The sequence below is a fragment of the Cynocephalus volans genome, chromosome 7 (assembly GCF_027409185.1).
Source record: "Cynocephalus volans isolate mCynVol1 chromosome 7, mCynVol1.pri, whole genome shotgun sequence".
Classification (NCBI taxonomy): domain Eukaryota; kingdom Metazoa; phylum Chordata; class Mammalia; order Dermoptera; family Cynocephalidae; genus Cynocephalus; species Cynocephalus volans.
In genome coordinates this window covers 34278823-34350911 of record NC_084466.1, presented here as the reverse complement: position 1 = coordinate 34350911, position 72089 = coordinate 34278823, and the positions used below count along the sequence as shown (strand labels likewise).

General features: G+C 37.6%; 1 protein-coding gene across 1 annotated transcript; it reads right to left on the bottom strand.

Moving 5' to 3' along the window:
* Positions 1 to 38468: 38468 nt before the first annotated feature.
* EDNRB (endothelin receptor type B) lies at positions 38469 to 62113 on the bottom strand. The gene is made up of 8 exons (XM_063102107.1): positions 62047 to 62113; positions 60723 to 61259; positions 45628 to 45740; positions 45294 to 45498; positions 43806 to 43955; positions 43271 to 43404; positions 42599 to 42707; positions 38469 to 41014 (listed from the first exon to the last, which is right to left on the bottom strand). The coding sequence occupies exons 2-8, from the start codon at positions 61206 to 61208 to the stop codon at positions 40880 to 40882; spliced, it is 1332 nt and encodes a 443-aa protein (XP_062958177.1). The 5' UTR covers positions 61209 to 61259; positions 62047 to 62113; the 3' UTR covers positions 38469 to 40879.
* Positions 62114 to 72089: the final 9976 nt, after the last annotated feature.

Genomic DNA, 72089 nt, shown 5'->3' with positions numbered 1-72089 from the left:
TATGAGCTTACTTTTTTAGCTCCCACATATGAGTGAGAAAATGCAGTATTCATCTTTCTGTGCCTGACTTATTTCACTTATTAGTCTATAAATTGTGTTATGGGGTGTAAACAAAGGAAACAAAGGGAATTTGCTCACTATTGTAAATTCATAAGTAAATTAAATTAAATTAAATTAAATAAGTAAATTAACAAGTTGTTTGTAAATTCTCTTCTTGAGAAAGAAGAGGTGCGCAAGCATTTGGCTGAACTCATGTGCTGACATCTAAATGTTGAATAACATAGATTAAAAAAAATATTTAAATGTTGAATAATACAGATTTAAAAAATTTAAAGGCAGTCAAACAACTCTTTGGCTCATCTTTAAGTTTCTTGAGGTGTTCTGAAAGCTTATTCGTTTTCTTAAGTTTATTTCAAAAGAGCTCAAAATTGGCCTAACCTAGGGAAGGGAGTCATCCTAGACTTCTCAACAGTTTGTAAACAAAGGGGATTTTCTCACGATTGTAAATTAATAAAGTTAGAGAAGTTGCATATTTTAAAATACGGCTATAGTAGAAGAATACAAGATAAAACCACTCAAGACTGAAACCATGAAGAAACTCCAGTGATTTTATAGCATACTTTATATCCTGTAAAAAGAAATTAAATAATTTTTATGTAGTATTTTTTTAAGCTTTCATATTAGATTCACCTACTTCGTCCAATAAAACACTTACTAGAGCTTCTTTCCTTGAGAGTTTCTGAGGCTTTTCAAAATAAGGTAGGATATTTATGAGATCTGAGTTTCTGGTCTAAAGCACATATCTCAGGGTGGGGTAGAGGGCTGATTAGGATTGAGGACAGTTTGTAACAAAATAGAATTGGTGGACAAAGTGAGGTGGGGGTTTCAAAATAGTCTTTAAAAGCAAACAGTAGATTGATAAAGCTAGTCAAGCAATACAACGTTCTGAAATGGGGTATTTACTTTGAGGAGGAGTAGTTGAGTAGTCTATTATCAGAACTAATGGATTTTGGAAAGTTCCTTCAAAAAACAATTAAGTTATATGCACTTTGTCTTCTTGGGGAAGAGTTTATTGGAATAGTGAAGTCTTTTAGAGCAGGCAGTCAAATTGTAAAGTCATTTTGATGAAAACAACATGCCATGTGGAGGCAGATAATTTAAGTTCTCCACAGTGTTTTTGTAATCCAATTTCCAGTAATTTTTATTTATTGTCATTTGTTGCTTGTTTCAGAATATAAAATAACTGACATTTATTGGGAGGGTCAATCTAGAAAATACTGTTTGGATAGTAGAGCTGAAAGAAATGGAAGCAATAAAAAACTTGAACTTATTAAATATGCCAGAATAATCCTAAAAAGCTGGAATGGAGACACTTTTTAGATAGACGGAATGATTTTGCTAGATATTTTACTTGGAAGTAACTTGTAGTCTGTCTGTGATTTGTGATGCTTCCAAAATAGATAAGTCACTTTTATTGTATTTTTCTCACAGCAAAAATCTTTATAGATAGTAAGCTTATTTATGTATTTTTAAATTCATTTTTTTTTTCTTGTTAGGAGTTTACATTAGTTGATGACGTTATTAGTGCTTCTGTAAATTTAGAATTGATGTTTTGGCAAGTCATTTGTTTCTGAACATACCTCAGCTGGTTCTATAATACTCATTGATGAATTTGACTAAAATTATTATAACTGACTGCTTCAGTATCACATATATAGCTTTGGTATAAGACTAAAAATCAAAACATTAAATATCTCAGATAAGTAAAACAGGATTTATGATCCTTTGGGAACGATTTACCATTAGAATAACTTTAGCATTATTTTGAGCATCACACCAGGAATTCCCTACCAAGTGTGTCTGGTTTGTGTTCTCTGTCTGTCATTTCTCTTTTTACCATTTAACTTGAAAATTTTCATCCCTTTCCTCCTGCTTTATTAAGTGGGTAGAATAAGAACCTAGATCTCCACTTCCTTTTTTCCTTTTTTTAAGTGGGAAGAATTGACATTTTTAGAGGAGACCAAATTTAATAATAAAAATATATACTACATGTTATGTTCTTGTTTAATACTGCCTGTTTAATATCTTAATATTCATTACTTTCTTTTATGATTTCCAGTTCCTATCTTTCAGATGCTAAGAAATATAATCACACAGAAATAACCCTGGGGATGATATATATGCTTCTGATATGTATCAGGAGCTTTCTGGAGTCTTGGGCTGAGACTCAGTGTTAAGAAAGTAGTGAAATAATTCCGAAGCAAAAGTCTGTATAAAATTTTCAGAAGACAAAGTACAGTGATCATGAAACAGGCTCAGCCCCACCATCAGAACTGGGCTGTTTGTTCCCAAAGCAACCAAGAGGAATAAAAATGGAAACAAGTGGCTCTTGGGATGAACTGTATGCAGAGTTCAGATGTGCCAAGTCTGTAATAATCTTGGTTCTGCAACTTTGGGTCAATCCAAAGTCTGGAGTCCTGCAATATGGATCAGGAAGGGAGCTCATGATAGAATGAAATTGATTCAGCCATCAGGTGGTAAAAAATAGTTGAATTTGTCAAATGCATGATCAGTCCATAAGGCTACTATCACCAAGGCAAATGGATGAGTTTTCCTTTTTCTTTCCAGGCTTCTGTTATGGGACATTGCTTTCCTTTTCAAGACTAACCTTGATATTAATTTGGTATCAAGGTAGTTCAATTTCAGTTGGAAGGGAGAGGAGAGATGGGGGTGAGGGGGATGGAGAAAGGATGGAGGGGAAAAAACAAGAGACATAACAGTTCGGACTCCTGACAGATACTTTATTATATTTTATTTTATTTTTTTTCCACTCACCCTGACAGATATTTTAGCTTGCACTCATTCCTAGGGATGGCCTAGTCTTTAAGCTAATTTCAAAGTAGATGTTCACTAAGAAGATTGTCAATTTTCCCCAAAGTATTCAAGTGTATCAGTGTCCTTGGTACCATTTGGCTCATTGATACTTTTTCTTAGTATCAATTGGCCCATTGATACCAATTCTTACTATCAATGTCTGTTCATTCAACTAGTATTTATTGGATGCATACCATGCATGATGTTCTTCGATAGAGGCTAGGGACAAAATGCTCCCTACCTCCATGGTGCTTGCATCCTAGATGAGAAGATGGATATTAAACCAACATGGTAGGGCTGATGCAGTTGTGTGATTGACAATGTGGGGCACAAAAAAATGAAGAAAGACTGCAGTTGAATCATTGCCTGCCAGTTTTATGTCAAGCAATAGCAATCTCAAGTTACTTCTTAAGTTTGTCATCAAGAGAATGTACATTTTTGGTTCTGTATACTTAATGAGAGTACATACTTATTGTTCTGTGGGAAGGGTAGAAAAACATATTTGTTCTTATTTTTGGTTTGACAAAACCACTTCTTGTATTTTTGGTATAGAGTATCAAAGTTACTAGAGATTTGCATACAGGTAAAGAAACTTCAGGGAAGGAAAAGGATCAAAAACCTCAGCCTTTCTCTTCTGTGAATTACAGTTCTAGAACCTCTCTAATTAACTAAGATTGGTTGAACTTGAATGTCTTCCATAATAGCAGTGTTAGAACCACAGTCCTGCTTCCCTTGGATTCAACCATAACTGGTGAAAATTATTACCACAAATAAATAAATAATAAATAAAAGTTCTGGAAATGGTTTTAAGAGCATACAGAAAATGAAGATATATTTATCCAAGAAAACCTACCATCTCAGAAAGAACGGTGAGAGTCCGTGGCACCTGAGCTATGCCTGTTCTCCCTCCTTCCTCTCTGCTGACTCATTATGACAGGGTGGGTGTAGACAAAAAGATAGGGCTCTTTCCCTGACCCCTTCTCCCAGCTCCCAGTCAAGGGCTATAGTGTCTTCCCCAGGAGGGGCAGGCCATCAGCACTTTTTATTTCCCCTGGCTCTGTGGTACACAGGTGAAAATTCCAGGGAGTTATGGCCAAGGGGTCGGAGGCTCACCTTCCTCTAGCCAGCTCACGGGGTGGAGGCTCTAAACCAGACGTGGCAAGCAGGGAATATGTGGGCTGCTATCGCCCTTGCCTCAGCTGCTCATGGGGTGGAGGATCCACACCAGGAGAGGCAAGCTGAGAAGACCAGAGACTACGGTCCATACCTAGTGCCCTGATCACAAAGCGGGGGTGCCATTTTGAGAGCAGCAGACATGCTACCAGCATCCCCTTTCTCATATTCATATACATATCTATTTTGTCTCTCTGGAGAACCCTGACTAAAACTGTTAGCAATTAGTTGAGCCTAACAGATGGGTGTGATACCAACAGAGGCAAACAGCTTAACAAAGTGATCAGAGGAAAAGACAGTCACAAAAGGCCCAGCCAAAACCAAGGCTATCCCAGGGTGACTGTGCCTTGCCCAGGGCACTGCCCTCTAAGGAGCAATATCTGAGGCTTCATATTGTGGGGGAAATAGACTTCACTAAAACAGTGTAGCCATATCAATAAACAAATAAATAATCAAGCAGCAACAATAACAAGCTGGGGGGATCGGTACCAGATTTGCTATAGTATATTACCTAAAATGCCCATACATGGGGAGAAAGCACACAGCAGAACTGCCGGTGGCAAGGCCCAGCATTGGATTTAACAGACAATAACTTCAAAGCAGCTATTATAAAAATGGTCAAAAAACTAAAGGAAAACATGCTTAAAATCTTAAAGGAAGGTATAATGGCAATGTTTTATCAAACAGAGAATATCAATAAAGAGATAGTATTTTTTTTTTTTAAAGAACCAAATGGAAATTCTGAAGTTGAAAAGTACAATAACTGACACGACAATTTCATTAGAGTGGCTTAGCAGTAAATTTGAGCTGGCAGGAAAAAGAATCAGCTAACTTGAAGATAGATCAATAGAAATGATATATTCTGAAGAAAATAATAAAGAAAAATAAACAGAGTCTCAGAGAAATGTGAGACATTCCTGGGAACACCAACATACATGTAGTAGGAATATCAGAAGGAGAGGAGACAAAGAAAGAAACAGAAAAAAATATTTTTTAAAAAATGGCTAAAATGTGAGGATTGGACACATGGTCTCCTGTGGGAAACTCACCACAAGGGAGTCATTGGCCTGGACTTGCTGCACTCAAAACCAACCCCTCTGTCTGGAGAAGACTAGCTGGAGGCCCAGTGTCACCAGTGTTGGCCATCCTTCTGACTTAGCTGCCAACGGTATGGGGCAATAGCTCACTTCTTGGAGACTGAATGGTTGATGAGAATGGGAGAGGGGGGAGCCTTTGTGCCCCGCTTTGGGACAGATGGAGTATGTGTGATTTCTTTGAGGCAGAAGAGAGCATTGTGTGAATATAGAGAATGAAGGGAAAGAGAGGCAGGGATTTGTAAGTTATGGGAGTAATTTTTTAAAAACTTTTCATTTAGAGATAAGTGCAGATTCATGTACCTTGTTTTCCATGATGGCAACACCTTGCAAAACTGCAGTATACTGCAGATACTGACATTGACACAGTCAAGACACAGACCATTTCCACCAGCAAAAAGATCCTGCATGTTGCCCTTTTATAGCCACACCAACATTCCTCTTGCTCCACCTCTTTCCTACTCCAGGCAAATGCTAATCTGTGCTTCATTTCTATAACAGCAACAGCAAGTTATTGCATTTTGAGATGGTAGAGTTTGAAGGGCAATTAATTGTTCAAGGTAGAGATTTTGTAGTAGTTAGAAATTTCAAAGAAACCTTAGCAATTGTGTCAATACCAGTTTTAGAATGTCAAACAATAATGGTAACTCTTAATATGAGTTTGATATTCATCTACAAGGTAATAAGAAAATTCGAGTAGACAACTAATAAATAAGTCAACAAATAAATTAAATAGCAAAATTGATCAGCCAATTAAAGCTTAGTCAGCTAGAACAGATGTTCAAGAATCTCCCCCAGAAGGTATCAGGAGGGATTACAATGTGGAAAAAAATTGAAAAGAGAAGAAGGATGGAGTCATTTTTAATTTATTAGAATAATAGGTAATAAGGTTTTTCTATATGTGAGTGTCCTTGCACTTAGCTAGTCAGATCTCGAGGGACTGGAAGAGTGAGCAGTTTCTGTGGGTTTGGAACACACTCTATGAGAAGAGAGGAGATCCAGGGTGAGGTGGGTGACTGCCCCTGGGACAGGCTTGAAGTATCAAGAAACATGATAAAGGGATGGCCAGGTGGCATGTTGTTTAGAACATGGTGCTGATAACACCAAGTTCCAGGGTTCGATCCCTGTACTGGCCAGTTGCAAACAAACAAACAAAAAACATAATAAAGATGCTAAGCATCTGTGGGAGAAGAGGGTCACAGAAAGCTTAGGTTGGAAGAAAATTATAAATTTGACTTGTTTAATAATTTTATTCATGAACAATGCTTATTTTAAGACATTGATAAGGGGTGGGGAAAAAGGGTTAGAGAGTATGGATCAGTAGTTTTCAACCTTGACTGTATAGTAAAATCACCTGAGGAGTTTTAAAAATTATCAGTTCCTCAGTCTCATTCTCAGAGATTATGGTTTAATTGGCTTGGGCTATGGTCTGGACATCAGGATTTTTTTTTCAGCAGTTCTATAGGTGATGCTGATGGACAGCAAAAGTTGAGAAAGGTTGGATATAGATCTGTTCAATACTGTAAGATTGATTTATGTGTTATGATTCTTTCCTTTCAAAAGAACTTGAGTTATGGTAAATAAATTGGTGTACAAATAAGACAATTGAGATTAAAGCAAAACAAAACAAAACAAAATGTACAGCATCCATAGAAATGGTTCTCAGGTCTTTTTCCACATTTGAATCACCTTGGAGAGCATTGGAACTATTCCAGTACCTGGGTCCCACTCTTAGATCTGGGCTGGGCTCCATCACACACATCAGATATTTTTGAAACAGAAGATTCTAAAGAGCATCTAGGGTTGATAACAGCTGAAGCAACCTGCACTATTCACATAGATGCTAGCACGTACCTGAAATAAACTTATGACCTCATTTGGACATTAAATCAGGTTTAAAGTTCCTGGCAACTAATGCAAAGGGGAATCATGTTACATAGCTTCCATTTTCTGAATGAAGCAGTATGCAAAACTCTTCTTTAGAGATGACATATTTCTGGAACAAAATTTAAGATGGAAATTTCCTGGGTGGACCCTCATGTAAGGTCTAGAGTAGTGACTTATGGCTTCAACCAAAGCCTTACAAAAGATACTGGCACACTGCTCAGATGAATACTTCTTGTAGGGACCTGTTATAAACACAGAAGCTGTGTCCTTAAAATAGGTCAGTGAGGAAATTTTTGGCCAGGTAAAGAAACAAAGAGATCTGAGAGGTCTTTTAAGATTGACCAATTTTAGACATAACTCAGTTATACCATTAGAATTTGTTCTTATTTATATCTAGCTTGGGAATCATAGAGTGGCCAAGAATAGTCTTGAGACCTGATTTGCACAGGTACACGTCAGTGTTCCATGACGAGGTAATTATAAAGATCTATCTCAACTTTGGCCTGTTCCTTAGTTGCTTGAAGTTCATCGACTGCGTGGGAAAAGCTGATGAAAGTATAATGAGCAACTTTAAGGGAAAAGACTACCTCTAAGACATGAGAGAGGTAAGTTCTGCCTTAGGACATAAAGAAAAGGGAGCTGAGTGGCCACGCGGGCGTGGGACACTTTACCTCACTGGGGCATGTGTGCCTCAGAGTAAATAGCTGTTGTTCTAAGCAATATAGAATATCTGCTTTATAAGTACCAGAAAGAGTATTCATGCAATAACTTTCATGCAGCATGTGATAAAGGTACAAAATATCTAAGAGTTGGGAAAGAATTTAACAGACAAGTTTATTTTGGCATTATTTAAATTTCTTGCGTTCTGTCCCTGAGTAGCCCTCTTGGTAACACTCTGGTTGCCTAGTCTCTGCTGGGGCTCTGTTAATTGGTTCAAGAGCCCCTTCCTAAATTTCTGGGTACCTAGCCCCACTTGGATTCATGGTAGGAAACTGTTAGACCCTTTTCTTAATGTGGAGCAAGAAAAATAAATTAATAATTTTCACCATTGTGGGGGTTCATATTATGAATCCTCAACTTTCTAGCTGAACATTTATAAATGGCAAGTTACTTAATTCCTTTTTGCCTCATTTAGCTCATCTACAAAATGAGAATAACACTTGTACTAATTGATAAGGTTGTTGTAAGAATTATGAGAGATAATGCTTGCCAAGGGCTTTGTGTAGTTCCTGACACATGGTAATCGATCAATAAAAACTAGATATTTTTGTGATCATCATAGTTGTCTTCGTCATCATTATCATCACCCCTGGAGTGAAATATAAACGTTCCTCAGGTAGGCAAGACAAAAGATAAACAGGACACTTATTTCTGAATGTTAATTTTCCTAAAAGATCGAAGGGTTGGGATTGAGAGAGAAATATTTTTCATAAAGACAAACAAATGTATTATGAAATAAATTTCAAAAATCACATGGATTTTTAAGGTGATATATGAGACATCAAAAAAAATTTGTGCTTGCAAAATTTCCCAAATCTGTGAAAACTTCATGTTAAGCCTAGAAACCTGGGAGGTCACACATCCTCTCTCCTCTGCCAACAGTGGAATTTTTCTGGAAATTTTGGGAAGTGCTATGGCATTGCAAAACTTTAGGATCAATTGTATTTTAAATAGTTCCTTTCTCTAGAAGAGATGTGCATGACTGTAATTTCCACTGGAACAGATACTGCACTGTGAGTTTTCGGTAATGGTGGTGTTGATACAGTACTTCACGAGTCAGCTCAAGAGACAGCTGAAGAACTTGGGCACACGTGCACAACCCTACATGTTGACAAGAACTGCTGCAGGGAGACAGCCACTGATGCTCTGTTCCCCTAAGAACAGCTGGGAGAAACCACCAAGCCCTGGTGCTAACCTTAGTGGCTGCAGCTGCTGACTTGCTGTGGGAAGTAGCAGATGTGCTTAATCCTGAGATATGTTCCAGGATTCTCCACACCTCTCTATTACCTCAGTATGAGTCACCTGAAGGAGAAAGTGAGTGCGTGTGTGTGTACGTGTGTGTGTGCATGTGTAACAGGGGGCTGGGGAAAAGTTAAAATTAGATTGGGACTTGTAGGAAGTGATGTTTTTCCTTCATCATCACTGTGGAGAGGGACTAATGATATATGCAGTGATTCCCATGGGACTGGATGCGTGGGAATTTAGGACGGACCCTTGAGCCAGAGGAAAAAAACCTAATAGTAAGTCGGCAACCAGAGTATTGATGTCCAAGGCATGAAGGATCCTAAGGAAGAACATGGAGGAGCCAAGGGATGACAGAATTGGCTGTCTCTTAGATTCTCTCAACTTTCAAATATGAGTATTTGGAAACGTTATCGGATGTTCGAGGGAATTGAATTCTCTCTTTGATTCTCTGTGATTTAAAGGACAGCCATACTGAGTGGATGTCAAATATAATCCTTTAGTTGTCATCCACAGAAGGATCTCTCATCTCTGTAGTGCTTGGGTAGAAGTGGAGCCTGCAGGTAAAGCCAGGATTTTCATCAGAGCTTTGCACTTCTCAAGCACTTGTACTCATGTATTATATCGTCTTTTAAAACACCGAAGTAGCAGGAGCTGCCCTCAAGACTTGTGTCCTTTCTTTGAACCCTGTGATTCTAACCAGTTTACATTTTATTCGCTTAAGGCCATCATTATATGAATTGTATGAATATCTGTTATATAAACATACATGAGTATTCAAGTTGCATTTTTCCACTTATATTTACAATCAAGGGTCTGAAAACATTTTTTTAAAAAAATGAACATGGTTATATGAACTGGATAAAAGTTTTATAATTTTTCTAAAACTGAATTGAAAGGAAATTAAAGTCCACAAAATACCATGGAGACAAATTCTGATTTTCACTGAGCTTTTCTGTTTTAGCTCAGAAGAATCTGAATAATTTCCTGTTATAACAGAGGATTGCAATGAATATCTAAAAGAAAACAGGTAAATTATTTTGGCTCAAGTATACTTAAGATGACTAGACACAATATAAACTTCTATAGCCTAAAGCTCAAAGTGTGGATCTCCTTATATGAAACACATAACTTTAATACTTTCACCCAAAATCAGAATACAATGAAATTTTCTAGGAAAAGGGCAAAAATCACTTTACAGTGAAATGCATTTGCAAGAAAACTTCTGTTTACCTCATTTTCAGCAGCGTTGCTTACTGAGTCACTGCCATGGGCAGTCTGCCAGCTACTTCCTCTATCATTCTTCTTTTATATTTTATGTTTAATGCACAGTAGTCAAACAAATTACAGTTTTCTTTCTTTGAATGAAGGCTGCTCTGACAGCTTAATTATGCTAAGTAATGGAATATAGATTCTTAAACCAATGACATTGATATTTGTCATTGCATATGACAAGTTGACATATTTTCATTAATTACTGGGTGGAGGGTGGACTTAAAGTCATGATGTTGTAAATGCTGGCTCATATAAAATTTGCAGTTAATCAAAATATACTTTAAAATGTTTTTCTTTTTCACAGTGTAGTTTTTAAACATTTCCATGTGAGTTTAAACACTTATCTTTTTGTGGGGAGGGGGGTACAAGTGGATAGTTATCCTATTTATCTCATCATCCAGATGTTGGTAGTTCTTTGAGGGAGTTGTTTTTTTACAAATATTGGAGAAACATAACTTCAAGGATGTGTACATGACACCACTGTATGAGCTCCCAATCTGCAGTTAGTTGCTCTTAGGTTGTTTAGGATTTGCCCCCTATGTTAGTCAATGTTTCTTAAATATGTTCCATATGAGAAATTTTCCATACTATAGGACCCATGAAAAATTTTTCTTGCCTAATGAAATTTTAAGATTGTTTGTTTTCTGATACTGAAAAATGACGTACCAGCACTTTAGCCAGCTCATAACTGATTATGACCATTCATAGAAAAGATGTAGATCTGAATTTATTTTTTTAAGCTTTTTGATACATTCCTATTTCTAAATTATCCTTCATTAGTTTACATTATTTGTTGTGGACTGTCTCAAATCTCACATGAAAATAAAGTTGGTGTAAGTAGGGTATCCATGACTTTTTCAGGGTTTATGCTAGGTATGCCTGGGTTATACCAAATTTTTGGTTATAGCTGATCCTGTCATAGTAAATCTGTAGTGTTTGTGCAAATAAATGAAAATAAACAGGAATAAGGCCTTTTAATGTTTGCTGTCCCCAAAGAAGTTTTTAGAGTAACCAGGCTGTATTGGGCCACATTCTTTCTGTCACAAGAAAATCTTATAAACCCATCTATGTTAATATATTCTTATCTGACAGTGGTGCCCTTTAGCAAGGAAATTCTGGAGATAACAGCTATACCCCAAAGCATAACCCCAGCATAAAAACCTCTAGTACCTTGTGGACTAGCAAAGTAGATTTTTCAGGCAGGCGGTTTTTAAGTCCTAAGTTATCTTCATGGACAGTTTTCTCTCAGATACTTTATTTGATGACTTAATTAAATGGTTCTTCAGAGGTCCATAGCAACACAAATGATTCCTGTTTGTGGCAATGCAAATGAATTTTGTCTTCTGGAGAAAATAAATCTCTGTAAGTCTAATTCTCATTTGATTGGGTTTCAACATCTTTAACTTCTACTGAGTCCTCCTTGTTATTTGAGAAGCCTTATATTCAGTCTCAATCCATATCTCCTGGAGTCACTGTGAAGGTTCAGAAAGCGAGTCTGAAAATAGTTAAGAACAATTCCAAATCGACTAGTAGAGACTGGAAGGACTGATGAGTGGAGGATAGGCTAAACCTCTTCTGATAGACATCTTACTGCCTATATGCTTTGTCTGTTTAATCTCCTGCAAGAGTGAGCAGTCTGCAGAGCCAGCAGCCTTCTGAGACAGGAGAGTGATGTTATCTTCCAGGCAAACTTAAAAAGAGAATAAACAACACATTCCTCTTCATTAAAGTACGTCACACTGCTGATTTTTTGCACGTAAGAGTTTACCAAAGAAAATCTGGAACCACTAAATGTTACTTGCTCGACCAGTACCCTGTAACCATAACATTCAGCTCTTTGGAAGACAGAAGGAAGCAGGATGAGAAATATTTTAAATTATCCAAAGTCTGTCTAATTAGCAGGCATACCAGTCAGTCATAAAGAAAATCAATGTGTTTGTTTGTAAATGAATAACTCAGTTTTAAATTTTATAAACATAAAAATGCTATGTTTCCAGTTGCATTAGAGAAGAGGTTAGCTGGACTGTCACAATATCAGTGATTTCTCATTTTGTCAAAAGTCTCCTAGGATATAAAATCCTGGGAAAGTAGTGACTGTGTTAAAAAAAAGAAAGAAAAGCCTTACACATCTTTAGGCTCTTTGTCAAAATCAGTTCTATTATTACTTATCCTTTTGTTTGAGAATCAACAATCAAATAATACTTGGAGAACCGTTAGAAACCTCAGCCTTGGAGGGAAAAATCAAGAGCAGATACTTCCAAACTGGTTAAAGTGACTTTATGAAGAAGTTTGGGGAAAAGTGTATTCCAAAGTCCTGGTGATACCAGGAGCCATGTGAATTTCTCCTTCTTTAGTTAGCCATAGAGCATCTGCTCAGTTGTTTTACATGATTTAAAGATCCCTTTGACAGTGGGACATGACACATTGACACTGACATAGGTGAAATGCAGTACTCTTTGTTACTCACAGCTCAGAAGGAGAGAGAGCCACTAGGCAGGGCTCTGCAGTGAATTGCTCTACAGGACAGGGTAACAGAGGGTTGGAACTGTAGGGGGCAGTTTATGTATGGTAAAGGGATGGGGTTATCTAGGTTTCTGACTTCCTGTGGATTGGCTAATTTGAACAATTTTAGGCTCTAGGGCATAAGGACTGTTTCTAATTGTCTGGTACCTGGCCCAGGGGTGATTATACTGTAGGATAAGGGAAGTGGTTGGGGTGTGAACTTAATTGGCTTCTAGACAGGGCCTAAAAACTAGGCAAAGACAGCATAAACAAACAAACTATTTTACATCTGTGCCCAGCATTGTGCTTAGGTTTAGGAGGGTTTAAGGTGCACAGATGTATGAGAAGACATGCTACTATTAAAGAAGCTTTACAATAGGTCTGATCTGGCAGGACTAAATTACCTTTGTAGGGGTCAAGGGAAAATATCCTCTTCGATCTCCTGAAGGTTCTCTGAAAAAAGAAATCACCTGATAAACACAGATTAACATGAAGAAGAGTCATAACAAATTTTATTATATCATAGTTTTATGTGACACAGAACCCTTCAGAATGAAGACCCAAAGGTATATGGAAAACTGTCTACTTTTATGTTTAGTTTCTATGAGGTAGGCACAGCCATGTAGAAATGTGATTGAAGATGAAAGGTGTGATATAATGCTAATAGACCAAGTTGGAAACCCAGCAAGGATTGTTTGTTTAGATTCTTCTTGGTCTCTGAGTAGCATCATTCCTCCAGGGTACAAGGTGGACCCTTTCAGGAGTGGGGCTCTTATGACCTACAATCACACAAGGCAGGTCAGAGAATGTCTTTATGGCCAGCTCCAATACAGAAAGGCAGGGGGGAAGATTAGAGTTTATCTATGACCTGCTTTGGGGAAGAGGGATTCTGGTTTCTATGGCTTGCCTCAGGGGAGAAAGAGACAGAGGGACAGGAGAGAAGAAGGTTAGAGGAAAACTTTGCTTTTAAGGCTGCTTCTGAGGCCTTCTCTTTCTTTCTTTCTTTCTTTTTTTTTTTTTTAGCAGGTGGACAGTACAAGGATTGAAGCTTTGACCTTGGCATTATCAGCATCATACTCTAACCAATTGAGCCAACCAGCCTGCACCTGAGGCTTTCACTTTGCAGTATTGTTTTCTGGGCCCCAACATCCCCTGCTCTGAAATTTTGCCAGGAAGTTTCACAATCCAGAAATTGGGGTGGTGAATTATTTCATAAGCCATTGAATCGGTCTCTCAATTCCACGAAAGGCCAGTCCAGTTAAACATTTAAATCTGTGTCTCATTTCAGGCAGTGGTGCTGCAGATGGACTTCCATCAAAGTCAGGCCTCTGTATAGCGTGAGGAATCAGATGTTGAATAAGAGGAATTTCTACAGAAACAAAAGAAAACAAATGTTAATGGTTAGAACAAACTATAAACTCAGTTTTTGAGTCCAGAGGGCAGCCAGTCAAGAAGATCTTAGATATTGGGCTCAAAGTATCTACAGTTGGAGCGAGTGCAGACGGTGGCAATTGAACAGATTTTTCTGGTTTGTAGTTTGCATCCGGTATCCCAGTGAATGTTTTGAATTGTGTATAAAGTAATAGGCACAGAGGTTGTTTATATGTAAATTGAAATGTTAGTCTGGAGAGTCACAGCCAGATATTGGAGGAATTTAAAAATTCAGGATTCAGTCCAGGTAATAAAAACTCAAAACAATGGACAGGGCTGGAATTTAATAACAGGTGCACTATAGATTTCTTCTGAAATGTATTTTTTTTCCTATCTAGGTCCCCATTTTTATCAAAGATATTTATGTCAAGGCTAATTCATTTGCAAAATAAGTATTGTCTCTGGCCAGATTATTTGCATAAAGTGCAGCAAGAATAGTGATTTATCATATAGACTTTTAAAATTGGCTTTGCTGAAACTTTTATAAGGAATATCAGATTAGACTCTTAAAAGCCTCTTGAGGCTTAGGAATCCAAGCCAAGGGATCTGACTCACTTTCAGACTATGTATTACCTGTACAAATTGGGTGAAATCCTCTTTTCCAGAGATTCCCCAATACGTCTTGGTTCTTGGGCCTGTAAGTTAAGCGACCTTCTTTGCTAACAGCAAGGCCAGGAACACTGTAAGCATGGAGACAAGGTATGAGGTCAATTTTCTCAAGGGACTTTTATTGGCTCCACAAAAAGTCAACCTCAGTTTCTTAAAAACAGTCTGGTCATATCTGGAAATCTAACATTCCAGTCAAAGCCTTGATTAAATAAACTGTCTCTAATTTTGTCCTGTTACAAAAGAAAACAGATTCTTATTGAGCTTATGCAAATAATTATATTGTCATAAAACCAGCATACTCACGAATAGTTTCATTATTCTGGCAGGATCAGGTAGAGAGAAGAGTAAATGTTTCAATTTTGCTCACAAAAGTATAGTTTACCAACTTGTTGTAAAACTATAAATAGCCGCCCCCACCCCCGCCAAAAAAAAAAGAAATTTTTTTTACTATGGAAAATAAAACAAAAAGAATCAGCAATGTTTCAAACAATAAAATTTTAAAAAGTTGTTTTTCAACCCTTCTTTAGTTTAGTCCCATGTAATTAATGCTTGTTTTTCTTGATGTTAGGTTAGCAATTTTATAAGCCCAATTTTTGCATTGAAGTTCTGGAGTTTTTACCAGTGCAATTGAATAATCTCAAAGTCATCAGCAGATGATGATGTTTCAGAGTCTCTCTCAGAGTCTTTTTATCCTTTTCATAAACTTTTTTGAAGAAATAACACTTTAGGATTTGTAAAGACCTTGTAAAAACAGTATCAAATTAAAGCGACTTATTGTGGCATGGCTGCAGACACATTTGACAAAAAAATTTAGCTATTTCCATGGCATGCAATAACTATGGCTGATAATATATACTGAGACATATCTGAATTTTAGGAATTTTATGTTTGGAACACGTATTAATTACGCTTGTTTACATTTTAGTTCCAACTTATGATTGAGGACACGTGGTATTTCTCTTTCTATGCCTGGCTTATTTCACTTAACATAATTTTCTCCAAGTTCATTCGTGTTGCTGCAAATGGCAGAATTTCATTCTTTTTTTATGGCTAAGTAGTATTCCATTGTGTATATATGCCACATCTCCCTTATCCAGTTGTCCATCTGTTGGAAAAATTACCTTTGAAATAGTACCTGCTTATCACATCAGCCCCACTGTTAATCAACTGCTTGCACCCTCACTTCTGTAACCATGCTTGCTTATCGCATTAGCTACTGCACTAGCCACATAAATGCTGAAAAGTGAAACTTAAAAAACCTGGAAGAGTCTGTCTATATAAACCCTGTAAAACTAAGCTTGGAGCTCAGGTCTTAGAGCACTAGTCCATCTTGGCTGCTAGTGTTAGAAAATACCTGACTCTCCAACCCTCTGAGTGCCAACTGCTTCTCTGTCTAGTCCATTCTGTAACGCATCAATGGACATTTAGGTTGGTTATTGCAATAAACATGGGAGTTCCAGTATTCCTTCAACATAATGATTTCCATTCTTTTGGGTACATACCCAGTAGCAGGATTACCAGTTGTATGGTAATTCTATCTGTAGTTGTTTGAGAAACTTCCATACTGTTTTCCAGAATAGCTGCACTAATTTAAGGTCCCACCAACAGTGTAGGAGGTTCCCCTTTCTCTGCATCCTTGCCAACATTTGTTATTCTCTTGTCTTTTTGATAATAGCCAGCCTTACTGGGGTGAGATGATATCTCAATGTAGTTTTGATTTGCATTTCCTTGATGCTGAATGATGTTGGGCATTTTTTCATGTGCCTGTTGTCCATAGGTATGTCTTCCTTTGAGAAATGCCTATTCAGCTCCTTTGCTCATTTGTAAATCGGATTATTTGTTTTCTGTTAAGTTGTTTGAGCTCCTTGTATATTCTGGATATTAATCCTTGGTTGGAAGTATAGTTTGCAAATATTTTCTTCCATTCTGTAAGGTGTCTTTGCATTTTTTTGGTTGTCTCTTCATTCTGTTAATTGTTTCCTTTGCTGTGCAGAAGCTTTTTAGTTTGATATAATCCCATTTGTTTATTTTTTCTTTTGTTGCCTGTGCTTTTGAGGTCTTATTCATAAATATTTTCCCAGTTCTACATGCTGAAATGTTTCCCCTATGTTTTCTTCTAGAAGTTTTGTAGTTTCAGGTCTTATATTTAACTCTTTAATCCATTTTGAGTTGATTTGGGTATATGATAAAAGGGATGAATCTGGTTTCATTCTTCTGCACATGGATATCTAGTTTTCTTAGCACCATTTATTGAAGTGACTGTCCTTTCCCCAATGTATGTTTTTGTTGCCTTTGTCAAAGATCAGTTGACTGTAAGTATGTGAGTTGATTTCTGGTTTCTCTATTCTGTTTCATTGGTCCATGTGTCTGTTTTTATGCCAGTATTGTGCTGTTTGAGTTACTATAGCTTTGTAGTATAATTTAAAGTCAGATAGTGTAATGTCTCCAGCTTTATTTATTTATTTATTTATTTGCTCAGGATTGCTTTGGCTATTTGAGATCTTTTTTTGTTCCATTTGAATGTTAGGATTGTTTTTTTATTTCTGTGAAGAATGTCATTCGTGTTTTGATGGGGATTACATTGAATCTGTAGATTGCTTTGAGTAGTAAGGACGTTTTTATAGTGTTAATTTTTTCAGTCCACGAGCATGGGATGTCTTCCCATCTTTTTATGTCCTCTTAATTTTTTTTGGCAGTGATTTGCAATTCTCATTGTAGAGATCGTTCACCTCCTTGGTTAAATTTATTACTAGGCATTTTATTTTATTGGTAGCTATTGTAAATGGGCTTGCATTCTTGATTTCTTTTTTTGCTAGTTCATGTTGGAGTATAAAAATGCTACTGATTTTTGTATATTGATTTTGTATCCTGCAACTTTACTGAATTTGTTTATTAGCTCTTAGAGTTTTCTGGTAGAGTCCTTAAGTTTTTCTCTATATGGGATCATGCAATCTGCAAACAGGAACAATTTGACTTCTTGTTTTCTAATCTGGATGCCCTTGATTTCTTTCTTTTGCCTGACTGCTCTGGCTAGTACTTCCAATAATAGGAGTGGTGAGAGCAAGCATTGTTGTCTTGTTCCTGTCCTTAAGGGAAAAGCTGAAAGCTTATTGTTCGGGATAATATTGGCAGTGGGTTTGTCATATGGCTTTTATTGTGCTGAGATACTTTCCTTCTATACCCAATTTGTTGATAATATTTACCATGAAGGGATGTTGAATTTTGTACTATGCCTTTTCTGTATCTATTGAGATAATCTAATAGATTTTGTCTTTGATTTTGTTGACATGATGTATCACATTTATTGATTTGCATATGTTTAAGCATCCTTGCATCCCTGGGATGATCCCACCTGATCATGGTATACAGTTTTTCTGATGTACTGGTGTATTCTGTTTGCTAATATTTTGTTTGTGTCTGTGTTCATCGAGGATATTGGGCTCTTATTTTCTTTTTTTGTTGTACCTTTGTCTGTTTTTGGTATCAGGGTGATGTTGGCCTTATATAATGAGTTTTGAAGAATAGCCTCTGTTTAAATTTTTTGTAATAGTTTGATTGGTATTAATTCTTTAAAAATTTAGGAGAATTCAGCGATGAAGCCATCCAGTCCTGGACTTTTCTTTGTTGGGAGACTGCTGATTACTGCTTCAATCTCGTTGCTCATCATTGGTCTGTACATATTTTCTATTTCTTCTTGGTTCAGTCTTGGTGGATTGTATTTGTCCAGAAATTCATCCATTTCTTCTACATTTTCAAATTTGTTGGCATATAGTTGTTCATAATATTCTGTAATGATTCTTTGTATTTCTGTCATATCAGTTGTAACATCTTCTTTTTCACTTCTGATTTTTGTTATTTGGGTATTATCTCTTCTTCTTTTAGTTAGTCTAGTTAATGGTTTGTCTGTTTTGTTTATCTTCTCAAAACACCAACCTTTTGTTTTGTTTATCTTTTGTATCTTTTTTCTTTTTTGCACTCTTTCATTTAGTTCTGCTCTGATCTAAATTATTTCTTTTGCCTTTCTAATTTTGGGATTGGATTGTTCTTGTTTTTCTTTTCTTTGAGGTATATCATTAGGTTGTTTATTTGAAGTCTTTATATGTATTTTTTAATGTAAATATTTATTGCAACAAAATTCCCTCTTAGTACTGCTTTTGCAGTATCCCACAGGTTTGGTATGATATATCTTTATTTTCATTAGTTTCAGGAAATTTTTTGATTTCCTGTTTAATTTCTTCTTTGACCCATAGGTTGTTCAGGAGCATTTTGTTTAATTTCCACGTATTTGCATAGTTTCCAAAGTTTTGCTTGATATTGATTTCTAGTTTTAATCTGTTGTGGTCTGAAAAGATACTTGAAGTGATTCCAACATTTTTACATTTGTTGAGACTTGATTTGTGACCTAAAATGTGGTCTATCCTGGAGAATGTACCATGTGCTGAAGAGAAGAATGTATATTCTGTAGACATTGAATAAAATGTTGAGTAGATGTCTGCCAAGTCCAATTGATCTAAAGTGTAATTTAAATTCTGTGTTTCTTTATTGATTTGTTGCCTAGATGATTTCTCCAATATTGAGAGAGGGGTGTTGAGGCCCCAACTATTACTGTATTGGGGTCTCTCTCTCTTTTTAGGTCTAATAATATTTGTTTTATATATCTGGGTGCTCTGATGTTGGGTGTGTATGTATTTATGATTGTTATCCTCTTGCTGGATAGATCCCTTTGTTATTACATAATGACCTTCTTTTCTCTTTTTGTAGTTTTTGATTTAAAGTCTATTTTATCTGATATAAGAATAGCTACTTCTGCTTGCTTTTGGTTTCCATTTGCATGATGTATCTTTTTCCATCCCTTCACTATTAGTCTGTGTGAGTCTTTACAGTTGAGGTGAGTTTCTTGTAGGCAGCATATAGTTGGGTCTATTTTTCAAATCCATTCAACAAGTCTGTGTTTTTTGAGTGAGGAATTTAATCTATTTATATTTAGGGTTGTTAGTGAAAGGCATGTCTTACTACTGATTTTTGTATGATTTTTTAAATTATATTTTGTATATTTTGTTTTGTTTTTTCTCTTTTATTGTTTGTCTTTAGTGTTTGTTGGTTTTTTGAGGTGGTAAGATATTGGTTCTTTCTCTTTCTCTTTGCATTTCTGTTCTACTGGTGGGTTCTGTTCTTGTATTCATGGTAGTGATTATCATTTTTTGGATTTCATATGCAGAACTCCCTTGAGGATTTCTTGTAGGGCTGATTGTGTTTGGTGAACTCCCATAGTTTTTGTTTGTCTGGAAAATACACTACTTCTCCTTTATTTCTGAAGGACAGACTTACTGGGTATAATATTCTTGGCTGTCAGTTTTTTTCTCTTAGTAGTTTGAATATATCATCCCATTCTCTCCTGATGTATAGGGTTTCTGCTGAGTAGTATGCTGTTAGTCTGATGGGGATTCCCTTATAGGTGACCTTATGCTTTTCTTTTGTTGTTGTTAGGCTTCTCTCTTCATCTTTGACTATCAGCAGTTTGACTGCAATGTGTCTTGGAGGGACTGAATCTGTTTGGGATTCGGAAGTCCAGATCTCTCTCAATACCTGGGAATTTTTCTGCGATTATTTCATTGAATAGGTTTTCCATGCCTTTTGCTTTCTTTTCCCCTTCTTTAACACCCATGATTCAGATGTTTGTGCAATAAAGGTTGCCTGATAGCTCTCGCAGGTTTTCTTTATTTCTTAACATTCTTTTTTTTTTGGTCTACCTGGGTTATTTCTAGGAGACTGTCTTTGAGAGCAGAAATTCTTTCTTCTGCTTGCTCTAGCCTGCTGTTTAAGCTCTCTGTTGTATTTTTATTTTGTTGAATGAATGTTCAGTTTCAGGACTTTTGCTGCATTCTTTTTTAAGGTATTCATCTCTTTGTAAATTTTCTTCTTCATATCCTGTATTCTTTTTCTCAATTCATTGTGTTGTCTATCTGACTTTTCTTGTATCTTATTGAACTTTCTTAAGATTATTGTTTGGAATTCCTTTTTAATTGTTTCAAAGGTTTACTGCTGTTTTGGATCTGATACTTGAGAATTATTGTATTCCTTTGGTGGTGGTGTCATATATATTTTCTTTTCTTTTTTTTTTTTATATTTCTAGTCTTTCCACATTGCTGTCTTGTCATCTGGTGGAACAGTTGCTTTTTCTATTACTCTGGGGTGGTTTGTGAGGAGAGAGATGCCCTCCTGTAGACGTGTTTCATATTGATCATTAGGTAGGGTGTTTTAGTTTTGGTTCTGGATAGACTTGGTAGCATAGTCTTCATATGGTTACTTTGACCATATTCATCACAGTTGTCTGTGAGTGCCTAGACACTGGGGCACTCATTGGTTCCTTGCTGAAGTAAGTGACACTGTGTTGGGTTGTTAAGGATATGGGCAAGATCTCGAGTTCTTGAGAGAAGTACCTGTGTCCCCTGTCACTCCTTGGCTGATGTGGGTGACCTTGGCCAGTTTTGTTGGCACCCTGGCTAGTGTCCCATGACCCTGATAGGTGCACTGGGGTGTACTGGAACACCTTGAATGACTGACTCTGGGTGGAGTTTCCCTTTCCTCCTTCTTGTAGGCAGAGGTTCCTACTGGGACTATGCTTCTTCCAATTGGGGGATGGGTTGGTGTTGGCCGGGTATTTTCTTCCATACTCTATTTGGCAACCCTGAGTTTCTGCACTCATGGACAGCTCCGTATGTCTCCCTCTCTGGGTCAATGTAGTCACATGGGCTATGTGAGTAGTTTCTACCCCTGGGTGCATGACCATGGGGGCTATGTAATTTCCCCTGTGGGCTGGGCCACTGGCTTGCAGGGCTCATCTCACTCACCTCTTTCTGGTGGCTCCACATGGTGCCTTCCCAGGTCAGTGCAGACATGTGATCTCCGTGAGTATTTCCCACCACAGCATGAGAGGGACTCCACTTACACACCTCTTTCCTCCTGCCTGGTAAAACACAGAAACATCTGGATTTGGGTGAGGTGGAACTGGTAGCACCTGGGCTGGATGTCAGTGGGGTGTGGGACAAGCTGCTGTGTGGGGAGACAGGTGGCTGTGACCCCAGCACTCTGGGGCCAGATGATGCTGGCCACAGCTGGCATTAGCAATTAAAAGAGTGGCTACAGCGATGGCATTGGTGGGGAGAAGCACAAACTGCTATGTGGGAAGATGGGTGGCTGTGCCTGTAGTACTCTGAGGCCAGACAATGCTGGCTGCAGCCACTGCGAATGGTGGTGGGCACAGCAGTGCCAGGAGTGGAAGGAGCGGTGGCTGCTGTGTGTAGTGGGACAGACTGCTGTGTGTGTGGGGTCAGGCAGAAGCTCTGTGCCCAACAATGGTGGCAGTGATTGTGGTGTTGGTGGCAGTGGGTTGGGGCATGAGTAAGAGGAGGAGGATTACCTCTAGAAAGTGCTCAAGGCTGAGCAGTTTCTTTCTGTTGCAAGAGAAAATTCCTTCTGTGCTGATCCTGGTGTCAGAGAGGTGGTGGTTGAAGCTGTGTGCCTCTTTCTACTCTCTACGCCACCTTCTTCGGTTTTGGGGCTCCACAGGGTCCTCTCCAGACTCCTGGTGCCCTCCTACACTCTTCCACCAATACTCTCCCCAGTTCTGAGTTGTCTGTTCCTTGCTCAGGTCTTCCTCTGTGGGAACGTGCTCTGGGCATCTCTAATCTTCCATCTTGCCTTCTTCTCCTATACCATTATACTATAATACCAAAGCCATTTTTAATAAAACCTTAAACAAATCTACCCAATTTTAGTTTGTTTTGATATCATTAGACAACATTTTTATAAATCTTTTATAATTTCTTACCATTTAAAAATTATATTTAGTTTTGTCTATAACATTAGTTTTTTTTTTTTTTTTTAACTTGGAACAACCTTTAAATATCCTGTAAACTAAACAAAATTCTTTTAGTAAAAATCACATCCCTATGTCTTTTTAAAACCTTTTTTAATTAAAAAAAACCCCTACTTTTTAAAAAAACACTCTGTATATAGAATTATTTTTTCTTATACCCAGCAGTTTTAATTATATATATTATCTATAATTTTAACTCTTAATAACCCTAATTTCCTGTGAAAATCCTAGGAAGCAGGAAATTTGGAACTGTTTTATATCAATATTTGTAGGGGAAATCCATTTTCTACTTTGTGAAGAGAAATATTTTTTATTTTTTTAACAGATCTAAATATATTTAGTTTTTAAATACCATTTAAAAACAAGATGTCAAAGTATATAAACTTAAACTCATGTTTAATAACTAGTGTTTCAGTATTGTAACTTACTTAGAAATCACTCAGACATTTATGGTTACCTATTAATTTAACATAACATGACTTTTAAAACTTTAAATTACTGAAAAGATTTTTAAAACTATGACAAATTTTACTTATAAAAATTGATCCCGTTAACATTTTCCTAATTTACTCATTTGCTTTTTCCAAGCCTAAGTTACTTTAAAGTTTATTTAAGCCTGACTTGGATTACTAGTGCTGTTCTGGAGTTTCTGTAGGCTGTCTCCTTTTCTGCACACTTTACTAATTCCTTGTGAATGTTTATTTCTTATTTAACAAAAAAACTCAACTTTACTGTGAAATTATTTACATACTATAAAGTTTATCTGATGTAAATTATACAATTCATGATTTTTAATAAATTTGTATAATTTTACAACCATTGCTACAATTATATAAGTGGTCTTTGAATCTGAATTTTGTGTCTGGCTTTGACTTAGCATAATTTTTTTTAGGTTCATTCATGGTACAGCATTTATCAGTACCTTATTTGCTTTTACTGATGAATAGTTTCATTGCATGGATATATCATATTTTGTTTATCCATTCATCAGCTGATGGACATTTGAGTTGTTCCCAGTTTGAGAATATTATGAGCAAGTTTGCCATGAATGTCTGTATACAAGTCTTTATGTGAATGTATGTTTTCATTTCTCTTGGATAGATACCCAGGAGTAGAATGAGTTGGTCATATGATACATTTATGTGCAACTTATTAAGAAACCACCAAACTATTTTCCAAAGTGGCTACACAATTTTCCATTACCACCAGCAATATATGAGGGTCTACTTTCTCCATCTCTTCACCAACACTTGTTATTGCCCATCTTTTTGATGCTGCTATTCTAGTGGGTATGTGTGAGCATTTACTTCCTAGTACTAACTTGATAGTGTATTTTCCATGTCTCATCTGTTTCCTGAGATGAAAATATTACTTCTTATATTGTTTGCCAACCTCAAGAGATGTTATTTAGTCCCTTTTATTAGGACTCAGGGATCTGGGAAATGGAATTGTGCCTGTGCTCTCTCCTTTTAGTGTCCTAGGACAACTGAGGGAAATTTCCCTATTGTTTCCTTAGGTCTAGACAGAAGGGTATCGAAAAGTTATATGATGGATGAAAAGTGAATATGTTTTTCAAGCTCATCTTTGGTAAATGATTCCATGGTGATAAATATGTCAGAATTGATTACACTTTCTCCTGTCCTTGGTTAATTGGCAGCACATAGTCAAAATACTTTGGAATGATAGATGGTAGACCTAGTCCAGATTATTTGTGTTTCAAAATGGGTTGTTTTTATGGGAAAGGAGGTTGGTGTGATGAAGTAAATTTTTGATTAAAAGTCAGAATGCTTGTGTTATTGTCCATGTTCAGACATTAATTACCAGACCTAAGCGTGTTCTAGGACCTAGTTGCCTTAGCCATAGAATAGAATGGGAATGGTAAAATAATCAGAGAATTTTATACTTTTTTTTTTTTTTAGTAGAAGAACTTTTTTACCTAGATATTCAACATATTAATCAGAAATCAGAAGATTTGGTCTGTTTGAAATGGATAAGAAACCAGGCTCTTAAGCTTTGTTTTATTTTGGTAGCTATTTCCCTCTCTCATGGGTAGCACAGTTATAGATCCCTAGGAATCTGTAATAAGGAAATCACTGACTGTATCATCTCTAAAATCCCATTCAGCAACTAGGAACTTATTAGTAAATAATTTTCAATTCTAGAAAAGGTTTTCTTTTTCATTGCATGAATTTTACCACTGTTACTAAACAGCTGGTATTAGAGAAGATCAAAATAACTTAATAATATTTTACATAAAATTATAAGGAAACTAAAGTTTGCTAATAAGCCAGAGTATATTATAAGGGAAAAATTATACTGTAAAGGATTAAAAGTTTTCTAACTGAACTTAACATAAGATAGAAATACCTACAGTTTTTGTAATAAAATCTTTCAGGAGGAGCTATTCTTAACACATTCTCCTAATTAGTGAACTTTTTTCATATATTCACCAAACGTTTTGACAACTAGGACATATCACTACTGAACCAGGTACTGTGGAGTCCATTAAATTTCTTTTATGTAGGGAGAATTGTCTCAGTAGAATACTCTGGTGGGATTTGTTGGAAGATAACCAGCCTTTGTCGATGTTAAGATCAGATTTCAGAACTCTGATAATTCTCCCTCATTTTTGTGATGAAATCTGCTCTATCTGTTGATATTCATCTACCCTGAGACAGCCTTTGAAGAACCCAGAGCATCTGATAATATCACAGGCAAAATAAGAATGCAAAGTGATCTGTGCTCCCCCCTGGGGATATCAGAAGGAATAAATGAAAACCTGTTGAGATCAGGGAAAAGGTGAACAAATGGAAAGCATGATTAAACAAAGGACTTTATGTGTATTGGGAAACTGGTCCAGAATTATTTTAAGTAAACTTTGTAGCTTCAAAAGTTGGAGTTTAACCTTCCTTCCCTTTAGTGCAGATTGATTATCTATGAAACATCAGTTAAATTCCAAAGAATAGTAGAATGGCATTTTTACACTAAACTTATATTTCTATTTTCTTTTTAAGAGAAATAGAGATTTAGGTAAATTCTAGAGAAGGGATCTAATTTTTTTTACTGTCTCCTATCTTCCTGCTCTCATTTCCTGTTCCTTGGACTTTGTCAGGTATCTAGAAGGAGTACAGAATCCAAATCACATTCAAAAGGAACATTTTGTCTAATGAAATATATACAAAACTCATGTGTCTCTGTTTCTATCTTTATAAGTCTGTAATAATAAACTTTATTAGTTCTTTGAATTGCTCATAGAAAAGACTGATTTAAGTAGAGCATATTATTATTGTTTCTAAAGTATGTTGTTCATTACTGAAATAACTCACTTCTTGGATTGGAAGTTTATCTGATGGTTTAGAACAGCAATAAAATAATATATGTATTTTTCCAATAGTCAGTTTTAAAGTTGATATCATGCAATACCCGTGTTTACTTGTTCAACTGAAAAACAGTACCAGGGAAAAACCCCAAACATTACTGTTTTTGTGTCTTTGCTATCTTATACCCTTCAAAAGAACCAGGTCAATTATTCATAATCCAATGTTTAACATGCAAAGAAACAGGAAGATTCACTTTCATCATTTCACATTTCTTTGATACACTTAAAAATGTAGAATTTTTATGGCTATACAGTCTGTTGCTTTCTTGACTTGTGATTTAAAGACTCTAAAAGAATATGACATACCACATGGACTCAGCTCATGTCTTTTCAGGTGAACAGGTTGTGAAAAATCTGTTTAGTCATGTAAACAATTACCAGAACCAATAACTCCCAAGCAGGAGACAGTATGACTTATGGGAGAGAGCATAGGAGAGACAGTAGAGACCTGAAGGCTCACTCCTCTGTGGCCAACTAGTCATGTGATCACGGGCAACAGTACGCAACAACAATTGGTCCGGAACCCAGTAAGTACATACGAATACTTGGCGAAGAATGGATGAACTCAACCAAAATTTAATGTGTTTCCACCATGTTCCAGGCCCTGTTCTAGTTTCTAAGGTTAGAGCAGTGAATCAAAGATTCATAGTCCCTACTCTTGTGGAGCTGAGATTCTGTCTGAAGGAGACAGATAACAAAACAAGAAAATGTATAGTATGGCAGATCTGATAAACATTGCTACTGGGAAAAATACAGCAGGGAAAGAGAGATAGGAAATACCAGGCAGGGAGTGGTTGCTCTTTCATATAGGATGGTCTGGGAAAGTTGACATTTGAGTAGGTGCCTTAAAGGAGGGAAAGCACTCAATTAAATATAAAAGGTACAAAGGCCCTGTCCTGGGCAGGAATGTCACAGGCATGTTCAAAGAACAGCAAGGAAGTCAATGTGGCTACAGTGGAATGAGTGAGAGGAGAGAGGTAGGAGTTGAGAACAAGGAGGTAGCAAGATGTCAGATCTTCTAATGCCTTGTAGGACAGAAATCTGACTATTGAATTTAACAATATAGTGGTCATGGGTAACCTTAATAAAAATGGTCTTAGTGAAGGACATGGGGTAAAAATGTAGTTTGGCTTTTATTCTGAACTAGATGGAAAGCTTTTGGGGTTGCTGGGCAAAGCCTTAAGAAGAAAAGAGAAATGATCTGATTTACTCTAGGGGCATAATATTAAGGGACGCCCAACCCCTAGTGACCTTAACATATGCATTCTGCTTCTGTACAAGTCACTTGCTAAAATAAATGGGGGAATAAACAGAGTAGCATGGCCAACGCCATTTTAGGCAGCTCTGCCATTTTAGCCTGAAAAGTCCCTATGGGGAATCCAGGGTGGGGAGGGGCTACAGGGCTACCCACAAAATTAGCTTATGTATCGCTGGCTTGCTTGCATTGGCTAGATTGTGTCAGGTGCGAAAAATTCCCACCTAGCTAAAAATAGAAGCTGCGAGAGGTTTCAACTCGGGGCTGCACTCCTCGATTGGCCTGCATAGCCCTGGCTGCCAGAAATAAACTCTTTTCCTTTTCCTATTACCCGGTTCTCGTGGGCAAATTTCTTTTACCCGTCGGACACTGGCTTTAACAATAAGAGCAGAAGCAGAGAGGCCATTGCAGTAATCCAGGGGAGAGATGTTAGTAGTTTGGACCATGGTAGTAGTGGTGGATTTGAAAAGAAGTGGTCAGATTATAGGTGCATTTTGAAAGTAAATTCAGTAGGATTTGCTGATGGCTTGTATGTGGGGTAAGCAAGAGAGAGAGAGAGAACTCAAGGATGGCATCAAGATTTTTGTACTGTGCAACTGAAAGAATGTAGTTGTTGTGAATTGAGATGGGGAAACTATGGAAATGGTAAGTTTTGCAGGAGAGCTGGCAATATCGAGTTTAATTTTGGTTATGCTAAAAAAAAATTAAGACACCTATTAAACATCCAAGTGGAGTTATCCAGTAAGTGGTTGGCTATATGGATCTAAAGTTTTTACACGAAGTTCAGACAAGCAACATAACTTTGGGAGTCACAAGCATCTAGATGTAATTTAAAGTCACCAAGTGCCCAGGTGAGATTACTCAAAGAGCAAGTGTAGAGAGAGAAGATGAGTTTGGGAAGATGATGAATATCTATTTAGCAAAGGAAACTCAGAAGGGGGAAAGAGAGTAGTATCTCAAAAACCAAGGGAAGACAATGTTTCAAGAAGGAGAGAGTGATCATCTGTGTTAAGTGCTGCTAGTAGGTTAAGAAAGAATAGGATAGAAAACTGACCATGGATTTAACAATATGGTGGCAATGGGTGACTTTGATAAGAGAATTCAGTGAAATGCAGGGTGTGAAAAAATTCCAGTTTAGTGCTAGACACTGTACAGATGACATTCTCTACAGAGCAATGGCTCTTTACATTCTTTCAGTGAAACATAATGAATGTATGCAACATAATGCATAATTCATGTTAATGAATGCAACATAGTAATTGTAGTTCAGGAACTCTTCCTTTTTCAGGAGCCATAAATGTAGGCAGTTATGTGGTAAATGCTATAACAAATATTTACGAGGTGCAATATAATCATTGGTGTTTTGTTTGTTTCTTGTATTATTTTGAACTCATCGATTTTTAACATGCTTGGTGTATTTTGATCCATTACAATCATTATTTTCTTTACTATTCAAATGCCACTTCTTTGGTCAGTGGGGGCTCTTGCAAGTTGGCTCCTATGTCTTCTGACATAACCCTAGTGGTCTTTGATAGTTTCCTTGCTCTCTGGTATTACAAGAGGTTCTAGACCCATCTTGGACATTTCCTGCCCCAGATCTGGAATCATCCCTTTCTCCAAGGATGCCTGGTTCATTCCAAAGGCAAATGTTATTTAGAAACCATAGCCTGGGCAGGTTTAGGTACATCTGGCCATTTGCTCTAGGTGTTCTTAGTGGACAGAACTGGAGAATACATATTTTTAAGGGAAAATATATTGTGGGTTCATATTAATATCTTCAATTCAAATGTAGAATTACTGTTTCTACTTAAGTTTTTTGACTTGATACCTGTACTTAATCTTTCACTGAAGAATCTTGGTTTCTAATGACATTAACATTAGGGAACTAAGTGTCCAACTTGGAAAGTGAAGCTAAAAGGGCCTTTTTGCTACAGACCACTGCGGGACTTAGGTGATTTGGGGACCCCAGGTCGCACAGCACTGCTTGTCATGCCAAATGAGACAGCCTTCTGAGTGTGGCCAAGAAGAACAAGAATTTTAAAGGTTATAAACTCAGATTAGTGTGAGATTGTTTATAGGATTTGGATGCAAATATGTTCTTATGCAAGTATAATTCTAAAATTTCATGGATTATCTCAAAAGGAATGGCCTCCATTTGAAGGAATGAGAAGAAGGGTCTTTATTTTCTAACCTGGTGCTGGATTTTAAAAGTGTTTTACAGAGCTGGAGGTGGGTCGTCTGTTTATATGTGAGGGCACATGATGGGGTGGAAGTGCTGTGGGATAGGCAGTTAGACAATTTTTCATATTTCTCAACATCTGAACACCACAATATAAAAAGCATAGTTATCTGTAGACCCTGGCTGTAAGTGGTATTTAATAGCTGCACGAGGTCAGCTTATTAATATTTGCACATGGGATAAAAAAGGACAGATTTCCTTGTATCCACTTTTTAATAGCTCCATTCACACACCACATATTCATTGGCAATCCCTGAAGAGGGAGAAAAACATGTAATATTCTAATTTTGTTTTCCCCTTTTGATTTTATTCACATGTGTTCTTGCTGCTTTCCTCTACTTTTGGCACAGTCAATTTCTTAGGAAACACAATATTTGGAAAAAGATACAGTAGAAATTCTGTATTATTCTATAATAATTCTGTATTAACCGTATTAAGTAATACAGTTAAAGGTTGATATTGAGATAATTTTATGGAAATGCTCTTTAAGAGATGCTGCATTTGGGGGTGAACATTAGAGATAAGGACAGCAGGCTATCCCTTTGTTGCCCCTAAGTGGTCACTTGGGAGCTTATTGTGACACACAGTCGTGGGTTCTTTGGATTGACACCACTTTGGTTTATATGTTCCCAATTGCTGTTGTGAGCTGGTAGCCTATAATTTGTTGTGGATGTGTTGGGGTTTATCTGAATTTATTCAGACATTTGTTTATATCAGATTGAAAACTTAAAACAGACATTCAAAAAATAATTTCTCAAGCAATAGTCCTGGAAACAAATTATCTGATTCTTTTCTCTAAGGTACTTTCATGGCTCATACTTTTCTTGGTAATGACAAACTTCAAATGTTCTGTAAGACAGAGTGTTTGTTTGTTAGACAATGTATCTGGGTAGGTAAGTAGGCAAACAATTGTTTTACAGAATAAAATTGAAAATAAATCATGCAGACTTCATAGGTCATGTTAATAATTTTGGTTTTTACTCCAAATACAATGAGGTTTTATTGAGGAGTTTAACTGAGAGTAGTGACATGATCCAATACACATTTAAAAATATTACAGTTTTACAAATGTGAAAATGGAGAGATCACTTAGCAGACAGTTACAATATCCAGATGATGACAGCTTTAGCCATCTAGGCAGCAACGCAGGAGGAAAGTGCACGGATTTGAGAGACACATTGGAGAAGAACTGGGAGGCAGAAGGTCCTATGCCCTGTATGTGGGAAGTGAGGAAAGGGGAATGAGCCAAGGACAACAACTTAGGTTTCTATTTTGAATAACCAGGTGGCTGGCAGTCCCCTTTGCTGAACAGGGACATACTGAGGGTGGTATGGAAACCAGGTTGCATGAGAAAATCGAGAGCTTTATTTTATATATTTCGGGTTTCATATGTCCATGAGACACCTAAATGGAGATGTCAAAGAGGCTGTTTTGAAGAGAAATCTGGAGCTTCAGGAAAGGTCAGGATTCACTACATAAATGTGGAAGTCGGCAGCTAATTCAGCACTGTGAGAGTGGGTTATGATCAGCCATCTAGAGAGTGCGGGGAGAGAAAAGAACATGCCCAGGACCAAGACTCCAAGAGGATGATGGAGGCTCGGTGAGGAGACAGGAGTCCAAGAAGGGCTGGGTAATGAAGTAGGAGAAAACCAGATCCAGGTCACAGGAGTTGTGAGCAGAGGGTTTAAGGAGGAGAGAGTGGAAATTGTGTTGATTGCTTTTTTAGTCTTGAGGACAGAGTAATGTCTACTGAGTTTGGCAACACTTCAGTTTTGGGTGATCCTGACACAGGTGTTTTAGGGGAATGATAGGGCTGGAAGACTGTATTAGGTTGAAGAATTAAAGGTGAGGGAAGGACACAGAAGAGAACCTTCTTAAAAACATTCTTAAGACCAGACCACGTATCCAATACTGGCAATCACTGGGCTATGGTACATGCTGTTCTCTCTCCTGGGAGAAATTTCTCTGATCTTGTACTCCTCACTAGTATTCACTCTGGACTTCAGCTTAAGTGTCACTTACCCTAGAAAACCTTCCCTAAGTGCAAAGAGGCTAGGCCCCTTGACACTTTTCCTATCAGAGTTCTTAGCAAACTGTGTTGTGTGGTAGATTTTTGGTCTGCTGATGGGAATAAATGAGCAGCGTTGCTTAGTCTCAGATTTACAACTTGGCTTTCTCCAGAAGTTTTTAATATGTACTGATACAATGAGTTTTCAAACTTGACTGAAATGTCAATTTAAGCAACTGAAATAACTTAAACTTTCCTGGCCTGAAAGTGCACGAGGATGATGCTTATTAATTATTGTTGATTAGGCATATGTTTCAACCTTCTTGAAAAAATGATTTTTCTAGTATCACCTACAAGGTGATAAAATGAAACTCACTTTCAACTACCCATCATTGGTTTCTTTTTATCCCTGTTTCTTTTGATTTTGCCAAAACTTTTAAACATTCAAAAATTAATTCAGTAAGGCATTTTCATTTGCTTGCTTATTATATTGAATGTATTATAGTTTTAAAATCTCCTTTGGGATTTGTTTACATACTGGATCTTTATTCAATATTACAAACTGCTTCTATATGGTTGATTTTATAAAATAACTCATTAAATGCTTTTGCTAACCCAGAGGAATCCAGACATTCAGCATATAATAAACACCATTGTGATTAATAAGTAGTATAAACAATCTAGCCTGAATGGCTACACAGCTTATGATCCAGGAAATGTGTCCACATGCCCACTTTATTAAAATTAATTTTTGTATTTATTAGACTAACATATATACCTCATATACTGGATCAAGGCTTATGAGGAATGATAGCTGCTCTCTGCCTCTCTTCCTTTGCTCTCATGAATTTCACTTTTTTTCCTTTTTTTTTTTCCCTGTAGCTTTTTCAGGATTTTTTCTTCATATTTCTGAATAACATGCCTTTTACTGATATTTCTTGATTTTTTTCAATCGGATGTTAGCTGTATGCTTCCTATCTTTTCCTTCATTTTTAAAATTTTGAAATACAGAAAAGTACATGACATGTACTTTTAAGACGTAAAATAAAATACATGTAATAAATAAAATTTTAATTATTATATAAAATATATGTTATATGATATATATTACATAACTATGTTATATACTAACATGCAGAATAGCTATATAAATTAATAACATAGTAAATAATAATTATAAGCACTGCTCCAAGGCCAGAAGAGCCCCATGTGTCTCAAATCACAACTGTCTTCTATCTCCCGAGAGTAGCAACTGTCTTTATTTGTATGGTAATTTCCTTGCTTTCCTTTATTTATTTAATCTACTACGTATGCATCCCTGTAAAATAGAGCTTGCTTTTGCCAGATTTTGAACTTTATATTAATGCAATCATAGTATAATGCAGTAGTTCTCAATGGGGGCAATTTCCTCCCAGAAGATATTTGACAATGTCTGGAAATATTTTGTTTGTCACAACTTGGGGTGATGCTACTGATGTCTACTGGGTAGGGCATAGGAATGCTACTAAACATCCTACCACGTACAGGACAGCTTCTTAGGACAAACAATTTTCTGGCCCTAAATGTCAATAGTGCTGAGGCTGAGAAACCTGTTGAAAAGCACTCCAACTCCAATGTATGTCACGAAATTTAGTTATTTAAACTATTGCTGGTGGAGTTTGGGTTGTTTCCATTTTTGGCTGAAACAAACAATGTTTGTGAACATTCTGATATCTGTATCCTGGTCCCATGAGCAGTTTCTCTGCAAGTGGAATTTTTTGGTCATAGGATAAGCTTATCTTCAACTTTCCTGGATAATCCGCGGTTGTTTGCCAAAGTGGTGGTTAGATTTTTATGATCAAAATTGAAAATTTAGCTTTCTTACTCCATAACCCTCAAGCACACTTTCCTTCCAATTTTTCTTCCAAAAAGGAAATTTATTTATATCACCGTTTTGGTTAAAACAATCTTCAGCATTTATTTTGACAAGGTATATCCTTGCCAGGTAGCTATGATTATAATTTTTTTCTATACAAGAAAGGAGTTTGGAGGAGATTAACAAATGTCTGATTACTTTTTGTTTGCTTGCTTTTCTCTGTACCTATCATTCATTTATCCTCAGATGCTTTTGTAGAACTACGAACTCCTGTAAATGTGGTCAAATATAACAGGCAATTTCTCTGTTTTATTTTTTTCTGGGTGATATCCTTCCTCTGCTTTTCTGCTCCTAACCAGACCGAGTGCTATGTAGACAGCTAAAGAGTATTTTTTCCCCCCTCTATTACCTTGGGAATAGTTTTTGAGTCTTTCCTGTGTTGGATTCACCTGTTTCCTGGATTTCTTAATTTCCTTCCTTAGTTTTGCTGAAGCACGCTTTGGTAGCATAAATTCACATTCTATTTTTCCCCAACTTTGACCTTTGAAACTCTTTTAATGTGTTTTATTTTATTTCTCTTAGCATATTTTCAATTTCTGAGAGCACTTTCTTGATCTCTGAATGTTTTCTTTTGTTCATACATTGTCCTGATTTTGCTTCTTGTTTCTTGTTGCTCTGGGAAAATTAATTATAATTTTGTTAATTTTTCTTATGCTCCTTGCACTTTTTCTGTATCCTCGGTCTCCCCACTATTTCTTTTTCTGTTCATTTTGGGTTCTCTCTTTCACTTCAGAGTTTCCTAATATGTCTGTTGGCCTTTGCCTACTTATTCATATCTAAAAAGGTGGCACTAAGAGGCAACTTGGAAATGCTTTCTATGTGGGCAGAATGGAGCCGGCACATACCCATTTCAGTAAGAACCCTCCTCACCCCCAGTGTTGATATCTGTAGGTATTTTTTTTCTCTTGGGCTTAGTATTTCCTCAGAACAGAATCTTTATTCTCTTGCCTGGGACATTTAAGGCTGCTAGTCACTGCTAGAAGGGATGAGGGCTGAAGATTACAATGTCTATGAGGCAGGTCTTTGCTTAATCTTTTTGATTCCAGTAAGGGGCCGTCTTCAGCTGTCCTTGCTGTGACCAAGTCACAACCTCTCTGGCACTCTTTCTCCAGAAAAACAAGTCTCTTGTTGATAGAGTTTGGGTATGTTGAACCCCCAAAGCTCATGTGGAAATCTGATCCCCAATATGGCAGTGTTGGGAGCTGTTTGGGACATAAGGGGCAGATCCCTCACAAATAGATTTATATTCTCCCTGGGGGCAGGGTAGTGAGTGAGTTCTCGCTCTGTTAGTTCCCACTAGAGAGGGTCATTTAAAAGGACCCTGGCACCTCCCCCTGCCCTTGCTTCCTCTCGCCGTGTGATCTTGCACCCCCTGGCTGCCTGCTGCTTCCCACCATGAGTAGAAGCAGCCTGAGGCCTGCAGCGGATGCAGCTGTCCAAGAATTGTGAGCCAAATAAATCTCTCTATTCTTTGTAAATTACCCAGTCTCAGGTATTCTGTTATAAGCAACAGAAACAGACTAATACACCTGTCTTTTAGCAGACTAAGCAACAGTCACCAGTTATAGAAGGCAGTTATGGATGCTAGTGTCTCTTTCATCTCTGACCTTGTAGGTTTATACCTTTTTATGTTTTATTTCTTTTGTCATTTTAGTGGAGTTTTGGAAGAAGGATGAGGAAAAAAAAATGTTTGTTTAATCCACTGTCTTTAACCAGAGACTTGATCCTTCTCTACTGCTAATGTGCATGATAGATAATATATATATTATATATATATATATACACACATATATAAATATATAATATATATAAACGAGTAAATAGGAGATGAGAAAATAGAGCTATATTACCATCATCCACTGTCTTTAACCAGAGACTTGATCCTTCTCTACTGCTAATGTGCATGCTAGATAATATATATATTATATATATATATACACACATATATAAATATATAATATATATAAACGAGTAAATAGGAGATGAGAAAATAGAGCTATATTACCATCATATTACACACACACACACACACACACACACATACACACACACGCATGCACACAAACTGCTCTAGATGAGGTCTCGGATGTTTTTCAAATCGCCTATTTCAAAGGTCACTTTTCTGGCCTAATTTCACTCAGATTCTCAGCCTACGCCTTGGTTTTTGCATCCCTTTACCCTTGACTTTCATGACACCATTCTTCCTTGTTCCTTGCAGTCCCTTCTGAATTTCTCTTCTCTGTCCATTCCTCTTGCATTTGTGACCCCAACATTTTATTCTCAATCTCTTGTTTTCTTTTTCCCTATTCTTTCTAACTTCTTCTTGAGCATTTCCACTCATCCCTTCCTTTAATTAGCATCTCTAAACCATGATAAACAAGGTTTTGTTTTTAACCGGGGATTTCTCCTAATATTTTCTGTGTATCCCCCATGGTACTGTAAGCTATTATATCCCAAGCGGAATTCATTACATCCCCAGAACTCTTTTTTCTCTTCCTACTTAATTGCTGCCTCTCTTCCTTTAATATTGCTTAGTTAAGTCAGGGGTTAGCAACATTTTTCTGTAAAGGTTAGATAGTAAATATTTTAGATTTTGTGGGCCATTCGTTTTCTGTCACAGCTACTTAACTGTGCTGTTGTAGTGAAAAGCAGGCGTAGCCAGTATGTAAACAAATGAGTGTGATTGTGTTACAATAAAAATTTACTTACAAAAACAGACCAGTAGCCTGGATTTGGGCCTCTGGCCATAGATTGCTGACCCCTGATCTAAGTTAATGGCCATCCATTAACCTCTTAACTGAGCTTCACCTCCCACATCTATGTGGTCAGTATGACTCTCTTTCCAGACCTGCCCTGTTTCCACATGCCCACACACTTCCTCTGTCAGATCCTCATCTTTTCCCTGTCATTTATGGTTGCTATCCATCCTGTCTCCACTTTCTATCTTGTAGTTCTCTAACTCATGTTCCACACTACTTTGAAGCCAGTCTTATGTGAGCAGAACTTATCTTACTACTGCTTGTTTAAAATACTCAGTGCTTTGCAAATATCTGCACTGCAGCGCTTCACTGATTCTAGCTGCATAAGAGCTACTTGCAGTGTCTGTTCTGGGTCCCCTTCCAGAGGTTCTGATGATATAGGTCAGAGTTGAGGGCTAGGAATCTGCATTTTAAACAAACATCCAAAATGAGTCTGTGACATGTGATCTTCAGACATTTGAGAAACACTAGCCCATGGTAAAGAGCAAGCAACATTGCATGGAACACATCCCTGGCCTTCCAATCTCTCCACCCCTCCCCAACCCCTCCCCAGCATGCTAAGGGTCAGCCCTTCACCTGAACTGGCTGTGACAGTCATTCTGCCAGTAGAGACATTATCCCCTTGTCTGCTTGGTAAGCTTCCTTTAAGGCTCAGCTCAAGTATCAACTTCTCTAAGTTTTCCTAAACTCCCTGATTCTTATCATGTACATATCTATATCTGAGTACCTGTAACATATTAACTGCTTTTATTTATTTGTATATCTCCCCTATTAAATTGTGAGCTTCTGGGGGGGCAAAGACTATGTCTTTTGCATTTTTGCATACCTATACTTTAGTGTAAACTAAAATTAAATAGTACATACACTAAAAATTTGTTGATTGGATGTAAGAATTAGGTTGGGGATATTAATATCTATATTTTATAGATAATTAAACTGAGGCTCTGAGATTTTAGCTGACTTATTTAGGGTCAACCAGATTGCAGAAACAATCAAGGATATCATATATTTTTTTTTTGATTTATGGTCTTTTTTCTATTGTGCTTCCTTCTTAACATGATAGGGTTATTCCCTATCCTCAAGAGAGCTTTGAATAATGGAAGTGTCCAATGAGGACTTTCCAATTTGGGTACATGTATTCAGTCTGTTGATTGTTTCATATGTGTTACTTCTGAGGCTGACTAATGACTGAAAGGCAGTTACTCCAGAGTCATTGCTCTTACAAGCTTGGCTTCTACAATTTTTGGATTTCTGGACTTCTACATCTTAGGGCTGCTTCATCTCTTGGTTTGCTTCCAAAAATCTAAATTGCATTTATTCTGTCTACTTTTACATAATGAATTGTATGGGCATTATTATTAATTAACAACTAACTGTTCAAGAGAAGATAGTCTCTCTGGGGTGATTGCTTAGAGAATACTCCCTTATGCTTTTTCTGTACTTCTCACATAGCTCCTGGGATTCAGAACACCTGTATCTTGAAGTGCCCAGCTGAGATTAAACAACTGGAATCCAGCAAAGGTAGGGGATATATGGCAGAAACCTCTGGAACACTAGGCTGGGTTTGACATAATTATATGGGGAAAGAGTAAACGCTAATTCTGGTTTATTTGGGGCCAGTGAAAAGTGGATTATGTGCTGAGAGACACAGACAAATTTCTAAGTAATCAGTATGCAGTTATTTAGTGCTCATTTTATCTTGTATTAAAGTTTATCATCTCTGTCTCCTATTGAGTAGAGACCCTTCATTTTATTGATTTCATCCCACCTTATACATAGTAAATACTCAAAAGGAGCTTGTGAATTGAAATAATTCACAAATTTCATTTTAAGCTTTCACCTTTGACTATGGTACAATAATGATTAAACAGTGAAATGCTTCAAAAGTAGGCCATCAGCGCCTGCCTGGTTGCCTGGACATAAGAGGCCATTGGAAACTACTAACTAGATAAATGACCTTGGAAAGGTGAATGTCTGTGTGTTTATGTGGCTCCCCACAACCATGAAACATAACAACACAGTCCAGAGACCAGAAATGTGGCATGTTAATTTAACAACTTCCATATTTCCTTGGTAATTGTATGTTTAACATAAATAATGTCCATTTATAACATTTGTATTTCCTTTCAACAATTAATTAGTATTTAATGAATGAGTACCTGTACAGTGAAAAACAAGCTGGTCTTTTTTTTTTAAGACAATTTAAGTTTTTATTGGTTTTGTTTACATAATAAAGAATCAGCAACTACAGTCACGCCACTTTAAGTGACCACAGAAAAACAAAATATATAATTACTTTACATGGTTATTTTACAATTCTATAAAGTTAGCTACAGCATACCCATGTTTTGCTATAAACTATATTCCTTTGGCCATATGTAAGCTGTCAATAATAAAAGGTGTTTGAACATACACCCATAATAGCAGTAGGTGATAAGAGGTTAAAAACTGCTTATAAATCTTTTGAGCTGAACATCTGTATTAACAGTACTTTTGTCTGCTGTTATATTAAACAGTTCTTAATACTAGGAAATGTGTTTCAAAGTTAAACAGTAGCACCTTTTCCTATCTTGGTTTAATTATGCAACGAAATCATGTTTGTTCCTTACCAACCTTTATCAGTATGTTAAAATTTTGAATCAAACATTTGTTAAAAAGCTGCTGAGTGAAATTTCATTATAAATAGTACATGTACACTTTCTGTGTGCAGTATCAATTTGGCAAGATGCTTGCAGACCATGATTCTGACGTGGGAAGGAAAGGGTATTCAGATGTAAACGATGTGGCTATTAAGATATAAAAAATCAGTACATGGTAACAAAAATGATCAAAAATCTAAATAGGAATAAAAAATATATTAACAAGCTGTGAAAACATTAGTGACCCAAAGATAATTTCAGATTGAAAATCTGAGATGTCTTTTATGATGACAGGCATCTGAAAAAGTGATTGGGAAGAAATTAATAAACAGGTTTGTGGGTGATTTGTAAATAGAATCCATGTGACATGTGAATTAATTATTGTCCTGTCTTTTCCCCCACATTGTTGGGTTTTGGTTTACTGTGTTATCATATTAGATTGCTAACTTCTTTCCGACATATGGCCCAGCTTAGTAAAAGAAAAAAAAGTAGACATTCTGTTATATTTTAAGATGAAGTTAAAGCTCTTGGGCCCAATTTGTTCCTGAAGTCACTCTGAGAACATTTCACTGTGTTTTGCTGGAACAGAATCAGGGCCTTTTGCATTGATGTGACGGAGCAATGACGAACATCAGGCTAAGAATGGGAATCTGTCCCCAGGGGCTTCCTCCTACCCCACCTCATTTCCTCTCTCTCCCATTTTCTCTCGTACATACTTTCACACACATCTCATCCTGAGAGAACCTAAGGCACTTTGCTGGGGAGATTAAAAAATCAGGCAAGCATGCACAAAGTTAAAAGATTCTTACAGTCTCAAAAAGCAGTTTGGCCTCTAAGTGATAGAAAAGCACCATGTCAAGAACACTTTTCTACTGGTTATTTACAAAAATAATATAAAAATTAGTAATAAGCTTTACAGGTAGCTGTTAAATGGCCTAATTTGTGTAATTTTAAAAAATAGTATTTTAACTATAATATTATACATACGTGAGAGACCATTTTAACTACAGCATGGGTGAGAGAGGATGCTGCCTGCTCCTTTGCCATGTGGACACTGCGCCAGGCAATTCACATTCTGTCCATTACAGGGTCACTGGCATCTCTCCATTGTAAAGCAATGACTCTGGGGCCTGCCCTTAGTTTAATCATCTACAAGTAGTGTAGGTAGCTAAGTATTTACAGGTGACAAAACTAAACAAATAGAGTTTACACTACCTTAGTGAAAGAAGAAGATGATTTTAATAATCCTGGAAAAATTGTAGGTAGTATTTTCTTTGCACAGTATGTGAATGGAAAATTTTGAAGAAGTCTTTTGGGACAGCAATTCAAACCTTCTCCATCTTTCCCTTTCTGACAGTTGATCTTATCTGAATGTAAAGAGTATAATGATTTTCAAAAACTTAGCCTTGGTTTCTCTTTCTGACATTCCCTCTTGATCATTTAAACATTTCTAATATCCAAAAAATACACCAGCTAAACTGCATTCACATTTTGCATCCAGTTACAGTACAACCAATGGTGTGACACTGTTAATAAAAAAGTTGTTTTAAAGAATTTTTGAAATTTCAAATAGAGTGATTTAAATTTCATTTAAAAATTCTGTTTTATAGTTTCCCTTTGTATCAGATTCACACTGATGTGAATAATTCCTAGTAAGCAGACCTCTTTAATAGGAATTCTGGGTGAAATCATTTTAAAACCTAAGTGGTGTATGAATATGCTGGAAGTTATTAAGAGATACATTGAAGTGCTGAGAAAAATTAAGTGCTTTCACAATGAGGCTTTCTTAATTCCCACTGCTTTTCTTCTCAGGCTGTAAACAGCCCCCAAAATGTCATGTGTAACTAAGGGTGTTAAACTAATCATTCTTACATTTTTACATTGTTTTGTGCAAACATATAGCTTTTTTGTTTTGTTTAGTTTTTGGCAAATGTTTCATGTTGTTTTAATGATTTCTGTACAAAATAAAGAAAATGAAATTAAGTGAATATTCCTTCTTTCAGGATGAGCTGTATTTATTACTGGAACGGAAGTTGTCATATCCGTGATCATTAGCTTTGAACTTCAAACATGACTGCTTTTCCTCCAAGGACTGTTTTTCTTCAAATGACTGGCACCAGCAGCATAAGCATGACTGTCCAAAACAAAGTAACTCATTATAAGTTTACATCAGTCACATTCAGTCACATTGTCACACTCGTCTTACTCTCTATGGTTCTGACTTTGTTTGCATAATGGGGAGTTCTTGGGCCCTTTCTTCCCATGCTATCTTATTTTTTGCCTTAAAAAGATATAATCACATTAGTAGTATGTGATAATTTTTTTTTTTTTTGATGGCTGGTCAGTTTGGGGATCTGAACCTATGACCTTGGTATTACAAGGCTGCGCTCCAACCAACTGAGCTAACTGGCCAACCCTAGTATGTGATATTTTAAAAAAAAATTTTAAAAATACAGAGAAGAAAACTATATAATTAAAATCCCTCACCAAGAGAAAGCGATTCAATTCTATTTACTCTTGACTATTTGATAAATACTCTTAACATCTGATAAATATATAACTCAATCCTTCTTTCTATGCAAATAGAAATATTACCACATACATGACTGTATTTGTGCTTATGTTTGTGTGTGTATAATTTATTTTAATGAGATTGTACTATACATATACTTCATAACCTGTGTTTTCTAATTGTCAATGTCATAAACATCTTTTCATGTCAGTGAATTTACTATTACTTTGCTATTTTTTCAGCCACATGTTACTCTCATCTGCCTTTTCAATACTGTTACACAGTAATGTTGTAAAGTACAGTATACAGATGTCTGTTTTATTCATCCAATTTTTTTCTTGGATTTTTTTAAAATCTAAAACTTTGTTAACTCAGTTTGTTTTGAGAAACTATATGTATAATAAAACGAGAGATTCACTGTTCTCAGTTCTGTAAAATGGGAGAGTTGATCTAGATGAAAGTTCTCTTCCAGCTCTAAAATCTGATTTATGAATGGGTTTTCTAGACTGCCTTCATGTTTATAATGAAGCTAAGTTCTTGGCTTTCCGGTAATGAAAAACAAAGGGCAAGTGAATCATTCACATATAAGGAAAGGGAATACCTTATCTCAGGTTAGATTGTTGAAGGAGTGAATGAATGGATGGGAAGATGTCACAATGCAAGCAGTCAAATAAGGGATAATTAGACATATTCCATATTGAGCAGCACATCTCTATTATACAAAGAAGGTAGAAAAGAGAAGGTGCAACTTGAATTAAATCTCTTTGTTTGACTTGATATTCACATAGTCTATGTGAAAAAATGATTTGCTTATAATACAAATTGTGGCTGCATAGTCCAAAATCTACCCCAGACAGGGGAACAGTACATTTAATTCATGTGTGGCTCTTATTTTACTATGTGATATCTGTCAGACATCAGCATGTGTAATTGTTATTAATTTTCTGAGCATCCCATGAGTGTAATTGATTGGCTGAAGCAGTAGGGAGTGGCTGACTAGGATTTATAGGCAAAAACCATGTAGAGTGATTTATAAACAAAGCGATATTTTAGAAAATCATCCATGATGTAATAAGGGAAAACTATAAAAAAAATTTACTAATATTTACTAAAATTTCTATCTCTGGATAGAAATAGTAATGGTTTTAAAGGGTTATATTTTATGGCCTATTACAAAGAGCTTTTTAATTTGGAATACTCTCTTACCTTAAAGCAGTTTTTGAATCTTTTGCTAACCAAATACAGAGCGATTGGATTAATGCAGGAGTTCAGGGAGGCCATGTTGATGCCAATGTAGTCCAATACCAACAAAAAGCTGCAAAAAAGTAATCCAACATTTGTCAGTGAATAATATGCTTCTCTGACCATGCGTTCATTTCAGACTTTTGTGTTTTTGTGAAGGAAAAAAAAACTACTTATATCCAATAGTTCTGAATTGATCATTGGTCTTTGCTAATAACGATCTCTGTCTCCTTCTGTCTATCTCTCTCTCTCATTCTCTGTCTCTGTCATCTCTACTGCCCTCCTCTGATCCCCTCCACCTCCCACACCCATCTCTCTCTTTTAAATAAAATCTCATTTGGAAGTGCTGAGGCTGGCTGCAAAGAAAGGATATAGCAAGTGCAAAGGCGAATCAGACCTGATCATTTCAATCTTGTCACTTACTGATAATTTTGACAACTCTGCCTCCGAGCCCCCAGCAGTCTCCTAGGTCTCCCTACTCCTCCTTTTAAAACTGGAGTGGAGGTAAAAATGGGAAGTCTTAATTGCTCCCTAAGGATTAGAAAGATGGTGCCCTCTCTGCCTGCGATGGGAATCGATGGAAACACTTCTGAATGGCATTTATTTACAAAATGATTTCTATTTGGCCTTTCTTACCTCAAAAGCTCACATCTGTTGGGATCATTCTGATCATAAAGAGTGAGCTTCAGAATCCTGCTGAGGTGAAGAGGGAGCCAACAAAGGGCAAAGACCAGGACCAGGCAAAATACTGTTTTGGCCACTTCCCGTCTCTGAAATAAAACCATAGTCAGACCCTTCAAAGATGGCTCATTGTAGTCAGAGCATTCTCTCATTCCAAACAGAATATTTAATATTGTTTATGAAAAGCCAGTGGCATTTGTAACAGTTCAGGACACTTAGCTTGAAATTAAACAGTTAATGTGAATCAGAACAAAAATGACTGGAGATTCATCTTTAAAAAGTAATGGCTATCTCTAGATCCGTTTAGATTATATAGAATATCTTTAAGTAGATAACACAAAAATATTCTTTATATTTTCAAAAATACCAAGAAGCAAGAAAAAGAAATTATGCCCTGGTGTATAATAGTTTTAATTTATATCATCATGATAATTTTCATATTCATAATCTAATTATGACCACGAGTCAGCAAATATTTGTATTTTCTTACCTGCTTTAAGTGATCATTTAAAGCAATTTGCATGCCGCTCTTTTTTCTCAACATTTCACAGGTCATCAGGGTATAAAAAAATGCAGTAATGGCTAGTGGTAAGCAGAAATAGAAACTAAATAGCCACCAATCTTTAGCTGTCTTGTAGAACTATGGGGAAGAGAGAACACTTATGATTAATACTTCTCTGTAAGAAAATCTTACATGCCAAATGTTAAACTTAAAAGAAACATATTCACCAGGAAACAATTATCTTCTAAAGTAGCTCCATTTTATAAATACTACATAGAATCTTTCAGGCTACATTTACTGGACAAATGATTAAATACCTATGCTAAATGAAACAAACTTTTTCTAAAAATCATTTCAATTTTCTAAGGCAGTATGCTATAATTATGCATAAAAATTAAAGCAGTTGGGCAAATTTTTAAATATTTGGTGATTCAATGCTTGTCTTCACATAAGTTATCTTTAGGGTATTCACTGTGTGAAATAGCACATCTGAATATATAACGATATCCTAGTGTTTAAGTGAAGTTTTCACTTTTAGCAAAGTTTTTAAGTGGGGAAAACAGATATAGAAAGATCTATGTCAGCCATTCAACTCAGTAATGTGTAAATCTAACCTCTTAATTAAAAAATCAAAGCTGCTTATGACTTATGCTTTTTCTTGTACTCTTTTTCCGCTCTGTCATCTTATTTTAATTCTTGCTCTGGATATAGCTATGTTGAAGAGGAATTTATGTAACTTATGTCCCACTCTTTTTTCCCTTTTTACTAATAAGAAACAGGGAAACAATAAACTTATTCTCAATCTCACATTAATGAGCTTGTTTATTCTTTTACTTACCATGATATACACAGTTCAACAAGTTTTATATAATCTTCTTATATATAAGATAGAAAATAATCCTGGGTGATAGTTAGACCAGCTCTCTTTTCATTAACTTCTTTTAACCTGTTCTCTTGGGAAGGGCCCTTTACTTAGCATCTATCTGCTGGAGAACAGCATCACCGTTCTTTTCCTATTTTCTGATCAAATGTTCTTTAATAAATGGCCAAGATGAAAAGTTCTTTACAATGGCAGCTTTCCCTGTCAAAGATAGAGAGAGCGCACCAGCTTGCCATTTAGGGTGACTTCTATTTGAGCCATCCACTCCTTTGATGGCTGTTGTGTTGTCCTTAGGCAGAACATGTAGTTGTCAGTCCTTAATGGGCTTTGGGTAGAAAAGCTATAAATTCACATCATTTCTCTAGTGTGAACCTGGATTATCTATGTCCCTGAGATCCATGGGTTCTTGGAGAAGTAGTGACCCAGCTTCTTGCAGCTTGGTTCATTAGTCACTGTTAACCCCGCGATCCTGGAATCTACGCTCTTAGTTTATGCCAAGGACAGTCATAAATCAATAGCCTCTCAGGAGGGGGAAGCAGGAGGAAAATAGCTGAATATTTATAAGGCAAGAGCAGAAAGGAAAAAATAAAATATACCTGCATGAAGGCTGTTTCCTGAGTGGGATGAAGCAGGCAGATTCGCAGATAACTTCCTTTGTAGTCAATAGTAATCATATCAAAACCTATGGCTTCAGGGACAGCCAGAACCACAGAGACCACCCAAATTAAAACAATTTCTACTGCTGTCCATTTTGGAACCCCAATTCCTTTAATTCGACTCCAAGAAGCAACAGCTCGGTATCTGAAGATGAAAATAGAATGGTTTTTCAAGCTGGCAGAGCTGGTTTTATTGAATTACACAGTTTATTTTCTAAGTAACATAGCAATCAGTAGTATAGTGTTCAGGATACACCTGGCTTAAAGCTCTTACCTGTCAATACTTAGAGCACACAGACTCAGCACAGTGATTCCCACCGAGGCCTTCTGTATGAAAGGCACCAGCTTACACATCTCGGGTCCAAATGGCCAGTCCTCTGTGAGCAGCTGCATTGAGGAGACAAGAAGCTCTGTTAGTGAGGGTTTCACAAGATGCCCTCTGAACCACACCACTTATTGGAGAGTAAGTAACATGCAGAGTAAGCAAAATCCTGCTCTTATTCTTTTTCTCATGGACTACTTCTTTGAAAAGCAGCAGTGTTCAATATATGGAACAGGAGAGTGTGTTGGGAATAATTAAAATGCAGCCAGTTTATGAGAATTCATCATGTATATATGGTACTTTAGAAGACACAGGATATCTCCTCTGCAGGGCCAACTCAGAAAATTAAACCTGTGGACTGTCATAGATTGTCAAATGCTTAGGTCATGGCCAAATTAAAATATAGGTTAACTAAAAATAGATGATAAAAAAAGAAAAACAAAACAAAACAAATAATAGATGATAAATATTTCTTAGTATTAAGATAAATATTTCAAGAAGACCTGTCTACCCCTACGGATTAGCACTCTATGGAGAACAGTGTGTGTATTCATACACTTGCTCTTCACTGTAGTCAATTTACTTCACTGATTAGTAACTCAGCCTCAGTACCAACACTGCTCTGTCAGCCCATCAGGTACATTCCTGCTTTAGGGCTTTTGCTCTAGGTCTTTTCTTGTACTAGAAGCTGTTTCCCCACAGTTCACTTGGCTAACTCCCTTACCTTCTTCAGGTTGTCCTCAGACCTCATCTTTTCAACATGACCTACCCTGACCACACTATTAAATGTAGTAACCAGTCAGGCCTCCCCATCTCCCTTACCCCACTCTACTTTTCTTTTTATCCATAGCACTTATCAGCTCTTGTTGCATATATTATAACACTTACTTGTTTGTTTAGTTTTTGCTGTTTGGCTCTCTAGAGTCTAGAGTATAAGACAGAACATGAGTTTGCCAACTGCCTAGAACAGTGCCTGAGACATAGCAGATGCTTAATAAATATCCGAGCTTCTAAAATATATAGGCACTGGCTATCCAGTGAACAAATACATAGCTCTTGCTATAATATAGATTTTATCTGATTGCAAACAGTGAAACCATCTATTACAGAATGTGGTTATTTTCTTTCTTAGGAAAACTGGATATGTCCCACACTGGTAAATGAATCACTTTAGGTGAGCATCTGGACTGAATGTTTGTGAGGTTTTGCCAATAAAGAAAAGTACTTCAAATCTATGGGTTTTTAAAGAATGTTTTAAAAAGTAGTCTTCTAAAAGCAAAAACTATTTTGAAACACAATTGAGACTTTCTGTCTTTTTACTAGTAGTAAAGATTCTACTGAGTTTGTCAAGCTGGGTTGATTGTTCTATAACTAGAATGGTACCAAAGGCTAAACTGTGTGTGTCTCATTATGAATATGACTTGGAGATTCAACACAGGACCAATTTTAACTCTCTATTAGATATGAAAAATTATACAGACATGCGGGACAAATGTTGGCAGACTTACCACATCTATGCTTAATGTATGGTCCTGAAAGCCTGCAAGGGTAGGCTACACACAAGGTGGGTAACACAGAGGAGTGGAGGGGCCAGGTATAAGAAAGTCATTAGTGTCTGGAAGATAGCAGGGAGTGGTGGGGTCTCCGGTACACTGTCAGAAAGGAGCAGCTGCTAATTAATACTACACATTTTTTGCCAAAGAACCCCAAATACAAAACTCTTGATTTTTCAAAAGAAGCCAGAAATCAGAATTTTTATATGAAATCTCACAATTTATAAAAGTTGTCAACTAATTCATATTTTTAAAAAATATTGTCAGGTAACATATTAAAAAAATAAGTCTGTGGGCCAGGCTAGCCTCCATCTTGTGACTTCTGGATTAATCAATTGACTTATAACTCTGCTTGTTCATTCATTCATTCAACAAACATTCATTGAGTATCTACTTTGTGTCAGACTGAGTACAGAGTGCATATCAAGAAATAAGACAAACTCCCTGCTCATGGAGCTTACGGTCTAGTGAAGGAAGCAGACAGAATACACACAAATACTTAATATGGTGCCACACAGAGGCTGTCATCATATAAAGAAAGTGATAGTAGGACTCAAGGTGCTTTCTTGATAGGCGTCTCAGCAAAGTCCCTCTGAGGAGATAACATTTGAGTAGGAACTGGGCTGAAATAAGAGAGTAAGCCATGCTAAATCAAATATTAATTTTTTAAACCCACAACTATGTGTCAAATAATGGTAGTAAGGAACATTCTAGGTGGAGGAAAGAGCAAGTGCAAAGGCCCTGAGATCAGTGCAAATCTGGTGAACTGGAGGGACAGCAGGAAGGCTATTAAGGCTGGAGCAGAGTGACCCAGGCCAAAAGTATAGGCGACATTGTAGAGAGCGGAGTTTGACTACTTTTTTCCAGGAAATCCATTGCAAAGTTTTGAGCAGGGAAATGGTCTGAGCTTATTTATATTTTTAAAAAGATCAGTCTAGCTGCTCAGTGTAGAACAGAAGGCAGGGTCAAGAAAGGAAGCATTGATGAGAACTAGTGGCGGGCTGGATCCTGTGGGGCCCTGGGGCTGAGAAGAATGGGTTATAGACTGTATTTATTTTGAAAGTAAGGCTAGTGGAACTTGAGATGGGTTGGACATAACATGAGAGGAGTCAGAACACTCACAGAGGTTTATCATATGAATGGTGAAGACTTTTACTGTGTTGGAGGAGACTCAGGGCCGCAGGGTCTGAACCACCTTTGAATTCAAGTTGCTTTAAAAAACTGCCAATTACCGTTGGAAACATAAGAATAAAAAAGTTCCAATCAGTTAAAAGGATTCTTCTAGACTCAGCTTGGCATAAGTGATTCAGACAATATTCTGTCTAATCATTCTCCTTGCCCTTAGATGGATCAAGAAAATAAAACAAAAGTAGCACTTATATGCCACTTATGACGGGTTAGGCACTATTCTAAGTACTTTACACATACCACACCATTGAATCCCCAAAGCAATCCCATGAAGTAGTGCTACTGTTATCCCCATTTTACAGATCAGAAAGCTGAGGCACTTAGAAGTTGACTAAGTTACTATGTTTGTTTTAAATATGTCCACAAATTTTTTGTTACCTCTTCGTTCAGAAGGTGAAGCCTAATTTCTCTCCACTTGAATGTGGGCTGGACTTAGTGACTTGCTCTTAACAAACAGAAGACACCGGAGACTAGTTCATACAAGGCATGATGGCTTCCTCCTTGCTGTCTCTTGGATCACTCGTCCTGAGGGAGGCCAACTGCCGTGTCACGAGGGCACTCAAGCACCTCTATGGAGAGGCCAATATGGCAAAGATCTGAGGCATCCTGAAAACAACTCGTACTGATTTGCCAGGGGTGTGACTAAGAGGACCCTCCAGCCCTAGTTAAACCTTTAGCTGACTGCTACCCCAGCCAATAAATCTTTTTCTTTTTCTTTTTTTTTAAGCGGCTGGCTGGTAAGGGGATCCAAACCCTTGACCTTGGTATTATCAACACCACGCTCTAACCAACGGAGCTAACCAGCCAGCCCAGCAGCCAATATCTCATGAGTGCACCCTCATGAGAGACCCTGAGCCAGAACCACCCAGCTAAGCCTCTCCTAAATTCCTGACTCACAGACACAGTGTGAGATAATAAATGTTTACTGTTTTAAGCTACTAAGTTGTAGCGGTAATTTGTTACTCTTCATTAGATAACAAATATTGTCCTTGGTCACTTACTTAAGTAAATAATTGATCCACATCTGAACCCAGATGGTCTGCCTCCAGAGTTTATGCTTATCACCACTGTGAAACCTACCTGATAGTGTTTTGAAGAAGCTGATCTTACAAAGAAGAATGCTTAGGGTTAAGTCAAATACTAATTTTTTTAAACCCATAGCTATGCGTCAAATAGTGGTAAGATTTCTACAGAGCACCCTTGAACAACAGGGGTTTGAACTGCACACTACTTATGTGTGGGATTTTTTCAATGAATATAGATGTATGTCTAGATCGTAAATTTATTTTTCTTATTGGTTTCTTGATAACACTTCCTTTTCTCTAGCTTACTTCGTCATAAGAATACAGTAATGATACATGTAACACACAAAATGTGTTAATTGACTGTTTATGTTATTGGTAAGGTTTCCAGTTAACAGTAGGTTATTAGTAGTTAAATTTTTGGTGGGTTAAAAGTTATACGTGGATTTTTAACTGTGTGGGGGTCAGTACCCCCAACCCCCTGCTTTGTTCAAGGGTCAATTGTACATACAGAGTAAAATTTTCTTCTCATCACCTAGTGTGATGGTTAACTTCATGTGTCACCTTGACTAGCCATGGGGTGCCCAGATTAAATATTATTTCTGGGTGTGTCTGTGGAAGGGTTTCTAGATGAGATTAGCATTTGAATCTGTGGATTCAGTGAAGTAGATTGCCCTCGCCAGTGTGGGTGACCACCATCCAATCTGTTGAGGGCCTGAATAGAACTAAAAGTGAGGCAAGAATTCACTTCTTTTGCTTCCTGCCTGCTTGCTTGAGCTGGGACATCTCATCTTCTCTGACCCTGGGACTGGGGTTTATACCATTGGCTTTCTTGGTTCCCAGGCTTTTGGATTTGGACTGAATTATACCAGTGGCTTTCCTGGGTTTCCAGTTTGCAGATGGAGATTCATGGAACTTCTCAGCCTCCATATTCTCATGAACCGATTCCTTATTATCAATCTATCTATCTCTCTATCCTACTGGTTCTGTTCTGTTGAAAACCCTGACTAATATACCTAGCTATGTTATTCATATAATGTCCACACATTTCGATATTTTCAAATATTTTATTTTGTTTCAAATTATTTCCAAATATGTTAATATCGGTTTCACATAGGTACAGCTATGAGAAGAATCAAGATGAATGAATGTCTGGGCAATTGAAGGGAAAGAAGTCTGGCCAATGAAAATGAGCTCTGTACTGAATCCAGGCTCTTTGGAGGTTACTATTGTTTTTGGCTCAGCCTAGAAATTGGATTATTGCTCTTCATACCACTGGGAGGCCTGCAGCCCAACCTTTGACCCAGGCTATCAGAGAGGATGGGGATGCACAAACTAAAAATTGTAAAATGTTCTTCAAGTTCAACAGAGAGATAATCCTAACTGAGAGACTACAATTTTCCAATCTACCCTCCTGAAGGAAAAGGGACTGCACAAAAGAGCATTTACCTTCCTCAGCTTTTAGTATTTTACATTTTCAATTCAGAACTGGATGCTACTGGTTGTGAGTGGCCACTGAAGACGGGGGAAGAGTGGGCATTGTTGCTTCCATTATTTTGTAGCGAGAAGGATGACTTTGGTAGGCCTCTAAATACTCTTCCTCTAAAACGCTCAACCTCTGTCTCTCTCTGATTAGAAGGCTTTGTGGAGACACAGCAAAGCCTGATATGCTATGACAGAAACCATGCCCGCTGTGATGCTCCTCTCTGTTGTCTCTAGCAAGAAAGTCTGGGCAAATTAGTGCTTGCAGCTTATTTAAAATGCAAAGATATCAAGTTCTTGTTGAATATAAAACAAAGTCCTGGGTGGGAAAAGCTGTGAAATTTTAATAAAAAATCACTCTCAACCAAGATGCCATCTTGAAAATTTGGTGAGAATGTTCTTTCAGATTTTTATGATTCGTGAAAGTGCAATTTTTTCATCATTCATTGGCAGAAATAACATCCAACATCTCTAATTTGAAGTTCAACAATATAGTTTTCCCTGCTGCAGAGGAAACTTATTCAATTTATTGCAAGAGGAAAAAACTCTAACTTTAAACCCAGCAATAACACATTCCTTATTCTCTATTTTTAGTTTTTCTTTGGACTTTACCCCATTAAATTAGATAACTTAAGGACAAGGTCTGAATAACAAAGACAAATCAAACAAGTAATCAGAAAAGTCAGTCTTTCTGACTGCAAAAAGAATGTTAGAATTTAATATTGACACTATGTCCCTTGCACATGAATTAAAATTTTAAGTCCTACTTAAAATTGTTCGAATATATACATTACTTGAACCTTATCAAATATGAGCCAGTTAGCAAATACTCCCATAACTGACACTGGTTTTCTCATCATAATGTCTCATCTAAGCGAATAGCTTCTGCTAGTGTTAGGACCTACCGGTGATGCGGTGTTCGTTTGACGAAATGATAGACTATGTTTGTGGTGACCCCTTTTCCCCTAAGGCTTATACTGTTTCCCTGGCACATTTCTTTTGGATGATAAACACAAATAAATAAATACTAGATTGAAAAAAGATGTGACCGTACTGGTTATAAGGTTCCTACTCAAGGATGGCCATGATTTCTTAACTTTATATTGGAACAGCTGTTTGAGAAAAGAAAGGCAAGAGTCAAATAAATTATTTTTATATTAAATTATACAATTATTTTTTTATGTTATATAGTCTTTTTTAATTCTTAAAAGGATAAATAGCATGAATAAGAAGTAAATATACTTTCTTTAAGTGTTCTGTGAAGTAAGTCCTGAAAAATGTCTCCAACTGGGGGATTTATATTTTTCATATCTCTTTTTAATTAAAAATCACACTCTTCAGAAGTTAAATGGAAAAAAGAAAAACAAACAAACAAAAAAAAACCATTAACACACACCCCTGTGAATGCCAAAAGGAATCAAGCCCTATAAAGTCAAGAAATGCCAAAGTGAACTGTCTTGCACCAGCAAATGTTCACTTGCCTCATTAACCATACATACCATTTTGTTTTCCTAATTTTGTAAAATTAAGAGTACACACTGAGCTTTAACTGTTTGTTTCAGAATATTCTACAATATTTATAATGCCTAGCACACAGTGGTCACTTGTTAAATGCTTGTTGAATAACAATAAATGAATGAGTGAATGAATGAATGAATTTTATCATAAGGCAGAAATCTTCTATGTTAAAACTTCTGTCATGGGCTTTCAGTTCTCCTATTCTTAATATATTCTTTAGAAAATTGAGATGATTATGCACTTTTTATATTTTCTATTCCAGATAATCAGGTCTTGACACATAAACCAGGGACTCTGGGATAAAGGTTTGAGGGACAGCTATACTCTTATTGATGTTCTGCCCTTCCAAGCAGGCCGGAAAAGGTGAAAGACAAAAATTCCTCTCCCACCCTCTCCTACTCAAACTTGTCAAGGAAATAACTGATATAAAACAGAACCTACTGTTTTTCACTATCTAATGGAATTCTATGAGGAGCTTTAGTTGCTGGGAGGATTGTAAATTTGGTGGAGATGGATGCAGTAAACATAGGGGTGTTGGAAGATATGATCATTTTAGAGGGTTGGTGAGGACAACCAGGGTTATTTTGCCAGACTGCAGTCTCTTCCATCTTTTGATGAATTGTGAACATTTCTTTCAAATGACTGGCATTATAGAAATGTTCTCACACTAAGAGTCAAAAGAGGGAAATAATGGAGTGGTTGCATTTCACAACTTTAGGAAAGAGTGTATTCTTCTGTTTTTTTATTTCAGTTTCCTGGAGCAGATAAGAGTTTTCTACACTTGTACTAGTGTTTTAATAAGATACTTTATTCAAGGATATCCATGTTAGATCTCTTTTTCTTTTTGTATTCACATGTAGAGAGAAAATTCAAAGCAAGCTGCCAGTCAAATACATGAAAATTTTCTTCTTGACGTACATTGTACCACATGCCTTTAGGGACAAATATAAATGACAAGTTCCATCTTGCATCCATCAAAATGCACTTAATCACTTAAAGATTAGAATATGTGGGTTAGAAATATGTGGATCAGAAATAATGTTAGCTTATTCCCCAGGGGTGCCATCTAAAGAGGTCACCCATGTACAGTGCCATCAGGAGTCGTGTGAGGCAGAGGCCCTGTTCCTGGGAGTCTGTTTCAGGCACACCCACAGGAATTCCACTGCTCTGGAAAGATTCTATGACTTGCTGAAATAGAGCAATGGCTCCATGATGATGAATTAAAGTTCTTGAAACAAAATCCCTAAGAGAAGTAAACAGATAGAAAACAGATTTAAAAAAAAATATTTCTCAGGAGAAATTGAAGTTGATCTCTAATATATTTCCCTACCTGTATCACAATGAAATTTATTTCTAAGTCTGTAACAGACCAGTAAAGAAATGGATTGCTACTCTCCTATTACCAGAACTTAAAAATATATCCAGTTTGTGCAAAAAGCTTTCACTGACACCTTACATATCTTGGAAGGATCCAGCTAAGAGAAATAACAAATGCCATTCACAAATGCAGGCTATTATTAGATTCATTTATCTGAGCTGGATCTTCTCAGAAGATCACTGTGACACTTGAAGAAACTGAGGAGAACCTGATGGCCTTGTGGCTCAGAATGAGACCCTCAAACTGAATGAATTCAACAACTTTATTAAGTAATTTCATGCCATACTTAAACCTGGTTCTGTCTGTGAATATCTTATGGACACTGATAAGCTACATTCAGAAAATGTCTGATTACTATGAAATCTGAAAGCCCTTTAAAATAGTTAGAAAACACTGAGTGAGGGGAAGAAGACAGTGTATAGTGTCAATATCCCAAGGATGGTTTTCCTCATTTCTGGAAACCACAATGAAACTGAAGAGGACAGAAGGAGAGAGGGGACACAGTCAGGAGACATGAGCATGCTTTGAATCTCAGGAAGAAGACTATCTTGAGAAATGTTTCAGTCAAATTTGCTAATAAATTTTTGACTGAAGAATGATCCTCTTGTTCTCTTTCTCCCCACCCCAACTCCTACCACCACGTTTTGGCCATTTTCTTGTCCTTTTACATTTTTATCTAAGAGTCTATAGAAAAAGAAAAATAGCTCTAAAATAGAAGCATTGGGAATAAAAGAAGTCTAAACTTAGAGAGGTTGTCAGCTAAGGTATACCCACGTACCACTCCCAGCGGGCTCCCAAACATAACCAACCTCTTCTTAACTTTGCAAAGCCCGAAAGAGAATGTTTCACATCATAAATTACATTTTGTGTCTTATTTCAGTTCAGGCTTTATCCGTCAACACCCTTTAAAGCACTTAATCATTTATTAGCATTTGGCATGTTTCTCTAAAAATAATCGACAGTGGCATATTAGCCACACAAAAATAACCTAATATGGTTTTCTTTGTGAAATGGAGAACATGGCTCCTTGGCCTTGAGACAACGAGGTCTTGGCCATGTTCTACTCTTGTACAACTATGGAAATCTCTTCAATCTTGACTCATTTTAAGTGAGCAAAGAAAAAATGTAAAGCCTTTAATAGATAAGTCTTTGCATATTGAAAAAAATATTACCTTGACATTTTTAGAGGCTTGCATTTATGGAGTAACCAAGTAGCGGATCAAAGGCAAACACAATAGTTACCACAGAGTCAACCTAAGGAACCTTTCGTGGCCCAAGACTGAGTGTTTGCCGGCCATTTTGTCACAGGAATCTATGGCCAACATATGAAGCAGTTAATTGGGAATACGAAGTCTTGAGTTTCTGGGTTATTTGGATTTTGTTAATTGACCTATTATTTGGTTATGACCAATACCCTCATACAGAAGGGATCAAGATTTCCCGCTTCTTTTTTATTCAGACATTTGTAAAAATATGAGTAGAAAAAGCCCACTGCCCTCACGTCCTGTGTATAACATCATTTGTCCACAAGCATTTGTCTGGTATTGACTGTTGCAGGCACTATACTAGATGGTCATGGTATTTCTTTTATATGTTAATTGATTCTAGGTCATTCAGAGATAATAGTTGTACTATTTACTAACACTTTTTAAAAGCTAGTATCTTAAATGTACTTACTTGGTGCTCCTTCAAATCTTTTTTGCTTTAAATAAATGAATCTCAAAGGTATATAGGTTCCATTTTTGGTTCAAAATGCTTGTTACTAAATACTTTTAAATATTACTAAACTATTACTAAAACATCTCAATTACTTGACTGGAAATGGTAACAGTGTGATTAAATTGGGAGGAATTTGATTTCCCTCCTAATGATACTTTTACTTCTTGTATTGTTATATATGCATATACCTCAGTTTACTGACTGGAAAATTATAACTTCAAAAGTTAAAGCTGATGGTATTCCATCAACTTTAAAAGTTTAACTTTTAACTGTGCAGCTAGTTAATTATAAACAAACTTGTTAAGTACCAGAAGTAGTCTAAGATAGGATAGTGGGAAAGGTGAATTCGTTCAGAAAGATAAATCTGATTGTGTCACAAGCCGAAAGTGTCTGATTGCCTGCCAAGGTCACTTCACTCAAAACTCATTTGTGGGTTCAGTGAAGCAATTTCACATTTTAACAGCCAGCATTTTAATGTTATATGTACCCTACCTTAACTAGTTAAACGTTAAAGATCAGCAATTTTGTCTTCAGACCTATGAAGGCAGTATCTTTGTCTATAATAGTAGCTGACAAAGTCTTAACAGCAAAACCATCTAAAAGCACTCCAATGTGTCACTCCAGTGGGTCACCAGTCTAATTTTTAACTCTCCATCACCACTGAACACCTAATTACATTTAGATCCTTTTCTAACTAGTTAATGTAGATATTGATATTTGTCATAAGTTTACAAGCAGATTTGTTTTCAAATTCAATTTACTTACACATAAAAGAAGCTTTATTTGAGAATTAACAATATTAACCCAATTATCCATGTAAATGTAGTACAAAGAGTTAAATTGTTAAATAAAATCCAGAAATAATTAAAAACTCATTATTTGGTCAAGAATTTTTAACTTCTCCACAACTCACAACTGAGTCATACTAAAAAATTGCTGCTAAACCAAACCAAGCCAAACCACCTAACTAACCAAGCAACCACACATAAAAACCTTCACAGCATCCACAAGTACACCCAGCTCTTTTGCTTTCTACATAGCTAGCATTGACATCTGTTCTACTACAACTTAGTAGTCAGATACTAGTCTCTCATATGCAACAAACATCTAGATTACCCCATTAATTTTAGTATATATGTAGATAGGACACATAAGGCAAGATTCACCCTATTTTCAGATATTTAAACACTGGCTTTTTGCTCAGGTATATACATTGACTATGCAAATATTGGGCATAGTGACCTATATGCATATTAGAGATAGATATTAATATATGTATATCTATATGGAGATGTCATATAAAATAGTTACAAGTAAGAGTGCAACAATAACTAATGTCTATTAAAATTACAAATGCACACACCCTTTGATTTAGTAACTCCAGTTCTAGAATTTTACCCTTTAGATGTAGTCACACATGTGTGCAAAGCCATATGTACAAACATGTGATTAGGTTTGTAAGGACAAAAGCTGAAAAAGAATACACAAAACATAAATTTCCTTTCTCATTCATATACACACACACATTCTAATAACACTTATTGTTTGCTTGCTATGTGCTAGGCCCTGTGCCAAGTAATATTCATCTACCTACTTACATATCTATACATTCTTATAACACCTAAAATGTATATACACATTTCCATATATATTTTAAAATATCCACTTTGTATGAGTGAATTTTTCATTTTCCATCTGGGTTGTGTTGTATAATGTAGGCACAGTCCTGGTGTATGTTGATGAGAAGGGTAAACAAGGCTTATTCTTTTCAGCATGTTTATACATGAGTGTTTGAAGCACTTCAACAGCTTCAGTTTGCTGAGTGTCCTAAGACACCTTCCTGGCCTTCAACACAGGATTTTCCCCCTGCCTCAGGAGACCTGGAGAATGAATTGACTCTACCTGAAAAGTTTCCAGGGACCCAACTCCTCGAGGGAATCCAGGCAGACCAGACTTGTTTCCTAAGGTCTGTTGGCTCGTCCATGTGAAGTCCCCGCCCCCTTCTACAGCCACATCAAGGTTGCGGCTTCCAGCAAGAGCTATGACATTTTGTGGTTTGCCAACTTTACTGAACTCTATTTATTAAACTCCAAATTAATGTAATAGATCCACTTTAATGTTTTTGGTCCCCTGGGCCTTTTGTGTGCCAACCGAAGGTTTGGGGGATTCTATGAGCCCCCAGAAACTGTGTATATTGGATGCTCAAAGAGAACTGTAACACTTCACAAAAAAAGAAAAAAAAAAGAAAAAAAATTAGATAAATGGCATTCATAATTCACTTAAATTACTTTTTATGAGTTAAAATGCCTATTTAGTCTGAGATTCCAAATGTGTTTTTTAAAAACTGACTATGGTGCCACAATCATTTAATAATAAAAGGCTTTGAACCAGTCCTGGACTAGGCATTTTAGTAAATAAAGCCTTTTGAATAACATCCACTGATACTATTGATATTCTACACTACAGATCATCTGAAGAGGATTTCAAGAGGTAGAAATCCTTAGATGACTCAAATCAATTCCTGAAAATGTTTACCAAGTATCCTACTGTGTGGTAGTGTGTCACATAGTTACACCAATGCATTCAAATGAGGTCCTAACAATACTCAAGGTTGGAGAAGGACATGTTGCCCCTGAGTACACTCAGTGCAGCAGGACGGGGAGCACCACAGGTTCTTGGGTCAGAATGGCCAGGGTTCAAGCTCTAGTTTCATCACTTTCCAGCAGTGTGATTGGGCTAGTTACTTTGCCTCTCTGACATACAGTTTCCAAGATCTAAAATAGGGATGATAGCAATACCTCCTCCATAGGGCTGTTGCAGTGATTTAATGAAATAAACCAAGTACCTACCACAAAATAAGTGGTACCTATTATTATACATTATATCTCAAGTTAAACCAAGGAATACAAGGTCGGATTTGATGTTGGCAAACCTAGCAATGAGACCTAATTTTAAGTGATGAATTTGTTTATGACCCATATAGATAACTATATGATCAGAGGTATGAGGATTTTATTTCAGAGGTAAAAATGCAACTTTAACAGATCGGATGGTTTCAGGGAAAAGGGAAATAATAAAGGAACTTGAAATGAAAGGGAATCTGTGTGCCCACATGGGGAGTCAGAAATTTTCTGGATTTATTGAAAATACTCATTTGACTGGACAGAGAAAGTAATATGGTCCTGGAAGAGCTGATTTCATCCTGGCATGGAGGCAACACACTGAAAGAAAATGTCCTCAACTCCACTTCCCACACAGCGCTTTGGCCACTGGCTGATATAGGAAGGTTTCTAAATGGGCTAGATGTGTGGGTTTCCTGGGACCTCGGTAACCAGAACTTTCACAAAATTCTGCATGCCTTGCAAAACTAGATTGTAATCTCCCTTTTGGGAGGGATCTTGTTTCACTTACTTTTAAATTTCTCACGCCTTGTACTAAAAAGTTTCTCAATTCAGTTTTGATGAACTGAATTGAAATTTTCTGCCAAATTGGAATTGTAGGACTTATCCTGTGGGACTCCTTAAGAAGTAAATGGGTCACTTCTTGCCTTAATAAAGTTGTGACCATACTTAAGGGATCCATTTTCAGCCCATGCTTCTCCAAGCAAACCCTCAGAGTCCATCACAACCAATTGCCACCCAGGACTTTAGGGTTTCTTCAATTGATCCCACATTTCTGGGAGTGTTTCTATCTAGGGCCTGATTTCTAATCCGAATCTCATCTCTAAACCTCAGAAATGTCTGGAATTCCTTTAAAATATGGCTATTGCGATTAGGGATTCCAGGGATCATGAAGGAAAATTTACAGGCGTGCGTTATGGTAACTGTTCCTGCCACAAATGTCAAAGTGTCCCCTACAACATTTCCCAACCCTATATCCCAATTTTTCCCCTTTTATTGAGGCCAGGGCTGGCCTTAGGCAACCCACAAAGTGTATTTCCCATTCTCTTACACTCTGGTTGTGTTTTTATGTGCAACTTCCTAATGCTGCCGATGATGAAGTGGCAGAGTTTTAAATATTTGCATAGCTTTTAAAAAATTTCCAGCTCTTTCACTTAGGATGTGTTTCTTAACTCCACAAGCCCTCAGTAGGTAGGCACAAGCAGCACTGTTGTAGAGTTGAGGCCCAGAGATGTCGGGATGTGTCCAGAGATCCAAAGCAACCTGGAGTGTGGGGGTTTGTGTCCTGCTATGGCTCTTTGTGCCTGTTTCCCCTTATGCCCATACTAATCACACAATTATGTTAACTACTGAAACCATTACAGACTTGGTGTGCTCTTTGGTCTTGTCCACAAGATAATTGATTGGGTATAGTCAAATGGCTTGCACTTTGGAACCTGAAATATTTAGGCCTGATCTCCAGGCCTACCTCTTACTCATTGTGAAACACTGAGCATCCTATTAGTCATCTGTAAAATGGGGATAACATCTACTTGTGGGTTGCTGGAAAGAGTAAAGGAAGTAACACATTTAACTCCATGGTTGGCCCCCTGTAGGTGCTCAATAAAGAGTAGCTGCAGTCACTCACAGCAGGTGAACTGTGTTTTTCCTACTCACCAGTCTGGGCCTCTTTCATACAGGCCACTTGTTTCCTAAAAACCCATTCCAGTCTCCCTACTTTCAGGGTCCTCCAAGACAATGCTTCGTAAAGGTAGTGTGCATATGAATCACCTGCGCATCTTAAGATGCAGATTCTGATTTAGCAAGTCTGGGGTAGACTTGCATTTCTAACAAACTCGCAGGTGATGTCAGTGTTGCCAGTTGATGGACCACAAATTTGAGTAGAGAGGATGTACCCAGTTAGCAGGACTTAGGAACTAAATTCTTCAGGACTAACCGTTCTCAAACTTTACAGTTCATCTTAATCACATAGAGGACTTGTAAAAATAAAAATTACTATGCTTCACTCCAGAGTTTCTCATTCAGTAGGGCTCGGGTGGAGTCAGAAAAATCTTCATTTCTAACAAGTTCCCAAGTGATACTAATGCTGCTAGTCTGGGAACTACACTTGTCCTAGGTTTAGCAGAGGGCTATGGAAGACCAGAAGGGAATCTGGTTCCGATGATTACGGACTTTTAGGAGGGGATGGATCTTTTGAGGAAGTTCCCTCTAAAGGCTCTCTTATCTCCCCCTCTCCAGCTGGGCCCCCTTCCATAAGCCTGCCGAGATACCAGCAGGCGCCCTTTACCTTGTAGACATTGATGGGGATGTCAATGACGATGTGCAGCAGGTCTCCCAGGGCCAGGCTAGCGATCAAGATATTGGGACCGTTTCGCATGCACTTGTTCTTGTAGATGATCCTCAGCAGAGTGGAGTTCCCGATGATGCCCAGCACGAACACGAGGCAGGACACAACCGTGTTGATGTATTTGAAAGTCTCCTTGATCTTGATGGATCTTTGACACGGGGGAGGGGAGATGGTGCGTGGCGGGGCTCCAGCCGTCCTCCCTCCTTCAGGCACCTCCGCAGGTGCAGACGACCACGGCAGACTGGCGTTGGACCCCCTCGGCCAGGAGGTCTTAGGAGGTGGCGTCATTGTCTCTTCGGTTTCCAGAAGCGGAGAAGTGGCCAGGGCAGGCGGGGATCCTCTCTCTTCTCCCCAGACTCCCGCCACGCCGCAGGCAAGAGCCAGCGCTACCAGGGCGCGTCCGCACAGGCTTGCCGGCGGCTGCATGCTGCTGCCTGCTCAGTGGGCGTCCGGTGGCCGCTCCTCAGTTTTCAGAGCCTGGAGACCGGCAGAAGAAGGAAAGCAGGACACTGGAGTCAACTACCCGGGCCACGCCTCTGCACACGCTAGCGCAGAGCACAGCCGCGTCGCCACTGTCCGCGCGCAAAAGTATCTCGAGTTTGCGCGCTAGGAGCGGCACTTGGGTGCGCGTGGCCCGGCCGCGCCAGATGAGTCGCCTGCCCGACCCCCTCTCCCGCTGTTTTTCTTCCCTGCGTCCGGCCCGCCTAGAGGTAAATCACTGGAAGTGGGGCGGGGCATCTGGCAGGGGTGCGGCAGGGAGGGGAGGATGCGTGTCCAAGGCAAAGCTCTGAACCCTTCGGTGCGCACAGAGGGAGACATGCATGTTTTAGCTAAGGGCACGTGGAAGTTGGGGAATCGGGGCACCGAGCGGCCAAGGGCGTGTGTCAGTCTCTGCTTTTTCTCTGCGGGGTAACCCCGATTCTCCGCGTCTGAACTCCGAGACTGCTCGCGGCGTTTGAGAGCCGCTCCTCGCGGGCGGGCTGAGCTGCGCTTCCCCCCGAGTGCCCAGGAGTGCGCCGTAGAGCTGGGGAATCTCCGAGACTTCTCAACTCGGCCCGACTTAAGGGAATCTCAGTATTAACTTGGAAGCTTCTGTCCCCTCCCAGTGGTTGCAAACACTCACGCGCTCTCCTTTACCCCAACCTTATTTCAATTTACCGTATCTGTACGTTTTTAAAATTTTGGAAAAATTCCCGAGCCTAGTAAGCCCTGCTGACAAGGTCCAATCCCTGATTTTAATTCAGCACCAAGCCAGAAAGTTTACCTCGCGGATCGGATGCACCCGGAGCGGAGCCACGAGCAGGGACCTCTTTTTAGGGTTGCGGAGCTGCCTCCCGGAGCCCTCGGTTCGCCGCTCGGTTCCAGCCTGCTCCGGGAGCAGAGCACGCCTTCCTGCAGCTGAAGGCGGGTCTGGCTGTGACGAAGAGCTGAGAGCATGCCAGACAGTGGAGCCTGCACAGCTCGCTCGGGGTCTCTGCTGTCCCCGGACAAGTACTTTTATTCATTCGTCCCTTCCCCATCAATCACCGCCAGACTCCTCCCGCGCCTGCCGACCGCGCCTCAACCCTTTCCCCTTGCGCGAAGCCTGGACAGCATCAGCAGGAGCTGCCCGCTGGGGAGGCAGTCCTCTGCCAGAGACGCTGTTTATTTGTCACATTTCGAAATTCTTCAAACGAGGAGCCGAAATCAAGGGCAAACTACCACGCACCCCGTGACTCTGAGGCTCCAGACTAGAACAAGTCTCTGTATTAAACGTGTTAACCAGAACTTTTAATGCCGACTGTGACTTTTCTTTCAAATAAATGTCCCTGCGTGTTATTTAAGACCTGGTCGGTTTCGGAACGGTGCTCTTTGATCTGCTTTTGTTTCCCCCTAAAGTTTCAAGTCCACATCGGCCCCTATACGGAAAAGCAGATCCTTTATTTTCAGGCCCCTCACTACCCTGAGAGATGACTAAACATCCTCTCTCATTTTCGCTAGTACAGCTATTCTCATGTCTTCCGGCTATGTCCGGGAGTGTCATCGTCAAGCTGTCTCAGGGATTTTCATACTGTACCTAGGAGGGACCTGATACTGACAGGAGACATGAGATCAGAAAGCTGCTGTGCAAGGACTGGCCCGTGGCTCACTTGGGAGAGTGGTGCTGATAACACCAAGGCCATGGGTTCGGATCCCTATATAGGGATGGCCGGTTAGCTCCCTTGGAGAGCGTGGTGCTGACAACACCAAGTCAAGGGTTAAGATCCTCTAACCGGTCATCTTAAAAAAAAAAAAAAAAAAAAGATAAAAGAAAAAAAGAAAGCTGCCTTGCAAATTCAACATATTTACGAGGCAGAGCAATAAAATAATTCATCCAGTTCATTCTTAAACTCTATTTTTGTGGCATAGAGGTAAATAATAGTGACTGGCAGGTTTGCCCAAAGATTGCAGAAAAAAGAAGCTAAAAATCCAGGCTGTGAGATGCACTGGATATTACTCTTCTGTCCTCCAGTCAGCAAAATCCCTGCTTGATCTGTGCAATTTCAGTCCCAGAAAAAACCGTCCCATACAGCAGTTTCTCCTAGAAACTGGGTGGCTCATTCTTGCCTTCACAGATAGTTAATAGCATAGATGGTACAAGAATCTTGCACTTTGGGCTCCTATGCAATGCTTTCTGGGAAAGTGGAAGTAGAAAATCAATTTCTATTTAAAAAGATGAACTTTAAGTGTGAAATGTGGTTAAGAACATTATCAAGGAGTAAGGATAAAAGGCATGAGGAATGTTGTTTAGGATTGTGAGTACTAATTCTAAATCTGGTTACTCTGAATGCAGTCTTTATCCTCCCTGTCTCAGTAAAAACAAGGTCAACATTCAGTAGCTGAGCCAAGTAACTATACAGTACAGTGTTATGTGAATAGGAATCATTTGAGGGGTCTTCAAAAAAGGTCATGGAAGGATATCTTTTAATTCAAATTTTCTACCAACTATTTGAAGTGCACTTGTGTAGGTGCATTTGGAGTATGAATATTTTGCTCAGTTAGCTCCACCCAGCTTTGAACTTGGCCTTCTTACACAAGCCTTCTTCCCTTCATGCAGAGGGCTCCTGTGGGGTGACTTTCTCTCCCTCCCCAAAGACCCTCCCATCTTCATTGCTATCCCATTCATATTTCCTCCACTGAGACCTCGATGTCTAATCCTTCCTGAGGTCTACCTTGTCCCTTTTCTCATAGCACTTTTTGACTGTTAACCACAACTTAGCACTTGATCACATGGGGACTTTTAGGGGTCACTATTGATTTCATGTGAATTAGTTTCTTTTTTAGGATGGGGACTGAATTCTATGTTCTTTCCGTACCATCACAATACCTACCACAAGTTAAGCTCGATAAATATTTTTTATAAATTGATAATTACATTTTAAATTATTATATTTTAGTAACTCTAGTCCTAGGGCTCAAGAACAAAGTCAAACAATTTCAAGGTAAACATGCGCATTCCTCTTTTGGAATTGGAAACACAGTGTCGGCTCCCATTAGAGGGCTGCCACCCGTGTGGCACCTTATTCACAGGACCTCTCTTACTCCCTCACAGCAATCTTTGAGCTCGGTATTATTTTTCATGATTTTGTAGGTACTAAAACCGAGTCTCAGCAATTCACTCAAGGCCACATGACCAGTTAATTGTGGAACTAGGATTTGGAGCTCAGATTTGAATCCATGTCTAACTGGTTACACAGATTTACTTTTGATTAATTTAATTACATAGGCTCTAAACAGACCTTTTTTTCTTATTTTGGGAAAACAGTGTTCTAGACATCAGCAATATTTAGTTGAAGTTTAACCTTAAATGTTTCACCTTAAAATGTAAAGAATCATATAAATTGTAAAAATTTATTCCTTGATTCTCATGAATGACCATTATCAAGTCACAGGAAACTGGGTCTCAGTTTCCCCTTTTGTAAAATGAAGGGAAAGGATTGGAATTAGAGTTACCTCTTGTTCTAATAAATCAGTCTGACTGACAAACTGACCTTGTAAGAGAGGCCTGAAGTACAGACAGGTGGGAACAAACTTAGGCCAAACTTCTTTTCTTTTTATTTTCTTTACTCATGCCTATGCACAGATTTTTTTCACCTTATGACTTAAATATCTTATTTATAAAATTATTTATAAATCCATCAGTACCGTGTAAATTTTATTTGTATGTATTGTATACATACAAGCAAAGAGTTCTATCAAATTTTAAGAATACTTTCCTGAAAGCTTTTGGTTTGGCACTAATCTTGCATTTATGAATGATTATTTTTTCTTTTTTTAGTTAGGTGAATGTAGAATCTTTTACAAAGTTGCTTTTATGAAGACACTTTTATAAAGTGTTTTAGGAAATCTATCAAAATTCCAGATTGGCTAAAATCACCTCTTAGAGTTAGAAAGTGGTGATGGATAATATCCCAATTTCCCCTTTAAACACTTTGACTAGAAGGTCCTGATGACAGAGAGTTGAATGTACTTCAGAATTCATTCCTCAAAGAGCTTTGCCATAGGGAACTTGTCCAGACCAAACATTTTCTCCTGGTAAGAGGACAAAGAAAAGACCTTTTAGCCACAAAAAAGCTAGTACTTTTATGTAACTCTCTTGATATGAATGTACCCTTTGGAACCTCCCCTGAGCTCTCTAAATCATGAATACTGAGGGACAAGGTATATGAAAAGCACAGGAAGAGTTGGTTCAATTGCTTCTCCATGCATTCCCCTAAGACCAGATCCAATGATCAAATAGTGGTTGAAGTAAGAGCATAAAAAAGATTTAAAGTGACTGCGTGAATCAACAGCAAACAGCATGAGCATTTCTATTTCACGGATTTTCTTTTATATGAAGTGACTGTAGCTATGTGGGCCCTTTGATTAAGGATTTAAAAAAATTAAGGTGTAATTAATATGTAGGTAAACAAATAGGGCTAAAGTGCACAGGTTGGAGTTTTGACCAATGTATACACCCCATGACCCATACCTGAGGGGATTTTTAAGAATGCTTTTATTCTTTTAAAGTAACAAAATTTGAATATGTTGGAATTGGACACTATTCCCATTAAAACTTTCATGCAGACATTATTTGTGCTTTATCAACTTATTTTATACATATTATCAGCTTATGTAACTGAAATGTGTGTCATAAATTAGAGGTGTGATTAAAAATGATTTAAGATTTAAATGAATTCTTAGATTTAAATGAATCTAAGATTTGAAATTTTATCAATGATTGCTTGATAGTGCCTAGTCTTAACTAATGAAAATTTGATAAGCTTCATAGGAACTACAAATAAGACATAATTAATTCTTTTCTGCTATAGAAAATATGAGAAACAGGAGGGTACACTTTTTTTTTTTTCCTATCTGAGAAAAGCAACATAGTTCAGCTACTTCAGGCTGTGATCTACTTTAATTAAAAGGTAATGATTTGGTCTCCTGCTTATGACTTAGTAATTTTTATATTCCTTTCCTTGATGTGTTTTTTTAAATGCCTGTCACAGTGAAAGAATAAAATGAGTGTAAGCTGGTTTACAAATTCTTTAAAACTATTCACAGAACTCCTTGGCACAACTTTAAAAATGTATTACAAACTCCAATCTAAGCAGGTAGTTGAACCTCTGCTTTCTTGGTTTGTTAATGCACACAATATTTATATAAATTATTTTTAGGCCATCCAGTCATGGAGAAAACATTATCATTTCTTCACATTAGAACAATTCTATCATGTGCAAGGAACTCTTTTGGGGGCTATTTCATATGGGATATAATTTATAATAAATTTAAATAGTTCCTTTAACTACAATTTTAAAAAAAAATTACCTTTCCTTGTTTTCATTCTTTTGATATCCAAATGTTGTGTCCAAGGAGATGTGAAAAGTCAAAGGAGGTTGGAAAAAAAGAAGAAAGAAATGTGGGGCTTTAACTACTGACTGGTGAAGAAAGGAGAGTTGCTGTTTTTTTTAAAAGAAAAAGTTCTCTTCATATAGAATGGAGTATGCTAGGAGACACCATAAAGGAAAATTTCCACAGCAGATTTTTGTTTTTGTTTCCTTTTAACAATTTTATTTAATCAATGAGATATTTTTATTTCATTTTTGTTAATTGTTAATCACTGGTAAGGGAAAACTTTTCAATCAAAATCTGCTGACATCTGCAAAAAGTTTCCAGTCATGCTTTGAGATTTAGTTGTAGGCGAACAGTATTTGAATCAAAATGTAAAGGGAAATGATTTTCCTGAAAGTTTATTTACCATCCATTAAATGAACAATTTGATCTCCAGCCCAATCTAAAATGAATAGCTCAGAGTTATGGCATACCTTTGTCAAGGTGAGTGATCACGGGGGTTTTCAAAGTAGTGCCCAATTTTCTCAGGCAGTTTTTGGTCATCTCCCTTAGTGATGCATGTACAGGAAATTGCCTTTTCTCTTTCAGGCCCTGCTAAGAAGAACAATTATTGCTACCTGTGAAGAAATTGATTTTGAAATGGCTTTATCAGCTGTGGATTATCTAAATGAAATTACTCACAGAATCTCACAGGAAAGGTACAGACTTACCGCCTAGGAGGGCAGTCAGATGTTGCAAAGCTGGCATTTGAGGGGACACTGCCAAGATGCGCAGGTGCACAGGTACCTAGTAGCCTGCAGAGAAGTAGGCAGGATATAGCAATAGGAATCCAAGGTGTAGTTAATCCTTTGAATATCTACACAGTTTATATACTTTTCATTGTGGTAAAAAACACATAAAATTTACCATATTAACCATTTTTAAGTGTATAGTTCAATAATGTTAAGTACATCCATATTGCTGTGCAGCAGCTTTCATGAATTTTTTTATCTTACAAATCTGAAACTCTATCTCCATTAAGAACAACTCCCCCTTTCTCCCTCCACCCAGCCCCTGGCCACCACAATTTTACTTTCTGTTTCCATGAGTTTGACTACTTTAGATACTTTATTTAAATGGAATCATACACTACCTGTCTTTTTGTGACTGTCTTATTTCATGTGGTATAGTGTCCTCAAGGACTGTTTCTAGCATATGACAGAATTTCAACCCTTTTTAAGGCCAAATAATATTCCATTGTTTGTATATGGCACATTTTGTTTATCTGTTCATCTATCAATGGATGTTTGAGTTGCTTCCCCCTCTTGGCTGTTGTGAATAATGCTGCAATTGAACATGAATGTGCAAATATCTCTTCTATACCATAAACTACGCTTTCAGTTCTTTTTGATATATACCAGAAGTGGGGTGGCTGGATCATATGGTAACCCTATTTTTAATTTTCATACTGTTTTCCATAGCAATTGCACCATTTTACAATTACACAGTTTATATTTTAAAGTAAGCTACCTTTCAGAAATTAAGTAGTTTATAATACCAAGATTAGAAAAATATGAAGTTAAATTATATAATGTCACGATACATCTATCTCTATATGTATTAGCATTGAAATAATTATTTTATTCCCTCCTCCCCTGTCATTTCTTACTCTGATACGATGGAGAGAATTGATGCCTAACAAACAAATACATAGCTTAATTTCTAATGTAAATTGCAATATTATCAATCTTTTCTTCCAGAGCTCACATAAAAAAAAAAAAAAATCTTCTGGGTGTTGCAGTGGGAGGGGATTCCTGCTTGGGCCCTGTGGAGTGTGACTGGTTTTATAACACAGTGTGACATCAGGACCTTCCACTTCTCCCCGCCACCCAAATGCATACCTTTCTCTCTGCTTGGCTTCCTGATGTCTGAAATGCCACACTCGGGGAACAATGTACTCCTTTCTTGAGAGCAGGGATTTTTTTTCTATTGGGAAGGTGAAGAGAATTTTCAGGGCGGACAGGGCCACAGCAAATGGATTCCACTTTGGAGATGGAGCTAGAAGAGGGCAGTCAGGAGAGGTGAGACAAGTGCTGCAGAGGAGCACTCGAGGCCTGGAGGGATCCGAACCGCAGGCAGGCAGGAGGGACTAAGTAAAGGGGAATCTGGTGATGGGCAATATTGGGCAGACAAAATCTAGCAGTTTGAAACCAACGTTTGTTATCTCAGTTTCAGGGGCCAGGAATCTAGGTGCAGCTTAGCTGGATGGCCCCGGCTCACGGTCTCTCTCAGGCTGCAGTCAGGTGTCACCTAGAACCGCAGTCTTCTGGAGGCTTGTGTGGAGGAGGATCTGCTTCAGCTCACTCAGGTGGCTTCAGAAGTCTGTACCCAAGCCCACTCCCATGGCTGCGGGCAGGCCATAGGTCCTCACTGGCCACAAATCAGTTTCTTGCCATGAGCTTCTCCATAGGAAGGGTCACAACCTGGCAGCGGGCTTCCTTCAGAGAGAGCAAGAGAATGAGAGAACAGCATCCTCTTGCTTTTTCCTTACTCTTTTTTAAAAAAAATTAATTAATTAATCAGTTAATTTTTTATTGGAATATAGTTGATTGTACGTATCTGTGGGGTACAGCATTGAATATAAATACCTATGGGCAATATGTGATGTTCAAATCAGGATAATTAGTATACTCAACATTATACAATGTCATCAATTTTTGTGGCCCTATTAATTAAAAGTGAGTCATTAGGTCTGGCCCACATACAAAGGCAGGTGATTACACAAGGATATGAATACCAGCAAATGGAGATGACTCAGGGCCATTGTAGAGGCTACCTGCTAGAACTACTCTATAGAATACCCTAGGGCTGAGGAGCAGTACCCAAGAAAGTCTGAGGGTGTGGTTGCGGCCCACTGGGTAGTGAAGTCCCCTAGCTCGTCCTGGGCCAGAGTTGTCCACAACCACAGGACAAGGCTGGTAAGCAGGAAACCATAGGCTAGGAGTGTGGAAAGCAGAAAGCCTGGCCAACACTGGTGAGCAGGAGCTATTTGCTGGGGTTTTGGCAAAGCCTTCATTGGGGTGGGTGCCACTGGGTCCTGCATGCATGCTGCTGGCGGATGACTTGGATCTGGGTGGCAGCAGATGTGAAAGTTCATTTATCCTGGGCCCACTCCTGCTCTTCACACGCAACAACTTGGAATCTCAATCCAAAGTGTGGAAAGTTTACAAGGGCTCTCACCATAGCGCATCCTGCACTCTCCTGCAAAAGCTAGAAAAAGGTCTGCAAAGCTAGATAAAAGCTTGCTTCTCCGCAGACTAGGTTAGTAAATGCCCAGGAGCAGCAAAAGTGTTCTCAAATGACAGACTCATTTCTCTGGACTTCTGGGAACTTTACCCAATAATTCGTCATTACCTGTTAACTTTGATGGCTTCAAACAGATTAAAATAGATATACATATGTCTGAGCATATGTGTACATGTACATATGTGCGCGCGCGCACACACACACACACACACACACACACACACACACACACACACACACACACACACATACATCATCTATCAATCTTCCCATCCATCTATATTCAATAGAAAGGTTGTTCTTAATTACCTAGTTCTTCATTCCTGGTAATAGAGGTCGGAGATCCAATCATCACTGTGGGAGCACTGAGCCCTCAGGTCTTGGGTCTGGGAGCTTGAGTAGGTTCAGAGATTACCAAGTCAAGGGGGTTGAGGGCTGGGCTATTGAACTATATCTTGCCTTATTGTGGATTAACGTAGTCACTGAGTGTAGTACCTGAGATTGCATAAGAAGAGGACTAGCAGACCCACCTGGGGGTGTGAGGATTGGGAAAGTCTGTGCCTAGGAACTAGGACAAGGTGGGGGTGCTCATTTAAGACAAAATTAAATTAAATCTGTCTTAATTTAAATTGAAGACAAGTTTCCTCTTTTTAACAATTTGCCAAGAAAGTAGAGCTGAAACTTAGGTAAATTTGGCAGTCAGGAACTTGATACAGATATTTGCATGATTTTTTTCCAATTCTGAGTTAGTTGAAAAAGTGGGTGAATAATTATCATCACTGAGATGCTTTGCATAAAGTTTATTCAGAGCAAGAGTTGTACCACATTTAAACTTTCACAATTTCTTTTCTTCTAGCACTTTTATTCATCCATTGATCTAGATATTTACAACAAGTAATCCATATCTTGTGACAGAGTCAAATATTTGTAGGAAAAGTATTATTATTACTCAGGTATATTTAATTGTTCATATGCAAGCAAATAGGCAAACAAATTAATCTTTTATAAAAATTTGAGGGGATAAATAAGACATTAGTTTTATTATATGTATGCATGCGAATTTAATATTGTATTTTACTGAAGTAGTATCATCATGTTTTCAAAGCTGTCATGTTAACCACTGTCAGATGTCAAGAACCAAGTGGCCTAATCTTTGGTGGTCCCTTTTTGTTTAGCACAGGGTGGTTTCAGTATTGTTACCAAATATTTTATATATTTTTTCTCAAAATGGTGTTTTTATTTTTTTTTTTGGTGTAAAATTAGCTAGAGCACATGATATTTTATGGAGCTTTGTTTTCAAGAGGAATGTCTTTCCTGAAACTATTTACCACTGGAGGCATCAACAATGTGTTTGGCTTTAAATTAGTTCTAAAAACAACATATTTAAGTTATTTAATCTGAAATACATAAATGCAAATGGATTTGCCTGAAAAACAAAATTGGCCTTTCTTTTGGAATTCCAGACATAACACAGCTTCTCCGAAGTCAAGAGAAGATCGTCTGAGAACAATGCTATTCTTACCTTTACTCTAGGGAAAAGCTGAATTTGCTCTAGGGCTGGGAAGCAAATGCAAAATGTCATTGTCCTAGTAACATTTTTATGAAATCATTTAAGAACTTCCTAAGCATTTCCCAAAATATTTCTAATGCTCATTTTAACAATAACAAAAACCATCTTCCCAACCCCCAGCTTTTAAATTAATTTCTATAGTTATCAAACTTACTTAAGGCCCATGCCATGAACAAAATATGAAGTAGGGCCCAAAGAAATAATGATGGTTCAGTAGTGGGCATTTTCAGTCGAAAAACTCCGTCATATTTAAGCACTCATCAGCTTTAGATCTTAGGTGCAGAAATTGATGAAGGGTCAAAAGTTTAGTGATTCATTTCCTGTACTTGTCACCATGCTGCTTTTTACAACAGATTTCTGGAAGTGACTGACAACAAAAATAATTACGCAAAGGTCTTGTTTGTGCAGCATGAGCGAATATATTTCAGGCCCCAAATCATGAATTGTTTTGATTATTAGAAATCCTCATAGCATACAAGTAAGAGAACTAAAATATACGAGACTTTATTTTCCCAAACAGTCACAGATATAATGAAAGGGAAAGAGGATAAGGTAAATATATAAGGTCGGGTCATGGTAGATGTACCTTTTCATCCACA

What these genes read in the sequence shown, in the direction of transcription:
- EDNRB (XM_063102107.1), bottom strand. Translation starts at nt 61,208, where the DNA reads ATGCAGCCGCCGGCAAGCCTGTGCGGACGCGCCCTGGTAGCGCTGGCT. An exon ending in TCCCCATCAATGTCTACAAG is followed by an intron (nt 45,741 to 60,722) that starts GTAAAGGGCGCC and finishes TCCTCAATGCAG; the next exon opens with CTGCTCACAGAGGACTGGCC. An exon ending in TAAATGATCACTTAAAGCAG is followed by an intron (nt 43,405 to 43,805) that starts GTAAGAAAATAC and finishes GTTTTATTTCAG; the next exon opens with AGACGGGAAGTGGCCAAAAC.